The following is a 57847-nucleotide window of genomic DNA, read 5'->3' on the forward strand; positions in this document are numbered from 1 at the left end:
TACGGACCTTGCAATTCTTAAATTGGTTGACTGTATGAATGATGCATTTGATAAAGGCCCAATACCCGCAGCTTTACTTTTAGACATTAAAAAGGCTTTTGACACTATTGATCATGATAAATTACTCCAAATTCTTGAATCATTTGGTGTACGTAATGTGGCTTTAAAATGGTTTCGTTCGTATCTTATTAATAGAGCTCAAGTTGTACAAAATGCAAATGCAACATCAGAGTGCCATCTTTTACCGTGTGGAGTGCCACAAGGCTCAATAATAATAATGATAATTTGTAACCCACTTGAAACAGCGGAATATAAAAACAAACACAAAAAAAAATAATGGGACCACTACTTTTTCTCATTTATATTGACTATTTAAAATATTATTTATTTGAAGCTAATATCATAATAGTTGCAGATGACACACTTCTTTTTGTTGCATGTGAAAATCTACCTTCTTTATTTAAAAAAATGGAAATTGCTCTGACTGAATTTATATCGTGGGCTGATTCACAGTATTTGACACTAAATTATGATAAAACAAATTTTATTTTATTTTCTAGAATCGGATCAGTCCAAACAGAACTCAATTTAATTGTAAAAAATAGTATTATAAAGAGTAAAAACCTGTAGATATCTTGGATTTACTATTGATGAGAATATTTCATGCTAAATTGATTGGTAACAAACTTTCAAGGTCCCTTGGAGTTATCCGCCGTCTTAAATTCCGTTTCCCTAAAAAAAAAATCTGAAAATGATTTATCATTCTATTTTTCGTCCCCATTTGTCTTATGGATGCTCTATATGGGCAAGTAACTTCATATTATAAGAGAATCCAAATCACCCAAAATAAAGCCATTGAAATTATATCACCTCTTCAGCATTCAGATGCCATTAACCTCCATTTCAAACTTGCTAAAATATTCGATGTATCAAAGGCTAGGGATTTTTAGATTGCAACTTTTTGTTTTAAATATTTTAACAACCTTCTTCCATCGTCATTTGAAAATTTATTCACTTTAAATGAAGATTTGCATACTTATGAAACGCAAAATTCATGTGACATTGTCCACGAGACACCGTCAACAAAAAGAGCTTTTTTTTAAATTAGATTTCTTGCACCAGCTATCTGGAATTCAATCCCCTTGGAAATCCGGAACTCAAATAACCTTATTACCTTCAAGCGAAGCGGTGAAGGGTCATTACAGAAATACTGTTTAGATTTGACTATCGTGCGGGCCTCCTCTTTTCGGTCTTTTTCTTTTCTTTCTCTTCGTCACCCCCCTTTTTTTCTCTTTTTTTGGTAAATCCAGTTGATTCGTTGTTTCGGTTGGTTGATTGTTTAATTATTCTTTAGTTAAGTTTCTGTCCTAGTCAAGCACTTTTGTGCTTTCCTGGCAGATTATTTACATGTAATTATGTGTTTTTGTTTAAATATATATAATTGAATTAAATTGAATCCATATACAAGATTATGCATCACATGTATCTTTACACAAGAAAGGATATACAACACATATATTTTGAATTTTTTTTTTTTATGGAGTAAAATGTCATATCTGAGTGATTCTGCTGCTCGAATCCCTTTAGTGTGTTCTTTACTAAATTCCAATAAAAAAAAAGGCTTTTCCTGTTTGTTATAATATCACACATAAACAATTAGATTATTCATAATTAATTATAAAGCCCATAACAATATAGAATAAAAAGAATTTCAGAGGAATTTTCAAAAGACAGGTAAGAGCTTAGAATTCAACAATTATAAAAATGGGATGAATCGACTCTGTAAAATATTAATAACAATAATACTAGTTCCTCAGTTTACAACTAAAAAGGCGTAAACATATGGCAGTATATGCTTCTATAGAACTATCTTATGGGGATAAAAGTAACTGGCATTTTACTCGCAATTACAGAAATAGTATCCTATGTATAAATATGATGTTTTTATTAAGAAAATTAAAGAACAGGTTGGTAGGTATCACGGAAAACTGGCATTCTAGCGTAGACAAATTTTGTGTAAGAAAAAAAGATAGTAACGGTTATAGAACACTGAAATTTTGTAAATACTATATGACAATCTAATTAAACGAGAATTGTATTAAAGCGGAAAACAGCACCTTAGTTATCCCGATACTCACACCATGATAAAAACAGCATGCCTTACTGACCATGCTGCTGGAAACCAAAGACTAGCAGAATCAATGCAAAATACCAAACGTAATTATCTCTCGGGCTTAAGATGTTGGTAGTGGCCATGGTGAGAGTTTGAGGGAAACTTTCAAGAAACATTTAAATATTAAATTAAAGAGTCTAAAATTGAAAAAAATAGAAGATTGATGGAATAATTTTAGTGAAAAAGCAGATGGTATCTTAGGGAGAAAGGTTAGAAACTAAGCTTCGGAATAATATTAAGATAAGATGAAAGCAAGCAAAGTAGGGAAAACCTAAAATATGAATTGAAGAATTGTGATGTGGAGGCATGGACAAAATTCCTAAAGATTACTTCAAAGAGTGATTGGGCAAAAGTGAAAACACCAAATTAAGTCACATAGTATCGTCGCAGTTCGGAATACTGAGATATTCTAAGCATTAAGCAGGAGAGAATTACAAAATAAGGTTGTAGCTAAAAAGGAAGGAAACAGCAAGCTACAAAATGCCTTACTGACCATGCTGCTGGAAACCAAAGACTAGCAGAATCAATGCAAAATACCAAACGTAATTATCTCTCGGGCTTAAGATGTTGGTAGTGGCCATGGTGAGAGTTTGAGGGAAACTTTCAAGAAACATTTAAATATTAAATTAAAGAGTCTAAAATTGAAAAAAATAGAAGATTGATGGAATAATTTTAGTGAAAAAGCAGATGGTATCTTAGGGAGAAAGGTTAGAAACTAAGCTTCGGAATAATATTAAGATAAGATGAAAGCAAGCAAAGTAGGGAAAACCTAAAATATGAATTGAAGAATTGTGATGTGGAGGCATGGACAAAATTCCTAAAGATTACTTCAAAGAGTGATTGGGCAAAAGTGAAAACACCAAATTAAGCCACATAGTATCGTCGCAGTTCGGAATACTGAGATATTCTAAGCATTAAGCAGGAGAGAATTACAAAATAAGGTTGTAGCTAAAAAGGAAGGAAACAGCAAGCTACAAAATGAGGTAGCACAGCTATGTTTTACAACCTCGATCTTTCTTTACTAATACATTAAAAATAGAAAACTATATATCTATATACATATATATATATATATGTATATATATATATATATATATATATATATATATATATATATATATATATATATATATATATATATATATATATATATATATATGTGTGTGTGTAGCTTTCCCTTTACATCACAAATTTATAAAAAGTGCCATCTAACATCGGCAAGGTTTCTGTGGTAAACATAAAAAACAGACTTCAATTCGGAATCTACATAAATTCACTAAACTCACCGCTAGACTCGGTTCACTATATAAAGTATATGGACTTAACATACTTTGAATCGACAATAGCATATTTAGATTCACTACAGTAAAATTCTTTATTATGTATATTACTATATAGATTCCACATTTTCTAATCTTGTCAGTAATAGCCTAATTTGCCCTAAATGAAAGTTCATAGTCCCTTATTGTTTCACACATACAAATTTCTGGTAATGAAGAAGAACTACAATTTTTTCTTTGTCTAATGAAAATAATGACTTAATTCTATTCAGCTTGAATAGCACACAATTTTAACCGGAATTTTCGGTTTTCTTAAAACTATTGATGCATTTTCACAGCAGACAAATTTTCATATTTTCACAGCATTTCACAGCAGGGTCTTTCAATTGGAAATTGAAAGGGCTACTGCCCTTTTTAATAGTCGAAAGTGATTGGAGGGTGACAACCCCCCTCCCACGCTCATGTTTCCCCAAACACATCAAGTCAAAGATTTGAGATAGCCATTTTGTTCAGCGTAGTTGAAAGTTTTGGAAATTATGTCTTTGAGGATGACAGCCCCACCACAGCTCTCAGGGCAAGGCTTTTTATAGAAAAGTGGTCACATAAGCTTCGGGAGGGGCTTATTGGATTGGTAATCAGAATTTCTAACGCCCGTTTTACAAATCAAAGTGATCGGAGGGCAGCTCCCCCCCCCACACACACAAACACAAGTCGTATTTTCCCCAAATGCATCCAGTAGTAATTTTGAAATAGCTATTTTATTCAAAATATTCCAAAGTTGATATTACAAGGCTTTTGGGGTTAAAAAAGCTCCAGAGCCTGTGGGAAGGGGGTTGTGAGTTTTGCCCCAGAGGCATTTAAACTTTTTATGGAAGGAATGGTTTCATAAACTTTGGAGACGGCTCATCTGGTTGAAAATTCTAGTTTTTCTTAAGAGCAAAAGTGATAGATAGCAACTAACCCCTCCCCCTATCATTTCATCAAATGCATCTGATTGAAATTGTGAGATAGCCATTTTGTCAAAAATAGTCTAAAGAGCTTATAACAGTGCCTTCAGTGTTGACACAACCTCCCAGAGCCCTTAAGAAAGGGTTGTAAGCTGTGCCTCGGGGGCATATAGGGTTTTATGGAATGGGTGGTAAAATAAGCTTCAGATTGGACTAATTTAATTTGAACTTGGAATTTATAGTGCCCTTATTAAGAGTTTTAGTTTTCTTCAACAGTCAAAAGTGATGGAGTGCATCTATCCCCCCCCCCCCCCCCCCCCCGACTACCCCTCTTTTCACCAAACATATTTGGCTGAAATTGTGAAATAGCCTTTTCTTTCAAAGCAGTCTAAATACCATTTAACAATGCTCCCAGGGTTGAAACAGCCCCCCAGAGCCTTAAGGCAAGGTTTGTAGGTAAAGCAATGGGATATACAAGGTTTTTATGGAATGGCAGGTCTAAAACTTTAGATGGGGCTCATTTCATTTTAAATTGGAAGTTATTCTGCCCTTATTACAAGTCAAAAGTGATTTGATAGCAACCACCCCTCCACGCACGTCATTTCCCCAAACATAATCAATCAAAATTTTATGATAGCAACTTTGTTCAGCATAATTGAAGGGTCCAGAAGCCATGTCATTGAGGATGGATTGACTTTGAATAAAATTAAAACTTCAATGTAATTAACAAAATTATAAAGTTTAACAGAATTGAAACTTTCACGTGAAGTTTCCATCTTAGCCCAACTATGTACTGCAAGACGAGAAACATATAAAAAAAACATACATACATACATACATACAAACATACATACAATACAAAAAAATCTAACCAAAAGAGTACGAATCCAGGAATGTGGCCTGAAACTCATTGAAGAAAGTTTCCCAATTTGACTTTTAATTTAATTGATATTTAGTTTATTTTAATTTTGTATTGAACAAACTGCTATGCAGCACCCCAGAACATTTCTAGGATCCGGTTCATGAGACAATCTCATGGGATTCTTTCAATACAGATAATATAACATTGATTAAAAAACTAGATTCTTTACTTATTTTATTTAACAAAATAATTTACGTAGAATACAATATGAATAAGTCATAAGGTTAAATAAACACACATAAAAAAAAAAGTTTTTTTCAAAAATACATCATTTTAATGTGTTTTTCACAAGCAGGAGAGATGCAGCAGCTCCCCTATTGCGAACACGCAAGCCCTTAAATCAACATCTGCAGTCCAAATTTCGGTAATGATGGAAGACCATTACTTTTGAAACGTGAACCATCTTGTGTTTTTAATTTCCAATTACCCCTTCTAGGGAGTACTACACCCTTGATATTTTTTCAAGAACTCACAGTTTTACAAATAGGCTTCATGAAAAAATCTTATTTGTTTTTATGATTCTCTTAGTCAACTCAAAATTACATCAATTGGAATCAGAGTATCTTCTTTTACAACTGTTCCTTCTAGGTTCTTCTTTTCTTCTTTGGTGATCTCTCTTTTCGTTATAATCTCTTTCTTTTCTCTTGTCAAAGTGTTCATCTTTTTCTTGGTGAAAATATTTATTTCGCTTAAAATTTCTTTGCGAGTCCTCATTTCCTTTCAGGTACTCCTTTTCTTTAGATTTTTCCACTTTATACATCTTTTCACTATCATCGGTATCGGAATCGAGTCGGTATTTCTCTTTTTCAGTTTTGTATGATTTCGTTCCCTTCACCCGTTTCTTCTCTTTTTCAAGTTTCTTTATCTTCCTAAAAAAGAGAAAAACTGTACAATAAAAAACAGCTCTAAACAAAGTAAGTACCAAGGACATCAAAATAAAATCATTTTTCCTTGTTATCATAGAGAATTACAATCATCAGTCGGGTATTACAATCGTTCGAAAGTTTTTCTCTAAATGCGCTGCCAAGGCCTGCCAGGGAGTTAGGTAGCAGAAAATAAGCCTAGCTTACTGCCACCAATTTAAGATGCTCATTTAATACAGAGTCTGCCAAGTGGCTTTTTGAAAATGGCTTCTCTAAATTTACTAGCTTCATTGAGTTTCAGATTATCATTGGCTTCAGGGGTTGTGAATACAGTCTAGTGGTCTAATCAGCAGAGAAAATAAAGATTCTAAAAAAAAAAAAAAAAAAAAAAAAAAAAAAAAAAAAAAAAAAAAAAAAAAAACAGTATCTTTGTACTTTAATGTTTTTATTTTATTTTTCTTAATTTTCCTTAATATATTGTCATTATTCTCATTTTATCACTTCTAGTTTTAATTCATAAACTTCAACAGAAAATAGGGACATCCTTTTAAACTTTGGTACAGAGGACATCCTTTTAAACTTTGATACAGAGAACATGCATTTTAATAGAAATATAAGAGAGTAGTCATTCGAAAAAGAACAAAATCGGCTAGTTCAAATTGCGTTCTAACCTAACTGCCGTATTTTAGAACCTGTTGGCTAAGAAATAATAACGTAGAATATGTTATTGATTATATCATCCAAAAACTACATATAAAAGCATGAAACTCGATATTACAGAGGAAATATTACAAATTTGAGACGATATAATATCCATTCATGAAGTTAGCATGAATGGACTGGATTATATATTTGAAGTGCTGTTATCACCAAGTTAGAAGGAACCACCAGTATCTCTTAATCATAAGCCTATATATCAGCTTGAATTATTTCAAGAAGATCTATTTATAAAATGTAGGTGTTGTTTAAAAAATCAACTGCAAGTTTGTCCCTCTAAATAAAGCAACCATTCTATAAAGTTTTCACCCTTGAACAATCAGAGCAGGCAAAATATTATTAAATAAGTGAGTACGCTTTCATGTTCGAGGTATTTTTATGGTTTTAGCCAATGGTACTCTTCCTACTCAAGCAATATTGAACCAGTATTGATTCAGAGTTCATGGTGTGAAGACCAACTACAACTATTAAAGTTAAAAGAGACGTCTTTGCGGTGGTTGGGCATAAGCCTTACTAATAATCTTTCCGGTTTTGGGAAAATTGTTCCCAATCGAGGGAAATATAACAGACGGACACCGGCAAAACTCTACTCTACATATTACGATCAATCTGTCCTTTATACGGCAGGAATTTACCCCATCCTGAGAAAAATTGATTCAAAAAGAATCTGGAGTAGTTATTTCAGGCATTGTAAGTTTCTTCTTTTCATTCCTCCTTGGACATGTAACTGGATTCTAATTGGTAAATATAGTGTACCTGATATAACATTAATGTTGGAAAAGCTACACAAGAGGCTCTCAGGTACTGCTCTTGATGGGCTTTCTCCAAATAATCATCTTGGAAAAAAATTTCTATAGTTATCTTTCTTTGGTTGACTTTTTTTTCTTTCTTACTTTTTTCTGTGGATTTCATTTCTTGTTTGCATTCAATGTTGTTGTTTTTTTTCTATAGTTCGTTTTTTTTTTTATGTGTGCGAGTGTGTTTGTTTAATTTTTTGTGTTTATTTAATGTAAAAAAATTATATAGTCATTATTTTTGTTTTTTGTATGTTTTGCATTTTTTATGTATATTTCATTGTTTTTACTCCACATTTTAATACTTTTATAGTGTTTTTGTGGGTAAGAAATAAATTATTATTATAACAATTTTTGCAGCCAAGATTTTTTAAATAAGTGAGTATGCTTTGGCTCTTAAACAGCAAAACTATTAACAATCTTAGCAGCTAATGTTTTTTAAATAAGTGAGTATACTATGATTTTAGAGGGATTATGTAATTGGGTGAGTAGTTAAAGAAGAGAAATAGAACAACTAAAAGAGAAATATGTAACACTGTATTTTACTTACTTTAAAAGTTTCTTTTTCTGCTTATACGTCAGGTTTTTCAGCAGTTCCATTTCCTCTCCTATGTCTTCTTCGCTTTCAGATCCTGAGTATGCCCTTCTCCTTGACTCCTGAAAAAACTAAATCTCTGAAATATTGTCCTATATGATACTTATATTGATTTTAGGAAATTGAAGGATGTTAAAAGAATTTAAGATGTACAGTTAATATAATTTACCGAAGTTCGTACGACCATTATTGTAATTTTTCTGCCACAACGCCACTAAGATTGTTTTTAACATCTCAAAGGCAGTATCCAGGGGGGGCTCACCCGGTTTGCCCTCCCCTCCCAAAAAAAAGATTATTTGACTCGTATAAAAGTAAAATGTTATTAAACATCCCTCTTTGGTGTTGTGGTCGCTTGCTACCCTTGATAATATTACAGTAGCCTGCTGGTGAGTAGATGATTTATAAAACATACTATTGGAGAGGGTTTGTTGATCCACCTCCTATTACAGATCTTTAATGTCAATTCGGCGTAATCTGGTTGTGCCAGCATGTGTCAGGGTCAAATTGACGACACTATTAAATTGCGCTAGATCTTAAGTACCGTAATCAAGTGGTCCACTGTCACTCGTGAACTATTCTGCTCTCAAAAAACACCACCCTAAGGGACTGTCAGGGTCCCTTCTGATACCAAAGTCCTCCGGAACTACAGTGGCACATACAGCTCTAACGTGCCGCGCTAATTGCTCCAAAACGCCACACTAAGGGTCACAGACATAACTTATATTTTGTGTTTAAAAATTCAAATTTGGTTTTTGGTTCTAGGTTTTGCAGGTACTTATTTAGCATTCTAATTTAAATTTCAGCCACCCCATAAAAACTAATTTTACTTGTCAAGACCTTATCCATAAAATATTTTTAGAATGAAGAAGCGGAAGATAAAATATTAGCAGATTGCAGATCTTCTTAAAAGTTTTAAACAGTACTACATTATTTACATTCTTAAAAAAAAGAAACAAATAAAGATTTAATAAATCGAAATAAAACGAAAGTGTAATTTATAGATAAATACAGAACACACTGAACTTACCACTACATTTTCCACAGGTTCTCCATCAAGAGTATTGACAGCACTTCGCTTTAGTTGGAGTCCTTCTTCTCTCATTTGCCTCATGAGTGAAAACGTGTCAGACCCTTGTGACCCTGCTTCCACCCCAGAAAAACTGGCAAACATCGGACATTCACGATCTACAAAAGAAAGAAAAATAAATTTTCTGAAAGACATAGAGGGTTCTTGTCACTCTAAAAAAAAAAAAAAACTGGTTTCACCCTGTAAGGTGATCGCTTGGCCAGGAAAAGACTTTACTGTTACACCCTTTATCCAAGTAAAATTAAAATCTTAGTTTTTGACCATTTTCAAATTTTTCAATTTTCTTTTTTTTCTTTTTTGATTCTCTAGAAAAAAACATTTCTTTTTTGTTGTATACACTATATGTTATAAAAGTAAAAAATATCTCGGATTTAATTTCAAATTACAGTGTGAACATTTTTTAGTGTTTTACAGCCTCAGATACTGTTTAACCAATAGACACATTATTTTATAATACACCACAGACAGCATGCGTTTCCACAAGCTCTTTACCCCTTTTCTTGAAGGCAACTATCGTGGGTTTCCTAAAGCTCTCTTTCCAGCTGTTTGGATAGCTCTATGGTACATTGTCTTGACAATATTGGATTTTTGTTAGATCTTGTTTTATCAACTACAATACTTATTTGGAATTAGATGGCACAAGCCTGAAGGAATTCAACTTCTGACAGCAAGCCAATCTGTCATATTTAGAAAGATCTTAAGCCAAGATCTTTGACGATTGTAGTTTAATATTGGTGGTGGTTTTTTTTTTGTTCTTAGTTTATTTTAGTTTTTCAGTCTTTGATGTTTTTTTTTGTTTTTTTGTCTTTTACACTGAAGACGCCTCATTTTTATACAGGCAAAACATTTTGAACTCTAAAGTTTTTGGTTCTAGGCGTGAAAATGTTTGCGAATTTTCAAATATATTAGACAGAAAGATAAATGGTAGTAATTTAAACAGAGGGGGGAGGGAGAGAGAATAAGAATAGTTTTGCATTGAAGCCCTGTAAAAAAAAAACACTTACATAAGAATTAACCAGTGAATTAAGACGATTTCACTTCAATCAGCTTTTATAACTACCAACAAACTTAGCTGAATTATATTTTATAGTTAGACTGTTAATTTGAGGTGAGTTGAGCTGGATGAGGCGGATTTGGATGATGTTTGTGTCAAACAAGGTTGGATTAAATGGGGATTGAGTTGCATGAGGATTGAGTTCCATGAGGTTTGAATTACATGGGGGTTGGATTGCACAAGGATTGAATTAAACGAGGACTGAGGTGCACAAGGGTTCAGCTGCAATGGGTTCGAATAAACAAGGTTCAGTTGCACGGGGTTGAGGGGAATAAAGGTTTAAATGGGGTTCCAGTTGAATTTGTTCGGTTACATGGGGTCCAGTTGTACAGGAGCCAATATATCTTGTTTGAAATTGATAAACAACTGAATCAACAAACAAAGGATATATATTAGACAGATTTTCAAATATATTAGACAGAAAGATAAATGGCAGTAATTTAAACAGAGGGGGGGGGGGAGGGAGAGAGAACAAGAATAGTTTTGCATTGAAGCCCTGTAAAAAAAAAAAACTTACATAAGAATTAACCAGTGAATTAAGACGATTTCACTTCAATCAGCTTTTATCACTACCAACAAACTTAGCTGAATTATATTTTATAGTTATACTGTTAATTTGAGGTGAGTTGAGCTGGATGAGATGGATTTGGATGATGTTTGTGTCAAACAAGGTTGGATTAAATGGGGATTGAGTTGCATGAGGATTGAGTTCCATGAGGTTTGAATTACATGGGGGTTGGATTGCACAAGGATTGAATTAAACGAGGACTGAGGTGCACGAGGGTTCAGCTGCAATGGGTTCGAATAAACAAGGTTCAGTTGCACGGGGTTGAGGGGAATGAAGGTTTAAATGGGGTTCCAGTTGAATTTGTTCGGTTACATGGGGTCCAGTTACCCAAAGGTTCAGTTGTACAGGAGCCAATATATCTTGTTTGAAATTGAAAAACAACTGAATCAACAAACATAGAATCATTTGTAATGACTAACAATCATTTGTAAATAAACAATTCTTATGAATTAATTTTTTTGTTAAACTAACTTAGGCACAATCCTTAATGTGAGGAGAGAGAGAGAGTTCTGAGAAGGTAGTGTTGAAACTGAAAATAGAATTTTCGACTCAGTGTTTATTTAGTTAAGGAACCGTCCTAGCCAAGTGGTTAGCTGGCTAGATGTAAAAATTCTTAGTCCATAAAAATAGTTCAAGCCCTGATATTGCTGGTTATTTGGTTTGGAAAAGGGGTCAGTGGAGTGACTCTGGAAGCTTAGCCAGAGTTGACCCAGTTCTAATATGGTATCTGAAACAATCTGAGGAAGGTAAACAGGAAAGGTGTGCAAAATCAGAGGGCTAAACCCCCCCCCCCCCATTGCACATCCTGGTTGAAGTACCATGGCATAGAAATCAGAAAAACAAAATACAAAACTTAAAACTTCTACTTTTGTTTATTGAAGGTTGAGATCTCTTGTTATAGGGTTCTTAAACATGGACAACTTGAGGGTGTGATTTCCATAAAAACTTGAATGTTTTGTAGAGGAACAGATGATCTCATACTAGAAAATACTCTCTCAGACACCAGATATTTTGATTTGTACATTTTATCTTCCTTCAGGGGAAATCCTTTGGAAAATATAGTACGAGTCCCTCCTTCTTTGTGGAATTATGCTGTTAAATATCAAATATTGAAATTCATGGTTGGCTTTCACAATTCAGAGCTTGAAAGGAATTTTTCTAATAATCATGCAATGCTTATTTCTCTTTGGACAATATTTAAAATTTGTAATTTAAAAGTAGACAAGAAAGAAATATATAAAAATCAGGAGCTCTACCTGTATTTATATGTCCCCACTTCCTGCATTTCAGGCATCTCACATTCCTGACAGGAATACCAAAGGGCTGATCTTTGATTTCTGTATTGTCCTTACAATAGCTTTCCCTTGGTGCATTATATTTTCTCTGCCATTCAAACTTAAATTCTGCTTCTCCATCTTCCTTAATGTGATCATTTTGCAATCCAGGTGGTTGCTCATACATAAAATTTACAGATAGTTTATCTTTAGATTCTTTGCTTACTAGAGCTCTATTATTAAACACATCCTGCTCCTTTTCATATTGAATTCGCAATTCATCTTGTTTCTGCTTCTCAGCAGCTGCTTTTTGTTCTGCCATCCATACTCGTTTTAAATTGTCCCTGGATGCAGGATGGAAAAACTTTTTGCACATGTAATTGTTGAATCCTTTCCCCATCTTGACAAACTTTGTAACTCAACTAGACCTGAAAATGAAATATTACCAAATAATTAAAACTCAGACTTGAGCTGGACTATCAGGATAACTGAAATTAAATTGGTATTTCTCAATGAAAAGACACAAAGGAGATCATTCAGGGAGGGGATAAGCTAAAAAAGAGAGTGTTAAAAATTTCTGTGTATGTACCAACAAGAAGAGAGGCATAGATAAAACACAAGAACTTTAAAATCACCTTGCTGCCCTCCCCCAACAGAACTTTCTGTGAGATTCAAATTAGTTCACCAGCACTGAGACAAACCGGGTGGATTTACCAAAACTAAAACTTTGAGAATATTTATTTAAAAAGAGAAAGAATGACATAAAAAAAAAGTTCTTGTAAGGGTGGCTCATCCTCGTCACATTTTTAGTCTGTAGCCTATAAAGGAATGATATTAAAGTTAAATAGCAAAAAATTCTTGGGAATTTCAATATTCAGGAGGATTTTTTTAGAGCATTAGATACAGTTTGAGAAAATTCAACGGTTCACCTACTAGGGTACAGAAAATACACGAAGCATTTCAGATCTGCGATTAGGGTAGTGTAGCCAAGCCCCATTATATGACGTGTTTACTACAAATTAAAAAACATCAGAAGCTTTACCATTTGTTCTACAGATATTATTATCGCTGCAATACGGATTTATAAGCAATGTAAATGCTTCTAGCTTGACATTTCTTTATTTTCCAGAAAAATTAACTTTTTCTAAAAAATTAACTTAATGTAATAATCTGGTGAAAAAAAGACCTCAGTTTTAAATGCCCATCTAAAAATTTAGATGCTACCCTCAACAATGACAGATATTTTAAAAGGAACTTTATTTAAAATAATCCAAAGTTCTAATAGGTAAGCCTCTAGCCATGACCCCACTGCATCCAGGGCAAGGAATGGAAAATATACAAGTTGCTCATTTTTACATAAGAATTTATCATAATAGCATACACGAAAGTAAAAACCCCTCAAGTAAATTGAGGTGTTGAAGATGGAGGAGACAGAATTTTATACTTATTTCTCAAATTTGAAATGCTAGTTTGTATATTAGCTTGTGTACTCCTTTTCTAAGCCCAATAACATACATGTAAATGAAAACTGTAAATCGTAAACTGCACCCACACCAAAGAGGGTTGGGTGGCAATACGGCAAGATTTTGGCACAATATTGCGTTTTACAATATCGTATCACTTCTATCGTACACTATCGTATAACTTTATTTAAAATAGTTGAAGATCTAATAGTCATGATGTCAGCCTCTAGTCATGACTCCACTGTCCCCAGGGCAAGGAATATAAAATATACAAGTTGTTCATTTTTACATGCAGAATTTATCACTGAGAAAAGGGCGAACGTTTCATCCTCGATGTTTGCCAAAAAGGCTAAGGGTATTGATGCGAAACTTCAGGGAATGTTGAGCTAATTCAAAGGATTATCTGCATCCAAGTTATCAAAAAGGCAGATCTAAAATATCTTAGGAATAGGTAAGGGTATTAACTTGAAAATTAGTACTACTACTACTACTACTGCTGCTGCAAATGGGACTACTTTCGAGTGCAACAACTTTGTGACTTTGACTGCTTGCAATTGCTACTACATCATCTTGTGATTACTTTCATGTAATGTTGAGTGGGATGTTGAACAAAGCAAAACACACTTTGCACATGTTGATTGTCACAAGGGCACATTAGGAGTATCTCATGAATGGTTTATGGCATTAACTTGAAACTTACAGGACATGTTAAACATGGCTTTGATGGCAAAGGACCCTTGACCTTTTTAGACCCTCTTTTATACTGATCAAAATTATCAAATTGCCACTTTCAAATTAGTGAAAAGGTCTAATAGCTATGCCTCTGGGATGTCATGCCTCCCCCCCCCCCCTCAACCTAAGCAAAGACCAGCCACTTTTTCTATATAATATAGCTGATAGAAAATGATATTTCGCTATACTGAACACCATGCATACTTGTTTATTTTATATGCACCCCGTGAATTTTTAGAAACAAATGTACCACTTTCAACCATTACTGAATATAAAACTAGAAAGCTCAATATACAATTTTCCAATAACTTTAAATTGATTGGTAATTTCACAATTGAAATCAATAAAACTTTGCCCTTTTTTTTAGTAAAATTTTTAGTTTGATGCCAAAAAATGGCAGAAACTTTGTTTCAAGGCTATTCTATTGTAATCAAGATTACTTTTTTAGAGGTTTTGCTAATAGAAGGGCAGATTGCAACTTGTTTAGAAGCAGACTCTTTGAAAGAAGCTTCAACTATCAAATCGAAAATCTTCTAAAACATTAATAGCTTTCTGGCTTTCTAACAAACTTATTTTACACACTTACCTTAATAGGAAATGTTGTATAAGGAAAAAGGAAGCAACAAATGGAGAATAAAATAGCATGATAGTTTTATTATATTTTACCTTAATTTAAACGTTTTCTTTATCAAAAAGATGGGCTACATCTATATGGGTTTATGCAATTTAAAAATACATTTTTTGTAGGTATTTTCATTGAAAACTACCTTTTTTGAACGTTCATTGGAAAAAACGAACTGTCCCTCCTAGATATTAAAAATGTCTTTTAGTACTTTAGTACTAATTTTATAGTACTTTAAAAATCTTCTTATTGTTCTAATTAAACGACCCTTGTGTTACAGAGCTGTTGTTATAGAATTAGGACAAAATTCTAACTTTAGCATAAAGAACGATGTGGTGAGGAAGGGGAAATCCCCTTCATATACGTAAAAAGTTCTGTTCGTTTTAATTTTTAATGTTGCTACTAACTTTCAGCTGCGTAAACTTGTTTTTTTTAACATTTAATTTCTGACGGTTTTTAATTAATATAGGGAAATCCACCTATATCTCTATGCAAAACCCCCTTCCCCATAGATGAAAAAATTGTTCTTTCGTAAGTAAAGAATAAAGTTTAAATTATATTATTATTATTATGTTTATTATTATTATTATATTATGCTATTATTATTATATTATTATGCTAGTGTTTCATAAAAGAAATTGTTTTGTATACTAAAACTAAAAAAAAAATAACCCTCGAACAATCAAAGTCGCTTGCCATGATCACAAAATCAGTTCTATTCCCAAAAACAGCACCGTAGGAAGGGAGCAGGAGAGGGTATCAGCTCCAATAGATTCCCCCAACCGATTTGGAAAATATCTTTTCTTAGATGTTTTCATTGACTCCCCAATTTTTATGAACTAACACCACTCCCCAAAAAATGTCCAACACCTGGAAATAATAGCTCTTACCTAACAGAATAGAAAACATTATGAAAACTGAGCACACCAACTCCTATGACACGCGCAACTGAACAATCGTGTGAGGCAGACGGAATAATAACAAGAGCAGGTTAAAATCGCTAAAGCTCGCAGATATGCAAGATATGATTCAGATATGCATCATGCATCATATGTCTGCATCATATGCATCATGCAGATATGATCAAACATTACTGACATTTAAACATTCAGCATCTATCCTTAACAAAGAACAGAACATAATTACCATGAGATTGCATAAACAATTAGATCAGGGGTTCCCAAATGGCTTGGATTAAGGTTTTTTTGAGTTGATCAGGAAGGTCATTGAATCAAACAGTTCGTGTTAACGAACTGTAGTAAGGAGAGACCCGGCTCAATAGAAACCAAAACTCTAATTAATGAAATTTTGATACCAATAGTTACATCAAAAGAACCGCATTTTAATCCTGATTTTAAATAAGTTTCATCAAGATTAGTCTTACTCATCAAAAGTTACGAGCCTGAGAAAATTTGCCTCATTTTAGAAAATAGAAGAAAACGCCCCTTAAGTCATACGATCTTAACAAAAATCACACCATCCGATTCAGCGTATTAGAGAACCTTAATATAGAAGTTTCAAGCTCCTATCCACAAAAATATGGAATTTTGCATTTTTTGCCAGAAGACAGATCATGGATGCGTGTTTATTTGTTTTTTCCCCGGGGTGATAGTATGGACTCAATGGTCCTAGAATGTCACAAGAGGGCTCATTCTAACGGAAATATTAGAGGGCACCTAGGCCCCCTCCCATGCTGATTTTCCCTAAAGTAATAGGATCAAAATTCTGCGATAGCCATTTTATTCTCCATAGTCGAAAAACATAATAATTATGTCTTTGGGCACGACTTACTCCCCCACAGTCCCCTTGAGAGGGGCTGCAAGTTACAAACTTTGACCTGTGTTTGCATCTAATAATGGTTATTGGGAAGCGTATAGAGGATTTCAGGGGATTTTTTTGGTTTGGGGAGGGGGAAGTTGCAAGGGGGGTTACGTGGGAGGATCTTTCCGTGGAGGAATTTGTCATGGGGGAAGAAAATTTCAATGAAGGAGGCGCAGGATTTTCTAGCATTATTTTAAAAAACCAATGAAAAGATAAATATGAAAAATTTTTTCTACTGAAAGTAAGGAGCAGCATCAACACTTAAAATGAACAGAAATTATTACGCATATGAAGGGTTTACCTCCTCGTAATACCTCGCTCTTTACACTAAAGTATTTTTAGTAATTTAAACTATCTATTCTACGGCCTTTGTGATCCAGGGGTCATTCTTAAGGAGTTGGGACAAAATTTAAGCTTTGATGTAAAGAGCGAGGTATCGACAAGGGGTGAACCCGCTCATATACGCAATGAAAACATACGAATATAGAAGTTCGTTATGTAAGTTAGTTCGCAAGTTACGTATATTTTTTACAAATGAAAACGTTCGTAACAAATTAAAAGTTCAAGTTCAAGTTGCATTTTAAGTAATCAAAAAGTTGGAGGGCAATTAGGCCTCCTCCCTCGCTCCTTTTTTCTTAAGATCTTCCAATTAAAACTATGAGAAAGCCATTTAGGGAAAAAAAAATTAATAAGCAAATTTCGTTTTAATTATTTATGTGCAGAGCCAAGATATGCATTAATTCAAAAACGTCCAGAAATTAGATAAAAAACAAGTTTTTTTTTTTAACTGAAAGTAAGGAGCGACATTAAAACTTAAAACGAACAGAAATTACTTTGTATATGAAAGGGACTTTTCTCCTCAACGCCTCACTCTTTACACTTAAGTTCTTTACTGTTTTAAAAAGTAGAGTTAAGATGAAAGAGTCAAACTGCAGTTTAAAGAGCGAGGCATTGAGGAGGAAAAGCCACTTTCATATACAAAGTAATTTCTGTTCGTTTTAAGTTTTAATGTCGCTCCTTACTTTCAGTTAAAAACTTTTTTTTAAACTTTTTTAATTTAGTTTTTAATAATAGATCATTAATAAATAATAGTTTAAAGATAAAGGTTAAAGATAAGTATCTGTTCATTCATTAAAATAAGGATTTCTGATCATTTTAAATTTGCTTGGTTCCAAAATGCAGTTTGACTCCACTTTATCTAAATAAAACTAATAAAAAGACATCCCTTAAAGGTATTTCAGACGAGAAAGCTTCCCAATGTATGCTGAGCAGAAACGTTCTTCATCGCAAGGGAAGAACTTGAAATGATGTACAACAAATTTCAATGCCAAAGCAAGTTGACAAGAAGTCCCAGCCTGAATTTTTATACAGTTTGATCACAAAGCAGCTCTGCCAGAGTTGTCACATAATTTCAAATAAGTTAACCTTTCTTTAACTTTTGCTCTTTGAGTGTCCTGGTCGTCATTTATATTCCCTGTGTCCCGGTCGTCATTTGTGTCCCAGTCTGTAGTGTCATCTTATAATAACGTCATTTACAAAGCCTTATATACTTATAATGACGTCACATGCAAACCCACAAACAAACAAACATGCATATATACAACTTTTTTTATATATATAGATATAGTTTCTTTTTTAGTTTTTTCTTTTCTTAGTTTTTTAAACTACGTAAAAATTGCGAATATACAACATTTTTGGCTTTCCCATTGTCTGTCCATATACAAAGCCGTATGTACTAATAATGACGTCATATGCAAACGCTCTTTTTACAAACAAACAAACATGCATACACACAACTCGTTTTTATATAGATAGATAGATAGATAGATACAATACAAATTAACTACGTAAAACTTGTGAATATACAACAGTCTTCGCTGTCCCATTGTCTGTGCGTATAAATAGATTGTCAGGTTTACCGACCCTCAAAGATGCAACATACAATTGTACATTGGTAAAGCAATCTGTATTAAGATCTATACCGCATTTTTCTAGTGATTGCCCTTGAGCTTTGTTGATGGTGGTTGCAAATGCTAATCGAATTGGGAATTGCAATCTTTTAAATTGAAAAAGCAGATCCGTTGGAATCATGGGAATGCAAGGAATAAGAACAACCTCACCCTCATAAGGCCCTGTCAAGATTGTGGCCTCTATTAGGTTTTCCATTGTTTTTTTTTACGGCAAGTCGCGTGCCATTGCAAAGCTTTGGTGGGTTGATATTTCTTAAAAGTATTATTGGTACGCCTATTTTTAGTTGTAGCACGTGTGGTGGAAACCCTGAAGGATCTATGGAATTTAAAAATTCAGATGGATAATTAACCGCTTCATTTGGTTCCAAAATACAAATTAACTGCGTAAAACTTGCGAATATACAACATTCTTCGCTGTCCAATTGTCGCTGCATATAAATAGATTGTCAGGTTTACCGACCCTCGAACATGCAACGTACAATTGTCCATGGGAAAAACAATCAGTATTAAGATCTATACCACATTTTTCTAATGATTGACCTTGAGCTTTGTTAATGGTGATTGCAAATGCTAATCGAATTGGGAATTGCAATCTTTTAAATTGAAAAAGCAGATCCGTTGGAATCATGGGAATGCAAGGAATAAGAACAACCTCACCCTCATAAGGCCCTGTCAAGATTGTGGCCTCTATTAGGTTTTCCATTGTTTTTTTTTACGGCAAGTCGAGTGCCATTGCAAAGCTTTGGTGGGTTTATATTTCTTAAAAGTATTATTGGTACGCCTATTTTTAGTTGTAGCACGTGTGGTGGAAACCCTGAAATATCTATGGAATTTAAAAATTCAGATGGATAATTGACCGCTTCATTTGGTTCCAAAACTGTGTCGACTGACTTGTAAAGGACTGCCTGGTCTCGAATCTTGGTCAAAACAATATTGTTGATTTCGTGGACGTCTATATTTTTGGGTGCGAGAATCGCTCTTTCACTTAGCCATTTATTATTTTTATAATTTTTTAGAATATTCGGAAATACTTTTTCAATCAATTCATTTTTGGACGTCACTAAATTACAGAAATCAGCAGGTAGTTGTATACGTCCTGAAATTGAGTCTACTGGGAGCTTTCCGTTTCCCATTGCCAGCAACTGATCTGAAAATGTTTGACCAGAGTCATCGTTTTGCAATCGGACACGCATATTTGTAGTTAATTTTAATGTTTTTACGTGTGCCCATAAATTAGAATTTTTCAGGCAAGCATTCATTTCGTCTGCAGGAGTTGATCTAGGTATTATAGGTAATGTTTGCCTGAAATCTCCCGCAAGCAATATTAATGTGCAGCCAAAGGGTTTCGACTTCCCTCGCAAATCTTTCAAGCATTGATCCAGAGCCTCGAGCGATTTTTTGTGTGCCATTGTGCACTCATCCCAAATAATAAGTTTGCATTGCTGCAATACTTTACCCATCCCAGATGATTTGGAAATATTGCATGTGGGAGTTTCTGTAGAATGCAAGTTCAGAGGCAATTTCAAAGCGGAATGAGCAGTTCTTCCACCAGGCAGCAATGTTGCGGCTATTCCGGACGACGCAATTGCCAACGCTATATCATTTTTTGATCAAATTGATGCCAGAATCAGTTTTATCACAAACGTTTTACCAGTACCTCCTGGCGCATCCAAAAAGAAAATTTCTCCAACGTTGTTATCGACACAATGCATTATCGTATCATAAATGTCTTTTTGTTCCGACGTTAACTTGGAAATGTTATTTTGTACATACGACAATAGATCACTCGTACTGTAACTTTGTTCACGATCCAATTCTACACATGTCGAAACAGCAGCGATACGGTTAGGTGAAGGCATTCCCAAACCCTGAAGAGGTTTGTTTGCCATACTTATGCAAAAATCTTCTATAACAACTAAAGTGTAGTTATAAATTTCTGGTGTAAAATCAAAAGTCATGTCTGACGTCTCTAACTGTTTTCGATGAAGTATATCTTCGGACATTTTTGACTTATATTTTTCCCATAAATCTGTAGGAGCTGATGGAGAGCAAGTTGTTAAAATGATGCCAAACAATGCACGAATTTGACTTGGGGTTGACGTTTCGCACGCGTCATTGATGCAGTTTTCCCAGTGTTGGTCATTCTCCAATAAATTCAGAGCTTGGCATGCACTACGGTAAGTGTCATGTATAGTACCATTTACAGTCCTCAAATACTCAAAGGATGTCGGACCGGGTACATTCACCAAAAGCAGGCGTAGAAAGAAGCATTCATGTTGATTGGGGTGAACGGTGTAGAGTCTTCCTATCGTGGTATCTTTGAAGATGGTAGGTTGGCCGTCGACTGACTTACCCTGTTTTCGACGTTCAAATACTTTATTTTTAGTATTCCACGTGTAATACGAAGGCACTTCAGTATACAGCAGTTTTTTTGCAAAAGAATCATTTTTGCAAAGCGAAAAAAAAGCTGTTAATGTTGTATCCGGTGGATTCAGGACTCTTTGTTGCACGTTGGTTTCCGTGAAATAAACACGTTGACCATTCTGTAAATGTACCGCTAAGTGAACAACAGCTGGACTACGTTCATGTATCGGAAATGAAAGAATTCGCCAAACAGCTTCATTACTGCTTATGTTTCTTCCAGCCTGATATTGTACGATTTCATCGAAATCTTTGATTTCGGGCTGCAAGCCAAAAACTGCCATGTCACTGCCTTTGTTGACGTATTTACATATGTATTTGATTGCCTTTACGGAGTTACAGTATTCAACGTTTATGTGTGCATTAAATGTTTTTGATAATAATGGGGAATATGGAACAACCCACTGGTTATCTACTTCGATGGTGGTACCGTTACGCTTCTTTATTATTGCTGTTTTACCGCCATCTTCAGTAGATCTTCTTCTATATTGTGGGTAACCATCATTGCCAGTAATTGTGTTTGATACTAAAAGTCGAGGATATTGCTTTGTGCACCTTCCTTTGGCCATGCATGGTGAATTTTCGTTCAGTGCACCGCAAGGTCCATGTATCATATTTTTTACAATAATATCATGTAACCCCTTATCGACATATCAGGTATTTCAGCGGAAATCACATCATCAATTTCGTTCGAAGTAATTTTTTTATGTAGCCAGATTAGTATATGTGCGTGTGGCAAACCTCGTTTTTGCCATTCCACTGAGTACATCCAGCATCGCACTGACCCAAACAATTCAAGTTTTACAATGTAGTTTATCAGTGATTTCAACTTTTGCCGGAAGACACGGGCCGTAATGTCATGCCTATGAACCGCCGATTGTCCTTGAAGTAAAAGCTGCAGTATCTCGTCCCAAGATTGATTACATGTAAATGTAATAAATAAATCTGGACGACCATAGAGACGAACATACGCAATAGCATCTTGAGCATATTCATGCATATGACGGGGACTGCCAGCATATGACGAAGGTAAAATTGTTAATCTTCCAACGTTTGTGGTATTACCGTCATTTATAACTGCATCTCGCAAATGAATGTATTGTTCAGAGCGGAGCTTGGTCTGATTCAGGCGGATATATAGCAAACGTTCTGATTCAATTTTAGCATACATATCAACGACGAATTGGTGAAACAATTCACGGCATTTTAAAATATAATTTTCTTCATCCTGCCGAATCATTAGTCTATAGGAATAATAATGCATTGCACTGCATTTCTTATTCATTTCTTTGTTAGTGGCTGGATTCATCAATTTAATATTAAAGTGATAGCCGTCGGCTCCATCCCAAAAAATGATAGGATATTGTAGGGCATCGTAGCATCGATGAGTTTCAGCAATTCTTAACAACTGAGCGTTTCGCTTATGAAGAATAATATCTCGAGGTAAAAACTGATCACCGACCATAACGATTGCCACTTCGTCGATAGTTGGAGCATTGTATCTACGCACATGTTGGCCAGGAGGCGTTTTGTCAGCGGAAATAACAATTTTATGCGTATCAGTAGGCATCAAATCGATGGCTGTTTTGAACAGACGCACTAAATTATTATTTTCGTGGAAAAGATGTTGCAATTGGGAAACGATTGTCCTTTCAACGTTGGGAGAAATTTCGCAACGTGCATTCAATTCAGAATTTCTATTACTGATGAAGTACAATTGTAAAAATTTATGATTCTCGCCTGAGAATGGTAGAAGGGACCCTGCTCTATGATAAATTGGCCCTTTTACTTTGAAAGTAGACATAAATTGATCTGGATTTTCGATTTGGGCTCCAAACGACGTCATTTGGAAACATGAGTTGTATTTTCTGATTTTTGACAAAAAACGCTTAGATTCTGACGTAGTTCCAGTAAGGAAAGTCTTCAATGGCTCTGGTGGTGCAGCCAATAGAGGAAGTTTAACTTTTCCTGAGGCGCAACACATTCCCATTGTTTCACCATTGAATTTCAGGGCCTTGCAATAGGGACAAATTTTAGACATTGTCCCGATTTGAACACATCTACTCAAGCTATAATCATCGACTGGGCTGTACCTGAATGCCAGGCGATAACTTTCAGGTTGCTCTGATTCTTCGGCACGCTTTCTTTTCTTACTTTCTCTATCAGCAGCAAGCCTGATTTCTTGCTGTTCTTGTGATTCCTCGGCACGCTTTCTTTTCTTACTTTCTCTATCAGCAGCAAGCCAGATTTCTTGCTGTTCTTGTGATTCCTCGGCACGCCTTCTTTTTTCACTTTCTCTTTTAGCAGCAAGTCTGCTTCCGCGTTGCTCTGGTAGTTCCTCGGCACGCTTTCTGTTCTTTCTTTCTCTATCAGCTTTCAAGCCTGTTTCGTTGCTGTTCTTTTGATTCCTCGGCACGCCTTCTTTTTTCACTTTCTCTTTTAGCAGCAAGTCTGCTTTCGCGTTGCTCTGGTAGTTCCTCGGCACTCTTTCTTCTCTGACTTTCTCTATCAGCAGCAAGTTTTTTGGCATAGACTTTTTGAGCATCTTCATCGGCTTTTGCCATGGTAAGTTCATCAGTCATTGTAAACTTAAACATTAATAGATTTCTACGTGAACATATGTCTTAAATATCTTGAATGACGTCACCGTCAAAGCAAAAATGACGACAACTAATTTCATGACGTCAGTCAACACAGAAACATGACGTCACCTGATCCACAGACAGACACACAGACAGACAACTTATTTATATATATATATAGATTATTAAAACTATACTAAACTATATTTATTTTATTATATATATATATATATATATATATATATATATATATATAAAAATAAGTTGTCTGTCTGTCTGTCTGTGGATGGATCAGGTGACGTCACCTGAAAAAACTGGATCAGGTGACGTCAAAACTGAAAAAACTAAAAAAAGGCAAAAACTACAAAAAAAACTAAAAACTAATAAAAAAAATAAAAAAGCTAAAAAACTAAAAAAACTAAAAAAAGGCAAAAACTACAAAAAAAACTAAAAACTAATAAAAAAGCTAAAAAACTAAAAAAACTAAAAAAAGGCAAAAACTACAAAAAAAACTAAAAACTAATAAAAAAAATAAAAAAGCTAAAAAACTAAAAAAACTAAAAAAACTAAAAAAAGGTAAAAAACTAAAAAAACTAAAAACTAAAAATAAAAAAAATAAAAAAGCTAAAAAACTAAAAAAACTAAAAAAACTAAAAAAAGGTAAAAAACTAAAAAAACTAAAAACTAAAAAAAACTAAAAAAAAGGAAAAAACTGAAAAATAAGCTAACATAAAGGTAAAAACCAATAAAAAACTAAAAAAAAACTGAAAAAACTAAAAAAAGGCAAAAACTACAAAAAAACTAAAAACTAATAAAAAAAGTAAAAAAGCTAAAAAACTAAAAAAACTAAAAAAACTAAAAAAAGGTAAAAAACTAAAAAAAAATAAAAAATAAAAAAAAACTAAAAAAAAGGAAAAAACTGAAAAATAAGCTAACATAAAGGTAAAAACCAATAAAAAACTAAAAAGAAAAAAAGGAAAAAACTAAAAAAAATTTTCATCTAAAAAACCAAAAAAAACTAAAAAAGGTAAAAACTAAAAGAACTAAAAAAGAAAAAAATAAATGACGACACTCAAAGAGAAAGCGACCAGGACAAAAGGAATGTTCGATTAGCAATCAACAAAGCACCGGGACACAGGGAGTATAAATGACGACCAGGACATAAGTAAAAAAAAAAATTAACAAAACTAAAAAGAAGATAAAAACTACAAAAAAACTAAAAAGAAAAAAAAACTAAAAACTAATAAAAAAACTAAAAAATCTAAAAATCTAAATAAACTAAAAAAGAAAAAAAAAGGAAAAAAATAAAGGAGAAAAACAAAACTAAAAAACGAATGTATATACAGACCGGTACACCGGGATACAAATGACGACCGGGACACAGGGAATATAAATGACGACCGGGACACAGGGACACAACTACAACGGGGACACCGGGGGAAACAGGGGGATATAAATGACAACCGGGACAAAAAAACTAAAAAGAAAAAAAAACTAAAAACTAATAAAAAAACTAAAAAATCTAAAAATCTAAATAAGCTAAAAAAGAAAAAAAAGGAAAAAAATAAAGGAGAAAAACAAAACTAAAAAACGAATGTATATACAGACCGGGACACCGGGATACAAATGACGACCGGGACACAGGGAATATAAATGACGACCGGGACGCAGGGACACAACTACAACGGGGACACCGGGGGAAACAGGGGGATGTAAATGACGACCGGGACACCGGGACAGGGAATGGTCGATTAGCAATCACCATCAACAAAGCTCAAGGGCAATCATTAGAATCATGAGGTATAGATCTGAATACAGATTGTTTTCCCATGGACCATTATATGTTGCATGTTCAAGAGTCAGTAAACCTGACAATCTATTTATATGCAAAGACAATGAGACAGCAAAGAATGTTGTATATTCGCAAGTTTTACGTAGTTAAAACCATATATATATATATATATATATATATATATATATATATATATATATATATATATATATATATATATATATATATATATATATATATATATATATATATATATATTTATCTATATTCACAGGTGGGACATAGGGACACAACTACAATGGCGCGAAACTATTATGGCGCGTAACGACTTACGCGCGCGGGGGGGCTTGGGGGGGGCGCGAAGCGCCCCCACCAACTAGGTGTTGGGGTGGCGCGAAGCGCCACCCCAACAGCTAGTATATATATATATACTAGCTGTTGGGGTGGCGCTTCGCGCCACCCCAACACCTAGTTGGTGGGGGCGCTTCGCGCCCCCCCCAAGCCCCCCCGCGCGCGTAAGTCGTTACGCGCCATAATAGTTACGCGCCATTGTAGTTGTGTCCCTATGTCCCACCTGTGAATATAGATATATATATATATATATGATTTTAACTACGTAAAACTTGCGAATATACAACATTCTTTGCTGTCCCATTGTCTTTGCATATAAATAGATTGTCAGGTTATCCCCCTGTTTCCCCCGGTGTCCCCGTTGTAGTTGTGTCCCTGTGTCCCGGTCGTCATTTATATTCCCTGTGTCCCGGGTCCCGGTCATCATTTGTATCCCGGTGTCCCGGTCTGTATATACATTCGTTTTTTAGTTTTGTTTTTCTCCTTTATTTTTTTCCTTTTTTTTTCTTTTTTAGCTTATTTAGATTTTTAGATTTTTTAGTTTTTTTTATTAGTTTTTAGTTTTTATTTCTTTTTAGTTTTTTTGTCCCGGTCGTCATTTATATCCCCCTGTTTCCCCCGGTGTCCCCGTTGTAGTTGTGTCCCTGTGTCCCGGTCGTTATTTATTTTTTAGTTTTTTACCTTTTTTTAGTTTTTTTAGTTTTTTAGCTTTTTTATTTTTTTATTAGTTTTTAGTTTTTTTGTAGTTTTTGCCTTTTTTTTAGTTTTTTTAGTTTTTTAGCTTTTTTATTAGTTTTTAGTTTTTTTTGTAGTTTTTGCCTTTTTTTAGTTTTTTTAGTTTTTTAGCTTTTTTATTTTTTTTATTAGTTTTTAGTTTTTTTTGTAGTTTTTGCCTTTTTTTTAGTTTTTTCAGTTTTGACGTCACCTGATCCAGTTTTTTCAGGTGACGTCACCTGATCCACGATCCACAGATCCACAGACAACTTATTTTTATATATATAGATAGTTTTTTTTTTTTTACTTATGTCCTGGTCGTCATTTATACTCCCTGTGTCCCGGTGCTTTGTTGATTGCTAATCGAACATTCCTTTTGTCCTGGTCGCTTTCTCTTTGAGTGTCGTCATTTATTAGTTTTTTCCTTTTTTTTTAGTTTTTTATTGGTTTTTACCTTTATTTTAGCTTATTTTTCAGTTTTTTCCTTTTTTTTAGTTTTTTTTTTATTTTTTATTTTTTTTAGTTTTTTACCTTTTTTAGTTTTTTTAGTTTTTTTAGTTTTTTAGCTTTTTTACTTTTTTTATTAGTTTTTAGTTTTTTTTTGTAGTTTTTGCCTTTTTTTAGTTTTTTCAGTTTTTTTTTTAGTTTTTTATTGGTTTTTACCTTTATAGTTTTTTTAGTTTTTTAGCTTTTTTATTTTTTTTATTAGTTTTTAGTTTTTTTTTGTAGTTTTTGCCTTTTTTTAGTTTTTTCAGTTTTGACGTCACCTAATCCAGTTTTTTCAGGTGACGTCACCTGACACATCCATCCACACATCCATCCACACATCCACAGACAGACAACTTATTTTTATATATATAGAAGATAGATATAAAAATAAGTTGTCTGTGTGTGTGTGTGTGTCTGTCGAGTGACGTCATGTTTGTGTGTCGACAGACGTCATGTTTTCGACTGACGAAATTACAGACCGGGACATCGGGACACAAATGACGACCGGGACACCGGCACATAGGGAGAATAAATGACGACCGAGACACTCAAAGAGAAAGCGACCGGGACACAAGGAATGTTCGATTAGCAATCACCATCCACAAAGCATCGGGACACAAATGACGACCGGGACACAGGGAGCATAAATGACGACCAGGACATAAGTAAAAAAAAACTAAAAAAAAAGGTAAAAACTACAAAAAAACTAAAAAGAAAAAAAACTAAAAACTAATAAAAAAACTAAAAAAGCTACAAAACTAAAAAAACTAAAAAAAAAAAAAAAAAAAAATGAAAAAAAAATGAAAAATAAAGGAGAAAAACAAAACTAAAATAAAAACTAAAAAGAAAAAAAAAGGGAAAAATACAAAAATTTATTTCATCATATACCATTTCAAAAACGAATGTATATACAGACCGGGACACCGGGATACAAATGACGACCGGGACACAGGGAATATAAATGACGACCGGGACACAGGGACACAACTACAATGGGGACACGGGGGGGCACAGGGGGATATATAAATGACGACGGGGACACAGGGAATGTTCGAATAGCAATCACCATCAACAAAGCTCAAGGGCAATCATTAGAATCATGATGTATAAATAAAAAAACTAAAAAAAGGTAAAAAACTAAAAACTAAAAAAAAGACCAATTCAAAAACGAATGTATATACAGACCGGGACACCGGGACACAACTGACGACCGGGACACAAGGAATATAAATGACGCCCGGGACACAGGGACACAACTACAACGGGGACGCCGGGGGGCACAGGGGGATATATAAATGACGACGGCGACACAGGGAATGATCGATTAGCAATCACCATCAACAAAGCTCAAGGGCAATCATTAGAATCATGAGGTATAGATCTGAATACGGATTGTTTTCCCACGGACCATTATATGTTGCAGGTTCAAGAGTCGGTAAACCTGACAATCTATTTATATGCACAGACAATGGGACAGCAAAGAATGTTGTATATTCGCAAGTTTTACGTAGTTAAAAACATATATATATATATATATATATATATATATATATATATATATATATATATATATATATCTATGTTCACAGGTGGGACATAGGGACACAACTACAATGGCGCGTAACTAATATGGCACGTAACGACTTACGCGCGCGGGGGGGGGGGGAGCGAAGCGCCCCCACCAACTAGGTGTTGGGGTGGCGCAAAGCGCCACCCCAACAGCTAGTATATATATATATATATATGACACTACACCCATTTGTGTCCTATATATTATACTATAGGACGTCTATATTTTACAATTTAGGTAGAATACTAAAAAATTGTTCTTTATATTTGTCTTAATTTCCCCTTGGCTGCTCAATTTCATAAATGGAGGAAATTTTTCTGGGGGATAATTCTTGGGACGAAGGGGTTACAACGGTGAATTATCCTTAGGAAGGAAAAAATAAAAGTAAAAATAACGAGGAATGATGCAACAGTAGCACAGAATATTTGAATCATTTGATCCAGTAGTCTCAGATCTATCCATTTACCAAACCATAATTTATAATATTACTTAATATTATATTATGTGCTATATTTATATATATATATATATATATATATATATATATATATATATATATATATATATATATATATATATATATATATATATATATATATATATATATATATATCTAGGGGTAATTCTTGGGGAGAGGAGGTTACAAGGGGGAATGGTCCTCAGGAAGGAAAAACAAAAGTAAAAATAATGAGGAATGATGTAACAATAGCACAGAATACTGGAATCATTCAATTCAGTAGTCTTATATCTATCTGTTTACCAAGCCATAATTAATATTATTACTTAATATTATATTACGTATTATTATATATATTATATTATTCATTACATTATAAAATTTATAATTTTATTTAAAATATTACTTAAAGACTTTTCTTAGAAAACGATTTAGATATGCCTAAAACAGGAACATTGTTCTATTTTCAAAGACTTTCAAACAATTCTCCAGATATTTCAATCTAAAAAAGAAGTACAACAAATTTAAAAAGACTAATCCGGTACACCAAAGAACTCTCCCTTTGGCAGCTTCATTTTGCATGTGAGGGTATTTTCCAAGGGGAAAGTGTCTACGGAAGAAGGCATTTATTTTAGAGAATCGACCTGAAAATGAATTCTTTCTGGGCATGAAATTAGGCTACTACTAATATTTAAATATGAATATTCCTTGTTTAGGTCTTTTGATAATTAGGTGTCTTCTTTATTAAATCAAAGATTACACCCAGGTTGTCAGGTTATATCTCTATAAAGACTAGCATCTTTATATTTCTTTATAGCCTTCAACAAAACAGTCAAGTCAAGCCGTAATAAAACAAATCCCATTAGACTTCCGCACGTCAAATTGAACCAACCTGTTTGTCAAAGTTGCCATAGATAAGTGTATCGACAATATTGGACGTATCGTCCAATATGTCGATATGTCCAATATGTATCGTCGATATATGTCAATATGTCCAATATCGTCCAATATGTATCGTGGACTATTGGAACGTCCAAAACAAAGAAGACACATAGCACTTTCTTATGTAGTAAAAAAAATAATATATTGTTTAAAAATACATATAAAAACTATTAAACTTTATTTGAGCATTATTGGATTTATAATCGGTATTCTGATCAAAAATAAAGTTTGTGGATTCAACAGAGGCTGTTTTCGAAAAAAAACTAAAACACAAGTTTTTGAACAAATCAGATGACATAAATAAAATCCGGTTCGTAAGTTTATTTTAGATAATTAAGCTGTTTCAAACTATAAGCCACTCATATTTCCATATATTTCTGTCATCTTGAAACAGAGTTCTTTAGAAACTAGAGTGCGCATGACAGTTTATTTGCTCCCAGGCTGTCAAAATGACCTTTTTTTCACACCACATTAGAGCAGCAAATGGGTCGATTCAAAACAACATTTCGAGAAAAGGAATTTTCAAACTAATGTCAATAAAAAAACCGGAAATTAATTAAAAAACTTTTTCTATCAAATTAGTTTTAAAAAAATAATGAGGAGCTACACTAAACCAAATGAGCATAAATAAAGTCAAATGATTTTGTAAATAGCAACGATTACCACATCGCCTCTTCATATCAAATAAAATCAACTAAAATAGGGAAATTTTTCAAGACAGTGGAATTCAACTCAGTGAATATTTCGGCCCTATGTCCAAGGGCTGTCTTACGCACAACACCAGAAATATATATATATATATATATATATATTTTATATATACTTACATTAAAAGGTGAAAATTAAAACTAAAAATGTTTTTAAAAAACTTTTTAAAACAGCCCTTGCATCCTTACTTCAACTAAGTTCAACCAGGACTTTAATTCTTGTTGAACTTTGTTGAAGTGAGGATGCTACAGCTGTTTTAAAAAGTTTTTAAAAACATCTTTAATATACTTTTCACATTTTAATGTAAGTTTATATATATAATTTTTTTCTGGTGTTGTGCTGAAGACTGGTGTTGTGCGAAATATTCACTGAGTTGAATTCCACTGTCTTGAAAATTTTCCCTATTGTTTGTAAGTTGTGTTTGTTTCAAATAATTTTGCAAGCATAAAACTAAAACAAATCACCATCAATATATAATGTAATTTTATATATTATGTAATATATATGTAAGTATAATGCAATATGTAACAATGTAACAATATATCAATGTAAGTTTATATATATATATATATATATATATATATATATATATATATATATATATATATATATATATATATATATATATACTAGCTGTTGGGGTGGCGCTTCGCGCCACCCCAACACCTAGTTGGTGGGGGCGCTTCGCGCCCCCCCCCAAGCCCCCCCGCGCGCGTAAGTCGTTACGCGCCATTGTAGTTGTGTCCCTATGTCCCACCTGTGAATATAGATATATATATATATATATATATATATATATATATATATATATATATATATATATATATATATATATATATATATATGTTTTTAACTACGTAAAACTTGCGAATATACAACATTCTTTGCTGTCCCATTGTCTGTGCATATAAATAGATTGTCAGGTTTACCGACTCTTGAACATGCAACATATAATGGTCCATGGGAAAACAATCCGTATTCAGATCTATACCTCATGATTCTAATGATTGCCCTTGAGCTTTGTTGATGGTGATTGCTAATCGACCATTCCCTGAGTCGCCATCGTCATTTATATATCCCCCTGTGCACCCCGGCGTCCCCTTTGTAGTTATGTCCCTGTGTCCCGGTCGTCGTCATTTATACTCCCTGTGTCCTGGTGCTTAGTTGATTGCTAATCGAACATTCCTTTTGTCCCGGTCGCTTTCTCTTTGAGTGTCGTCATTTATTTAGATTGTCAGGTTTACCGACTCTTGAACATGCAACATATAATTGTCCATGGGAAAAACAATCCATATTCAGATCTATACCTCATGATTCTAATGATTGCCCTTGAGCTTTGTTGATGGTGATTGCTAATTGAACATTCCCTGTGTCCCGGTCGTCATTTATATTCCCAGTATCCCGGTCGTCATTTGTGTCCCAGTGTTCCCCTTTTAGTTCTTTTTTATTGGTTTTGACCTTTTTTTTAGGTTTTTTAGTTTTTTTCTTTTAGTTTTTTTTGAAGTTTTTATCTTTTTAGTTTTTTTATTTTTATTTATATTTTTTTAGTTTTCTTTTTCTCCTTTATTTTTCAGTTTTTTTCCTTTTTTTAGTTTTTTTTTTCTTTTTTAGTTCTTTTAGTTTTTACCTTTTTTAGTTTTTTTTAGTTTTTTAGATGAAAATTTTTTTTAGTTTTTTTCCTTTTTTTCTTTTTAGTTTTTTATTGGTTTTTACCTTTTTTTAGCTTTTTTAGTTTTTTTTCGTTTTTTCTTTTTACTTTTTTTGTTAGTTTTTATCTTTTTTATTTTTTTTATTTTTATTCTTAATTTTATTAGTTTTCTTTTTCTCTTCTATTTTTCAGTTTTTTCCTTTTTTTAAGTTTTTTTTTAGTTGACGTCACCTGATCCACAGATCCACAGATCCACAGACAACTTATTTTTATATATATAGATATATAAATTTTTTTTTCTGGTGTTGTGCTGAAGACAGCCCTTGGACATAGGGCCGAAATATTCACTGAGTTGAATTCCACTGTCTTGAAAAATTTCCCAATTGTTTGTGAGTTGTGTTTGTTTCAAATAATTTTGCAAGCAAAAAACTAAAACAAATCACCATCAATATATAGATGAAACAATCAGAAATTACAATAGATAACTGATTCAAAATCAAATTTTTGAGTTATTAAAGTTAAAAAAGAGAAAACATTTAAAATATACTTTGTTTTCAGTAAAGTACAAGTTATATTCTGGTCTTCAGAAGGCATACGGGTGCAAAAGACTACTCATCTTTTTATTGTAATTTCTGATAGCTTAATGTTTCATCTATTTATTGACGGTGATTTGTTTTAGTAAGTATATATATATATATATATATATATATATATATATATATATATATATATATATATATATATATATATATATCTATATATATAAAAATAAGTTGTCTGTCTGTGGATGGATGGATGGATCAGGTGACGTCACCTGAAAAAACTGGATCAGGTGACGTCAAAACTGAAAAAACTAAAAAAAGGCAAAAACTACAAAAAAAACTAAAAACTAATAAAAAAAATAAAAAAGCTAAAAAACTAAAAAAACTATAAAGGTAAAAACCAATAAAAAACTAAAAAAAAAACTGAAAAAACTAAAAAAAGGCAAAAACTACAAAAAAAAAACTAAAAACTAATAAAAAAAGTAAAAAAGCTAAAAAACTAAAAAAACTAAAAAAACTAAAAAAAGGTAAAAAACTAAAAAAAAATAAAAAAAAACTAAAAAAAAGGAAAAAACTGAAAAATAAGCTAAAATAAAGGTAAAAACCAATAAAAAACTAAAAAAAAAAAAGGAAAAAACTAATAAATGACGACACTCAAAGAGAAAGCGACCAGGACAAAAGGAATGTTCGATTAGCAATCAACAAAGCACCGGGACACAGGGAGTATAAATGACGACCAGGACATAAGTAAAAAAAAAAAAACTATCTATATATATAAAAATAAGTTGTCTGTGGATCTGTGGATCGTGGATCAGGTGACGTCACCTGAAAAAACTGGATCAGGTGACGTCAAAACTGAAAAAACTAAAAAAAGGCAAAAACTACAAAAAAAACTAAAAACTAATAAAAAAAATAAAAAAGCTAAAAAACTAAAAAAACTAAAAAAAGGCAAAAACTACAAAAAAAACTAAAAACTAATAAAAAAGCTAAAAAACTAAAAAAACTAAAAAAAAGGCAAAAACTACAAAAAAACTAAAAACTAATAAAAAAAATAAAAAAGCTAAAAAACTAAAAAAACTAAAAAAACTAAAAAAAGGTAAAAAACTAAAAAAACTAAAAACTAAAAAAAACTAAAAAAGGTAAAAACTAAAAGAACTAAAAAAGAAAAAAATAAATGACGACACTCAGAGAAAGCGACCAGGACAAAAGGAATGTTCGATTAGCAATCAACAAAGCACCGGGACACAGGGAGTATAAATGACGACCAGGACACAAGTAAAAAAAAAAATTAACAAAACTAAAAAGAAGGTAAAAACTACAAAAAAACTAAAAAGAAAAAAAAACTAAAAACTAATAAAAAAACTAAAAAATCTAAAAATCTAAATAAACTAAAAAAGAAAAAAAAAAGGAAAAAAATAAAGGAGAAAAACAAAACTAAAAAACGAATGTATATACAGACCGGTACACCGGGATACAAATGACGACCGGGACACAGGGAATATAAATGACGACCGGGACACAGGGACACAACTACAACGGGGACACCGGGGGAAACAGGGGGATATAAATGACGACCGGGACAAAAAAACTAAAAAGAAAAAAAAACTAAAAACTAATAAAAAAACTAAAAAATCTAAAAATCTAAATAAGCTAAAAAAGAAAAAAAAAGGAAAAAAATAAAGGAGAAAAACAAAACTAAAAAACGAATGTATATACAGACCGGGACACCGGGATACAAATGACGACCGGGACCCGGGACACAGGGAATATAAATGACGACCGGGACACAGGGACACAACTACAACGGGGACACCGGGGGAAACAGGGGGATGTAAATGACGACCGGGACACCGGGACAGGGAATGGTCGATTAGCAATCACCATCAACAAAGCTCAAGGGCAATCATTAGAATCATGAGGTATAGATCTGAATACAGATTGTTTTCCCATGGACCATTATATGTTGCATGTTCAAGAGTCGGTAAACCTGACAATCTATTTATATGCAAAGACAATGGGACAGCAAAGAATGTTGTATATTCGCAAGTTTTACGTAGTTAAAACCATATATATATATCTATCTATATTCACAGGTGGGACATAGGGACACAACTACAATGGCGCGTAACTATTATGGCGCGTAACGACTTACGCGCGCGGGGGGGCTTGGGGGGGGGCGCGAAGCGCCCCCACCAACTAGGTGTTGGGGTGGCGCGAAGCGCCACCCCAACAGCTAGTATATATATATGAATTTACATTAAAATATGAAAAGTAAACTAAAAATGCTTCTTAAAAACTTTTTAAAACAGCCCTAGCATCCTCACTTCAACAAAGTTCAACTAGAACTCAAGTCCTGGTTGAACTTTGTTGAAGCAAGGGTGCTAGGGCTGTTTTAAAAAGTTGCTTAAAAACATTTTAGTTTTGATTGAATTGAATTTCACTGACTTGAAAAATTTTCCTATTGTTTTCAAGTTGTGTTTGTTTGATATGAAGAGGCGACGTGGTCTTCGTTGCTATTTACAAAATGATTTTGACTTTAATTACGTTCATTTTTGGTTTAATGTAGCTCCTCACTATTTTAAAAAAAACTGATTTGATAGAAAAAGCTATTTAATTAATTTCTTGTTGTTTTTTATTGACATAAGTTTGAAAATTCCTTTTCTCAGAATGTTGTTTTGAATTGACCCAGCTGCTGCTCTAATGTGGTGTGGAAAAAAGGTCATTTTGACAACCTGGGAGCAAATAACATCTTTTGATTTAGTGTCACCAACTGTATTAACATACCTTTGAAAAAAGGTATTTGAAAAAAGGCACAAGGACCCTTTTGACAACGTAGATGTACATAAAACATTTTGATTTAGTTTAAAATACTGTTAACTATTTCTTAGATATTGCCAACATATCTTTGAAAAGCCCAAAGGATTCCATTGGAAATTGGAAGATAAAAATTGTGGACCATGCTTTTGGTCCATAACTAAAGCTGAGGACCTAAGTAATTAGAAGGTGGTAGACACCTTTCTGATGGATTGCTGAGGAAGTCTAAGGTTCTTGGGAATGCTTCCATAAAAAAAAAAAAAAAAAAAAACACACCTAGACCTTTATCTCCAGGGCAGCAACAGGAACTGGCAAGGAACAATGAGTTGAAAAGTTTCTTTCTTCGAAATCTTATTTGCCCATTGACCTAGCTTCTGCTTAAAGGTGGCACAGAAAAGAGGTCATTTTTACAGCTTGCATGCTAATAGTGTCTTTTGATTTAGTATCAAGGGACATGTAAAATTTGGTTGAAAATTTCTGTGGATGTACATTGGACAAAGGCATGATTGAAATGGCAGACTATACATTTGATTCTCTCAAAATTGCTTCATTATCAAGTTAACCCCAAAATCCTTTAATAAAAATTTTTCCAGGTAGAGTACTTCAAAATAAGACTATAAAGATAGGAGCCATTGAAATAGCAGGGATACTGTTACCATCCAGTTTAACAACGCATTATACTATAACTGTTACTGAGATAATGAACAAACCCCCTTTTGACTACAAAGATGTACAAAGTGCCTTCTGATTTTGTCCAAAATACCTTTAGCTGTTCTTTAGATATTGCAAATACCTCCTTTGAAGTTATAACAGCACCATTCTATTAGAAGTAGCAGTGTTTTGCTTTAGTTTAAAACCCCCTGAAGTTCATATCTTAAAACCCTTAAACTCAGCAGTAGTAGTAGTAGTATTCACTGAGTGCCTTTTTGTTAGTTCAATATCAATCTTAACATACCCTGAAAGTTTTAAATTAATAATCTTAAGATATTCTTGAGACATTGCTCACATACCCTTATTTGCAAAGTAATTGCACATTGTTTGTATTGTTTTAGCAACATTCCCCTAAATATTCCCCAAAAAATGATTCATTACCCTTTGCCTCAGTAGAAGTCATGGTTAAAGCACTAGTAGTTCTAGAAATAGTGACAATATGCACATAGTGTCTTTTGATTAGTTCAACATCCCCCAAACTTCCCCTGAAATTTTCAACTCAATACTCTCAGCTGTTTCAAAGACATTAATTATATACCCCTCTGACAACCTGTACCTATTGACAATACGTAGAACACCTTTAGCTATTTTCAACATCCTCTCAAAGTGTGCAGGATGTTTCAGCTTAATACCCTAAGCAGCTCCAGGGACCATGCTGATACATCCTTTTGAACACCACCATGTACATGATATGTTTTGATTTAGTTTAACATACTCTCAACATTCCCTAAGATTTTCATGTTAATACCCTTAGATTTAGTAATGATAATATTAGCAATAATGACAACCTGCATGCACATAATGTATTTTGATTTGGTTGAAACCCTGCCTAGACAACCTCTGAAAGTTTCACCTTAACACTATTAGCCTTAGTAATAGCAGAAATTTTAATGGCAGTAATAGTAGTACCCTTTTGGTTAGTCCAACATACCCCAAAACAAGCCCTGTAACTTTCCATTATGATATTGCTGATATGCCATTTTGATAATCTGTATATCCATAATAATATTTTAATTGAGTTCAGCTTCCCCCTCAACTTTTCCTAGTGCTAGTTTTCCCCCTATTCTTAGTGCTAGTATTAGTTGCAACAGAAGAATAAGCTGGAGTAGCTGTGATAGCAAAGATAGTACTATAAGTAATAATGTGAATATATTACCTTTTGGTCAATTTCCTATTAAAGCATTCCCTAAAAGTTCCAACTTATTTCCCTAATCCATCCCTGAGAAATGCCCTTTGACAATCTGTGTGCACATAGCGTGTTTTGATTTGGTTATAATTACCCCTATATGTTCTGCCAAATTCTCACCTTCATACTCTTAGTCTTAATAGTGCTAGTATCAGAGTAGTAGTGGTAGTAGTAGGAGCAGCAGTAGTGTTATACTAGTAGTATTGGTGACAATATTAATAGCAGTAGCAATATGCATGTGTAGCCTTTTGGCCAGTTGAACATCCCCCTTATACCCTGGAAGCTTCATCTTGATATGGTAAGCTCTTTCAAAGATATTGCTGGCATAGTCTTTTGATTAAATAATGCAAATATTTGCATGTACAGAGTATGTTGTGATTTAGTTCAACTTTCACCTCAACATTTTCTCATATTTTCACTTCAATATCCTCAGCCTTGGTAGTACTTGCTACAGATGTATTACTTGTAGCAGCAATAGCATGCACATATTGCCCTTTGTTCAGTTTATCTTCCTCTTTTAGCTTTCCCTGAAAGTTCCAACTGAATACCCTAATCAATTCCCGAAATATGCCCTTATGACAATCTGAATGGACATAGTGCGTTGATTTAGTTCGAATTTCCCCTCTATAATCACTCAAAATTTTAGACTCCATACCCTTAGTCTTAATAGTACTTGTATCACCATAGTAGAGGTAGTGGTAGGAACAATGATAGTGTTATATTAGTAGTAGAAACAGTAGTAGCAGCAGTATTAATAGTAGTAGTAGTATCCACATGTTTTATTTTGGCCAATTGAACATCCCTCTCATGATGTCTAAGAAGTCTAAGGTTGATATGGTAAGCTGTTCTACCGATATTGCTAATCAGTGTTGGGAAGTATTTCAAGTACTTTTACTTCAAGTACAACTTAAGTACAGAATTAAGGTACTTGAATTTTACTTAAGTACATTCTTCCTGGAGTGCTTGATACTCAAGTAAAATAGATAGGTACTAGAAGCTCTCAAGTACCAATCAATCAGGATTTGGCAAAAAATTATTTGAAAAATTTTTCTGAAAGAAAAATATTTTTTTGGTAGAATTTACCTGACAATTAAAAGCCTTCAGAAAAAAACCAATGAAGCTCAAGTAGTCTATGAAGTACACTGCTCTACTGGTTAGTGCACTACTAGATGCTGTTGAGTGGCGGTTTAGCTTTCTGGGGGGTTCTGTCCAAAGCTGCAAATACTATGTCCTAGCAACATGCCCATGTTAAAGAACAAAATATTCCCTGACAGCTTAAAAGTAGTATCTGCAACAATGTTGGTTGAGTAGGCTAAAAGGATAAAAACAAGTGTTCCTGATGACAACAAGTCCAGCCACTTGTCAGGTGATGATTTCTCCATATTCTCAGAAGATGAGAGCAATTCATCACAGTCTACCTCTTCAGTTAACAATGTGAAGATAGGGGTTTTGTAGTTTCCAGGAGACAAATGGAGGGACCTTTGCGTTCTTAAGGATTACCCTCATGTTCAGCAAGTTTTTTGAAAGTATAACTGTATATAGCCATCTTCAGCTCCTGTTGAAACACCTTTTTTTTCAACTGAAGGATCCATTTAGTCTCCATAAAGGAATTTACTAGGAAACATCAGGTTTGAGTACTTAGCAGTTTTAAAAGCATATTCCCAGTACCAACATCTCTACCAGAAAACAAATCTTTAACCTTAAGCAAGAGAGGCTACACTTCTTTCAATGTCTCTTGATATAGAACAATGCAGTTTGGACCAAATAGAAAAAGAAGAGAACGCCCATTGAAGAATTCCTATAACTACCTAGAATCCTGTAATTAGTTACTTTGGTAGACTGTTGGATGACTTTTAGCAAGTGGATACATGTGGCATTGTTACTGTTTAAAACTAACTATCATTAAAAGAAGCAGAACTCTGCTGTCTTTCATGGTGTCAGATTATTTGTTTAAACTGCATAATGCCTTTATTTTATTTCCATTATGTGACTAGATATGACTGAGCTAGAAATGGTCATGCAGAGTTGTACTTTAGTAGTAATTGAAGTACTACCTAAGTACAAGTTCTGTACTTAAAGCTCAAGGACTACTTAAGTAAAACTGTGGTCTGATGCTTAATGCTTTATACTTAAGTATAAAATTGGAAGCACTTTATACTTGATACTTAAGTACAAATTTGAAGTGCTTGTCACAACACTGTTGCTAATACAACTTTTTGACAATTTGTATTCACAGAGTATGTTTTGATTTAGTTCAACTTTCCCTTCAACATTTTCACAAATTTTCACTTCAGTGCCCCCAGCCTTGGTACTATTTGTAGTAATAGTAGCATGCACATATTGCTTTTTGGTTAACTGATCATCCTGTTATCATTTCCTGGAAATTTCAAATAAATACACTCAGTCATTCCCAAGTTACACCCTTTTGACAACCCATATCTGCATACTGTATTTTGATTTAGTTCAACACTTCCCTCAGCATTCTCTGAAAGGTTAACTTGAATGCCCTTTGTCTTTTTTGACATAAAAAGGTAAAATATACAAGTGGCTATCTCAAAATTTTTATTGGATGTGTTTGGGGAATTGATGCATGTAGAAAGGGGGTTGATTGCTCTCCAACCACTTTTGGCTCTTTGAAAATGGCACTAGAATTTTCTATTTCTGATCAAATGTCATTCTTCTAAAGCTTCTACACAACTCCTTGTACAGTGCCTTGGTAAAAATAAAAAAAATTAAATCCTAGAGTTAAATGATGCTGGTGATTTGAGTACCCTAAATGAAAGTGCAAGCAAAATGAATGATCTTATGGAGGTTTTGTGAGTTCAAGGTACAAGAACTGGTTTGAAAACTAATATTAAGAAGACCAAGGGTCTTAGAGCGGAATAAGTAAAGACAAAGAAGTGATGATGGATAGCAAGAAGATATATTGAGTGGATAATTTCACCTATCCTAGTATTGTAGTAATGATGCTGGATGTAGCAAAGGGTTCTAGGAATTTACCCCTCCCCCCAGAAAATAAATCCCTACTGAAAGAAAATTATTCTCAAAAATTTTCTCCCTGCTTAAATACCTCCCTGCATGGAACTCACCCTTGAAAAATGTCCATATGCTTCCCAATAACAAATATTGTCTTTAAACAATGGACAAATTACAAAACACAATAAGGCATTGAAATTTCTACAAGGGGGGGTCTCTGATTGCTTTGTAGTTAGAGAGGGAGGGAGATACCTCAAAGGATGCATTTTAATGCCAAAACATCCAAGCTCTCATTGAGTCATGAGATAAATACAAATACAGTACTAAGGGAGAGATGAGGGGAGGGTGGAGACAGAAATTGATGTATAGTCCCCAGGGATGAAACCATTATTTTTTTAGGGGGGAAGATAAAAGAAACTTTAAAACATGTCAGAAATATGAAAGTGACATCTACCCCCTTATTATTTCTAGGAATATTTCTGGTCTATATTGTCATAATGAAAGTAAAAAGTAACATTAAACCCCAAAATGCGCGGTACATATTCTGTATAGGAGCCACATCTCCACTCCATGGTTGCAAAAACTTTGGAGGGTGCTCATTAGATCAGAAACTGAGAGTTCTAGTCCTTTTTTTACAAGTCAAAAATGATAGGAGACAAATTAGCCACAAGGGAGGGGGGGGGGGGTAAATACCTGCAACTGCTGTAAAATATTAAAAGTCAAATAGCCCAGCCCAGGGTATTTTTTTTGCAGTAAAAAAATTGTGAAGCATAGGAAGATAAGTTTTCAAAGCAAGATATTAAGATTAGAAGCTACAATGATGACAGTGTTCAAAAATGTTTATGACATGAAGATGAGCCAAGAGATAGAGAAGGATTTGATAGATGTCTTTCAGAGATGTTGTCAATGGATTCTTTTGGGCATTCATCTGACTGACCATATTGTAAACACTAAGCTGCATGAAAAATGTAGTTTCATCCCACTTTTTAGGGTTACTACCTTAAATTACCTTAGATTGCAGTTTGGAACAATCTAAAAAAATTTCCTTGTGAAGCTCTGGAGCTGATGCTTGAAGTTTTTTTCATTGTATTTTAGTGACCAGATGCAGTTGGATGATTGGTAGCTCACTAGTCAAGTTTATACTCCACTGAGGACCATTGAAAATCTAGCCATTGGCAGAAAATGTCAACAGATTCAGCAGTAACTGTGTCTTCAGATAGTTTATTCTAACTGTTGACAATTATTGAGGAAAAGAATTGAGTTCAGACTCTAGATAGGGTAGAATGCTTAACAAGTTTCAGTCAACAACCTCTGGTTCTTGAATTATAACCAACAATAGGGAACAATGCTGGGAGAGTTTGCCCTTCATTTTAAGTTCATTTTTGATGGTGACTCCAAGATCTTGCTTGGTATTTACAGAGGAGGTTGGGTGGCCTGAGCAAAAACAAGAGGGACAAGGATTCATTTTGCTAAAGTGAATAACATGGCACTTGACAATATAGAATTCAAGAAGCCAAGTCTCAGCCCTTTGATCAAGAACTCCAAGACTATTTTGTAGAAGGACATGATCTTCACATGACAAAGCTGGTCTGAGAAACTTTGAGTTGTCAGCATACAGCATTAATTTACTGCTCATAGTAGAAGGAGCATCATTGATAGAGATACTAAATGGTGTAGGACCCAAAATACTTCCCTGAGGAACTCCACTATAAACTTACTTAGAAGAAAGATTATGGTTACCAGAAGCATCAAATAACAGAAGACATTGACATTGCAGGTAAAGAAAATCAAGGATTCACAGCAGGGATTTCTCTTCAAGCTTGACTGCATGTAACTTAATTGCAAGTTACTTATGACAAACATTGTCAAAAGCCTTAGAAAAGTCAAACAGAATAATGTCAGCAGACACCCCAGTTTCAAGTAACTTAATGATGTGATCATATGATTTAAGGAAATTTGTATCAACAGATATTCCAGAACAAACGCCATTCTGTGAGCTTTGCAAGAGATTATTTGTTTCAAGATATCTAATAACTGCAGAATTGAATATCCTTTCAAGAATCTTAATTACCACTGATATTATACTAATAGATGAATAATTTTCAACAAGGTCCTTTCTACCATCCTTAAATACTGGAATGATATGGGAAGTTTTTGAATCTAGAAATTGTTTTCAAATAATGAGAAAAATACTAAGATGGCTAGGATGCATTCTGCAAATGAAAGATGACAGACTGTCCTTTTCAGTCAACCATCTAGGGCTACACAAAAATCAAATTATCATTGAATGGGATGGAGAGATTATAAAGAAGATTTTATACAGAACTAGAAGCACTTGGAAAGGTGTAAAGAAGAAGGCTCTGAATAGATTTGGACAGAAGCAGAGTATGTGTTGGCTTTTTGCTGTAGTGAGTTGTTGATAACAGTTGCAGAATGTATACAGAATTTAGAGTAGCCTATATATTTCATCATAAGGAGAGGGAAAGAGTAAGTAAAAAGGTGTGCTTTTGGGAATAATATAAGTACATATTTTAAAATAGTTTTCAGGATTGTATAGTGCTTCCTTCTTGAGAGAAAATCACTAGAGTAGAACCACTATTTTCTGAGATAAATTTTCTGTAGTCTACTAACTAGATGCAATCTACTTTTGTCAAGGGTTGTTAGTAATAGTTACCAAAATTTTATAAACAGGAAAATGCTGCAGTAAAGGTACATCTTAACAGAACATTCAGATAGCCAAGAAACAAACTTACCTCTATAATCAGAATTTTATTCTGAATCTAAGTATACCACTCATTTCTGTTGCAAGTTTAATTGTCAGCCCTTTACAGACCCTCAAAGATCAGAGTTTCATTTTGAATGTAAATTTGATATTTGTTTCTGTTGCAAATTCAATTTTAACCTAATCTTTCTAACCTTACCTAATATATAGTCTGTATTAGCCTATATATTTCCCATGTATTTATTAATTCTCAAGTTTGTTGCCATTATTTCAAATTATCAGTAAATCAGATTTGTCAAGATTTATTCTAGCATACAGAAGCTATATCTAAAATAAGAAAAATTGTATCATTTTGAGACCCTCAAAGATGATGCCCTTTTCTCTCATTTTAGATATAGCTTATATACCTATGTTCAAAACTTACCTCTGCAATCAGAATTTCATTCTGAATCTAAATATACCATTCATTTATGTTGCAAATTTAATTGTCAGCCCTTTACAGACCCTCAGAGATGATGCCCTTTTCTCTTATTTTAGATATAGCTTATACATGTTTGTTCAAAATACTTACCTCTATAATCAGAGCTTCATTTTGAATCTAAATTTGATATTTGTTTCTTTTACAAATTCAATTTTAAACTAACCTTTCTAATCTTACCCAATAGGTTATATAGTCTGTGGTAACCTATATATTTCATATGCATTTATTAATTCTCAAGTTTGTTGCTATTATTTCAAATTATCAGCAAATCAGATTTGTCAAGATTCATAAGAAAAATTGTATCATTTTGAGGGTTGGCAAAGGCCTTAAAATTAAATTTGCACAAATGAATGTCATAGGCTGTTTGGATTCAGGATGAAATTCTGTTTGTAGAGGTAAGTTTGTGAACACAGGTATATCAGCTATATCTAAAATAAAAGAAAAAGGTAGTCTATCATCTTTGAGGGTCTGTAAAGAATTAAAAATTAAATTTCAAACATAAACAAATGTGATATTTGGATTCAGGATGAAATTACAATTCTAAGGCAGTTTTTTTCTTGGATATCTGAATAATCTCTTAGGCCTAATAGCCTACCTTTACACATGCTGTATAGGGCCTACTACACAGTAAGAATTCCATTTTTTCTCTTAATTATTTTTTATAGCCTATATCATATTGTGATTTCTATAAACATCAGAAGGCTGGGCTTCATTTTCAGAAGCATTAACATGGTATTTGAAAATGACATATAAACATGGATAAAATTATAATTTGTGTAGGCTTAGCCTAGGATACTGTAAAATTCTAGTTAATTGACTTCTTGCTATCTCAGAAAGGGTTTAGGTTAAGAAAATGAAACTTTCAGGGATGAATCTACAGACTAAAGTTTGTCTCAGGAAGATATTTTTAAGTAACTACCTCCACTCCTTCTCCCTCTAGAGGGCCCTGACCTTTGATGACCTTTAAAAATATGTGTGTTATAAAAGTGAAACCTTGCAAAATAGATCTTCTGCTTAATTGAAGTACAACAAAATTGTTTTCAGCTTCAAAACTTTGCTCAATTCTATTTTATAAGGTTTTAAAGATATGCAAATACATTTCCTAAATTTTGAAAAAAAAACTAACATTGATATGGCTCAAAATTCTACTCAAATTAACAGGAATTGCATTGTCAGAACTAAAGGCATAGAAAAAGCAACTAGGGTAAATTTATAACAAACACTATTACTGGCTTTTGTATAAAGTGAATACACCACTTGATGTCTTTTTTTATGCTCTTTACAAATATAATAATTACTTCTACCAGAAATTCAGATTTAAGCACTTTTTGACCTCTTAAAAATAACCTAAATATGGGGTATAAAAAGGCTAAGAAAATTGGTCTCAAACCTTAAATACCTTATAACATTGATCTTAAACTTACTGTTTCATTATAAATCCATTTTTTTTTAAATGTTATACAATCCACAAGCACTGATTTTCTAATTTTAATTTGGATAAATTAATTTTTCAAATGTTATGATGTTTTCTTCTTCATTGACATTGAATTTTAAATAAAAGCATGCATTTTTGGTTGAAAATATGAAATCCAGCTATTATGAACACCAGCTATACTGTTTGCTTTAAATTTAACTATATTAAATGCAGCAATTGTTAGTTTACATATTTAATATATGCTATGCTTTACCCCCACCCCCCTGATGCACAAATATATAGCCCAAATTTGTTTCTAAATTATTACAGATTTGTGATTTCAAATATCTTATTGTTTTGTAAAAAACAACAACAAAAAATGTATGCTTTAATTGAAATTTCAGCAACATGGAAGAAGAAAATGCCACAACTTTGATAAAATTTATTTATACAATTTAATTGTGGAAAATCAGTGCTTGTGGATAATATAACATTCAAAAAATGGATTTATAATGAAATGATAAGTTTGTGTCCAATGTTTTTAAGTCTGAGACCAATGTCTTAAGCCTTTTTTATACCCTATAATTAGATAATTTTTAAGAGGTCAAAAGGTGCTTAAATCTGAATTTCTGGTAGAAGCAATTATTATATTTGTAAATAGCATAAAAAGGGCATTGAGTGGTATATTCACTTTATACAAAAGCCAGTAATACTGTTTGCTATAAATTTACCATAAATAGTAACTGAAAATTAAGCTAAATGTTGTTTTGTCAAAATTTCAATAGTCATGTAGGCAAATTTCAGGGCCCTCTAGAGATAGGAGTGGAGGTGGGTAATTTAAAATAGCCTACCTTCCCAGGGCATAGGCTACTTTAGCCTACAGACACATTCTTGGAAGTTTCCTTTTCCTAACCTAAACTCTTTCTGAGATAGCAAGAAGTCAATTAACTAGAATTTTACCTAGGACACTTCTCTTTATCTGGAAGGTAGTTGATTCAGATGAATATGTAGCCTATAGGCCAAGAGCTGGGCTGATAAGAAGGAAATGTGCTCATATAATAATTCTTGCTAGATTCTATGTCATAAAGTGCACAAAGAGATTAAAGCGTCTGAGCACCAGTTGTCCTACCCTACCCAATAAATCTATGCAGTTTATAGGCTACATTTTAACTGCAATTCAACTATACTTCCTCCCACCCATGTGCAAATATATAGTCCAAGTTATATATTTCTCTAGATCTAGGACTACCAATTCAATCATTCAAGCATACATTACTTACAAATTCAAAGAAGTAGACTATTGCAACAAATATGTTTAATGTTTTCTTCAGTATCATCAGATATGCTTCTTCTATGCCGACGAGTCTTTCGAAGCTGTTAAGAGATGTTTAAATTCGGCTAGCCAAAATCAAGGTAATTAAAAAGGAGAAATAATGACATTATGAAGGCTATTTGAAACTGGAAGCAGTAGTGTGACTTTGCAAGCTCAGCCAGGGTCAATACAATTCAAAAAGGGGTCGAGGAAAAAACCTGGGGGGAGTTACTCGGTGAACAACGGATGATTTCCCCTTAACCTTAAATTAATAAAGATTATACAGTGGGAGGGGCAAAACAATAACTATCAAAGATCTAAATGAAGATAACACTAAAATTGACTTTAATATCCAATGATATTTTTCAGTTTCTATTTTTTGTATACAGCGCTTCTATACTGATAGAAACAAATCATTGCCAAAAGCAAGATTCCAGGTCTGAATCTATTTGTTTTATTAAACCACCAGCAACAGGAGTGAATTTTCGGGTTACCTTGGTCACGAACTGCTTTTTAGATGCGTTTATATCCGTTGATTTTCTTGTAGTTGGTTTTTATTTGCCATGTTTATCGTTTGCCTCTCTTTAATGGCATTAAAATAAGGTAACCAATCTTTAGAAGCTATATTTATGCAAAGTATGAAATGGAAATAATTGTGGGGGAAGGATTCCCTTCCAAAAATTATTCGTGCTTGCATAAAATTTTGCTAGTTTGCGAAAAAAACTCTTCAACAACAAGACGCAGCGCTTAATTATTGGGATACCTATGGAAATTAAAATCAAACATGATAGATCTTATTACAAATACTGAATTGAATTTATTTATTACCCGTTGTCAATACAATAAAGAACAGAATATTAGAGAAAAGAGAAAAAAAGAAATTAAAACAAAATTAAAATTCACAGAATAATCACACAAGCATTGTAATTAACCACATACTTTCATAATACATATAACAAACAAAAAGACATAGCACAGGCACCAATTAGACAAGCCCAAATAAAACAAAATTAAAATTCATAGAATAAGCACACAAGCACAATAATTAATCATGCAATCACACAATATACATAAAAAACACAATACAATAACCGTGATACTCTTATTGTTTTAAAAGGGAACATCATGGGTGTCCATTAGCTTTGTTATTGTAAGCTTCAGTGTATCAGCCGATGACAGATGTATTTTTAAAACGAAAAAGTCTTCAAGTTTGTTTATCTATACACCAACTTTTTACAAGCTAATTCAGATTGGTTGTTCAAGATGGTTTCAAAATGGTTCTTTGTATTTTCACTTAATCATATAGTTTATCCATGCACCACATGATGAAAAAAAAACACGATTTACAAATAACTTGCCTCTTTGCTTAATTTTAACAGTAGTGGCTTAGAACGGTCTCTATTAGTAGATTCAGTTTATTTCCTTTATAGGTATGGCCTCCCTATGTGGTTAGGTTTGTAATGTTATTTTATAAATTTGTAACTCTTACAAGGGCTGTTGGTTAGTTTGCGATACGGCCGAGGTCATTCCTTTAAGCCTTTGCAGGGTTTTCAGTCTTGTTAGGTAGAAGGACTGCTTGAGTGTTCAGTAACATCCTATTTTGGGCAATGGTAACCCAGCAAGAGCCTATTTAGCTCTTTGTTGTTTCTAGTAACAAGCTGCTTTGACCTAATCTTGTCTATTATCTACTGCTCTTTTATACGACAAACACATGTCAATCAATACCTAGAGGCTTTATCTATGCAGCGCTTTTTCGCAAAAATTGCGAAAGAAAAATAGTTTGTAGGGAGAGATTTTCTTGTAATAAATTAAATGGGCTTTCGTGAACTCTGTTCAGTCTGAAAAAGATGTCAAAATTCGTTAGTTAGCTGCTCCCTATCAAAATTGGGTACTTTCAATTAGGTATGATCGTTGAGAATGAATGAATGAATAAATGAACTTTATTACCCGTAAAAGTATAAAAAACACAAAGTGCGGAGTATTATAAATAAACAAAAACAAAAACGATAAACAGCGAAGAAAAAAAATTCAAACTAACAAAAGACAACATGGACTAATTAACCAGTATCAATATAATAATATAATATTTATTTCTAACCCACTTACATCAAAAAGATAAATAGTGGAGTAAAAACTTGAAGAAAAACGGAAAACAAATAACAAATAAAAAAAACAAATAACAAAAAAACGAGAGTCAACAATAGACATTAATCATACAAACGGATCAGACCGTGGTGAGGCGACAAACGCCGATACGCCGTTTCTGAGAGCTTTTTGTGTAGATCAGTCAGCTTCTCAGTAATGTTCGGAAGATGGAACTTTTTGATTATCTTTCGATTCTTATACCACAGAGGAAGATAGAGAAGAAATTTACAGAAACGGAAATAAGAGGATCGAATATCGCTAATATCTTTTTTCTTAAATATAGGGTAAAGCCCAGAAAGGTAAAGAACAGAATGATCGGAAAAAGTAGAATAAAGCTTACCAAGGGCAATACGATTGTATTTCCCTCGATTGGCTACAATTTTAGAGTAACCAATCTGGATTTTCACTCTAGCATCCCAGACAGCACGCTCCCGAAGAGTTTTAAGGTTTTTTGTAAGTGTAATACCCAACCACCGGATCGAATCTACATGAGGGATAGAAAAATTTTGAAAAATTAGAGGCCTAGGAAAAGAGGGAACATTGAAAGAAAGATACTCACATTTATCAACATTAAGCGAAAGACCGATTTTAGTAAAAGAAGAAGAAACTTTATGAACCATCTGCGATGGACTGAGTTTAGACCGGCTAATTAGAAGAATGTCATCAGCATAAGCAAGGTAAGAAATATCACTCAAACCAACAAAACACATAGAAGAAATATTCTCAAGAATACCAGAGATACAAAATTTGAAAATACTAGGAGATAACACTCCACCCTGCCGTACGCCCCGACGAACAAGAACATTAGAAGATGAAACGGCACCATTAGTTTTAATTCGAAGATAAGAATTACTATACCAAAACTTTAGAAGAAAAATAACTGAAAGGTTAATACCGTGACTATAAAGAGAGTAAAGAGCCTGACTATGTACAACACTATCGAAAGCCTTAGAAAGATCAAGAGCACAAGTATGAAGACCATACCCTTTAGCCGAAGCATCTTTAAGAAGGAAAGCAAGAGCACGGTGAGCGTGCTGGCACCCGATGCCAGACCGAAAACCAAACTGATTCTCCCCGAAATTAGCATTCATACTTATGAAAGGAAGTAGGATGTGTTCAAGGATTTTACTAAAATTACAAGCAACCGTGATAGGCCTGTAAGAAGAACAATCCAAAGGAGTCTTACCTCGTTTAAGTACAGAAGTGACAGTTCCACACAAAAAGCTGTCAGGAACGAGGGAACAACAAAGGCACATTTGGAAAAACAACTGTAAATGGAAAAACAAAGACGGGCAATTTATTCTTAGATGACAAGCACTGATACCGTCAATATCAAGAGAACTTGATTTCAATTTCTTAACAGATGCAATTACAGCGTCAACTGAAACGGGAATAACTTGTGCCTGAGTCAGGGAAGGCGGGAGAACCGAATCAAACAGTTTCGAATAAAGCGCGTGCACTGCATAATTCACTTTGGAAAATATAACTGAATAGTGGTCAGACCATGCAGAAGGCGTAATGGGGCAATTAGGATTTGCCGAGGTATTTAAATTAGCTGAATTAATCACTTTGTCCCATTCTTTCTTATTGGTAGGATATTCTAACCCTTTGTAACGGCCCGATCGCAGACATTTCTTAAACTCACGCTTAGTTTTTTGTTTTATTTCAAACACATTCCCAGCTAATGGTCGACCGTTAGCAACCCATATACGCAGCCACAATTTGGCTTTATTTTTCACACTTTTCAGCTCAGGGTCACATGACCAGATTGGTTTCCTTGTACTTTTCCTCACTCGCTCCTGAGGGACAGCAACCTCCTCAGCGCGTTTTAGACACCACACGATTTGGTTGTAATAATGATTCAGATCGTAATTACTTTTAGTAGGACTAACACTCAGCTGGAGTAGATGAAAAGGTACACGTAAAGAACCAAGGAGAATGGCCAGGGTTGAAATATATAATGGCATATTAACATTTTTCCAATTACTCCGCACAAACCATTTAGAGGCAGGAGCACAAGCCTGGTCAGTACTATCTTTTCTAATCGAAAAGCATAGCGATAAAGGAAGGTGATCAATATCTTGCTCATCTTCGTGGACATGCACTGTTGAAGATGTAATGAACGGGGAACAAATCACGTGATCAATATCCGATAAGCTGCCGGAATTATGCACATACGAGAAGGGTAGATCCTTCGCAATTATTCTGTAATCAGGGAGACAATCAAGTAGGTTCACAGTACGAGCAGAATCACGTTTTACATCAGTGTTCATATCTCCAATAATAATAAATTCGTACCCATTTTTGCTTATACTTTGAAGGAGAGTTTTCAAACTAGAGCATGCTTTGGAGAATTTATTAAGCGATGTCATATTCTTCCCATCGTGAGGCAGGTAAGTGAAAAGTTAGAGAAAGGAAAGGTTATGGAAAGGTTAGAGAGAGAAAGGTTTATTTAAACAGCAATCGTAGCTCAAATGATTAATTTGATGTTGGACTAATAAATATTTGTAAAAAAGTGTTTTTTGGCCAACAAACTGAACAGCAATAAAATATTTAATTTTAGAGTCACGAAAGAAAGTATTTAGCATAATTAAATAAGAATTAAAGCTTGTTTATTTATTTTGTCATAAGTTTTTTTTTCTTTTTATAAACAAACAACCTTCAAATTTGAACTGTGACAAACATTAACATTTAATCAGCTAATTTAGATTCGTCGTGTTAGATAGCTTTGAATTGGCTATTTGTGTTGTTACTCAGTGTCTATAGCTTTGTCAATTTTATTTTTGCTATAAAATAAACTAATCAGCATCCCTTTTAAGGGGTATAAACTAATTGAAAGACACTATAAACATGATTATTTTGGAAAGACACAACTATAAAATTAATTGAATACATAAAGAGATTATCAAAAGTGTTTTAATGAAAACGTTAATATTAAAATCAAAGCACAATATTGACTTTTTGTTTCAGAAAATGTCTATCACAAGCCCCGAAGCACCAAATTCGTACTTTAGGGTCATAAAACCAAAAAAATAAAAAAAATAAAATAAATTAGCACAGGAACTAAAGAACTGGCTAAACAATGCCAAAGAAACAATATTAGAAAGGGAAAGTAATTCAATAATAAAAAGAAAAAAATAAGGGGCAAAATGTCGGAAATTAAAAAGGTAAAAGCTAAAACAAAACTTAAAAAGAGCGCTATAAAATTAGCGCTAAAAAGGCTTAAACGACAACATATAAACAAGGAAAGAGAACAAAAGAATCAAACGACAAAAACTTGCGTGTCACCATTACCAGAAAAAAAATAAAAAAATAGCGGTTTATTTTATCAGTAATGATGGGGACAAAAGTTTATTCATACCTGGGGGTTAAGCACCGGATGGGGGACAAGATAGGAATGGGTTCAGAAATAGTACATGGCAGATGGTGTCTGGATGGGAGTGTCTTTTGTGGAAAATATTTTTCGTGCAAAGCTTTATTGTTGCATTTTTTGAAAAAACAGAGGCTTAACGTTCCTCTCCTGTGCTCAAGAGTTTCCAGCTTGGCCTTTTTTACAAGGAGCGAGTATGGGACCTTAGCTTCTTTACAAATCATTCTCACGACTCTCTTTTGAACGGATTAAATTTTTTCTGACTCGACACGGGAGATGCCAGGATGACAAACCGAACAACCATATTCAAGATGCGGGTGGGCAAAGGAAGTATAGTTCCTTAAAGAATGGGATAGGGGAACATTAAATTTATTCAAGAAGTAGGGAGAAATACGGATGCATAATCGTTATGGACAATATCTTTAACGTGGATTCACTACTTTAAATTAGAGGAAATTGTAACCCCGAGTAATTTAAAGGAAGACACAGAAAAATCTTGATGGATAGAGTAAAGGAAAAGGACTGAGGTTTTTTGGAAACTAATTGGCATTATCATAGATTTAGAGGGGTTTACTCTCATGTTTAAGTCCAGTGTGTCATCTGGAGTATCATTTAGGACGCTCATAGGATCGCTTACTAGGTTTTGGTAGCAGGTTTTAACAACCGTTAGATCATCCACAAATTTAGTCGAAAATTCCTTTGCAAGGCTATTTACAATAACATAAAAAGGATAGGAGCTAAGTGAGTACCTTAGGGTTATCCATTGTGGACAGGGAGGGGACTGGAATAATGATTCTGTTATTTGACTACCTATGATCTGTTTGATAAAAATGAGGCTATCAATCTCACTAGGAAAGAATCAAAATTGAAATCAGTCACAAGTTTTTCAACTAAAATATTGTAGTTAACAAGGTCAAATGCTTTTTGAAGATCAATGGAAGTTAAGTTTAATAAGTAATAAAGTTTTTCGAGAACTTTATCTGTTGAGACAGTAGCATAACTTTTCCATTTTGATACAGGCCATATAAGAAACGCTTTACGTCCTTTAAACGACCCACCCTAGTTTATTAATGGAAAAGAGGAGACGTAACTGCTACTTGCAAACTGCCAGAAAATGACCTCTCAAGATAAGTTTTTTCCTCATCCCTCACAAGTACGACAAGAGTTCACACAAAGTAGCGGCAAGTCCCCTGTTGACATCGACGTGACCGTCGGTAATTTTACTCTGTATGTGCCGTCTTTTACTGGAACAGCCACTCCGAAGTCACCATCCAGTTCCAAACCATAAATGTGTTCAAAAAGGATTTGATCAGGACTGGACAAATGCAAACTATGGGTCAGCCTGGGATCCCAGACCATAGTCATGTCACATGACAACACTGGTCAATTTAGCAAGATATTTAAAATGAAAAACCATGACATTGTAAAGACCAATATTTAGGCTATTAGAATATAAGCGTTTATTGCCTTTAAATTCAATCGATCAAGTGTTTTATGGATATGAAATATATTCTTCGCTAATACTGTATATAGTAATCATTAAGAGTCTACATTGATCATGGGGAATGTGTAACATCCTTATAGGCTTATTTTGGATTAAAAAATCTAGGCTAGGCCATTTTGCTTACTCAAATAAAAAGAATCTTATTTTAGTACCAGAGGTAGAGAAAAAGCAACTGGCAACTGAAAATTAAGGCAAAATGTTGTTTTGTATAAATTTCAATAGGTATAGACCTGTCATAAAGGCTTAGGCAAATTTTAGGGCCCTCTAGAGGGAGAAGAAGTGGAGGTTTGTACTCAAAAATACTTTCCTGGACTGGAATATACTTTAGTTTGTAGACCCATCCCCAAAAGTTTCATTTTCCTAACCTAACCCTTTCCAAGATATCCTAGCCAAAAGTTACTAAACTAGAATTTTACCATTGAAAATCAAATGCACTCCAATGGAGCTTTCAGGGAACACCATTCCATTCATCATTGAATTAATTCTTAAACCATTCAGTATTGGGTGCTAAAACTGTTTTATTTGAGAGACTATTCCAGTGGTTTGCTACATAGCAGGAGAAAAACTTTTATTGGTGTCAAGTTTTGATAGATGGTTTAAACTGCTTCTTTGAATGTCTCTCTTTTTAGTGGCAATATTTTGGGAAATTTTAAAATGATTTGGGGGAGGAGTTTGTTATGAAGTAAGCTTAGGCTATATGTCATAAGTTTAGGCCTATCAGCTCTTTTTTGACAGTAAACCAGAGTAGATAATTTAAGCTCCTTTAAATATCCAGAATAAGGCTTGTCTCTCATATTAGATACTGCCTCTTTGGCTCTTCTTTGCACTCCTTCCAAAAGCTGTACATCACCCCTGTATCCTAGTGATGCTATACACATTCAAAAATCAAGCACTAGTCTGACAAGGGCCTTTTACAACCTCATAAAAACATAGGAAGAACTACTGGATATAGTTTTCTTTAAGAGTGCTAGGACAAAGTTTGTATGAGACATGGTATTTTGCAGTTTAAATAAAATCTCTGGAGGCATAGCTATTAGGCTTCACTCTTGCTTATTTTATCAAAGTATATGGTAGCATCAAAATGGTAAGAGAAGGGGGTATTTTGCCTTCTATTTGTTTTTCAATGGTTTCTTTTTCAACTTATATTCCTCTCAGCAGGATTTTAAAGTTCTAACTTAATACCCTTAGCCATTCCCTAGATATTGTCTATTGTACTCTTTTAACAGTCCTACTGCATTTAGTTTGTCTTGATTTTGTTTTACATCCCCCTAAGCTTTTTTAATCCCCCTCAACTCATTTTTAAAGATTTTACCTTTAGACACCTAGCCTTTTTGTAGACTCCAGATGCAACATGCCCCCTTTTCCCAATAATCAAGCTTACATATGAGCAGTGGGCAATACTTGCCCCAGAGGCTTTGGGGGTTTTTGTCATCACTAGAAGCATAGTTATATAACTTTATGACTATTTTGAACAAGATAGACATTCCAAGATTTTCATCACATGTCTTTTGGGGGATTAAAGCTTAAAAAGATGAGATTAGGACTGCTTGCCCTTTAACCATTTTTCAACATCCTCATTAACATGCTCTGAATGTTTAAACTGAATATCCTCAACTGTACTCAAAATATTGCAGATATACCTTTTTGAAAAATTAGATGCACATAGTATCTTTGATTTAGTTAAGCATGCCCCTCAATATATAGTCTTAATACCCTTAACCTTTCTGAAGACACTCAGAATAAAAAATTCTCCCTTTTCCCAACAATAAATCCTGTGATTAAAGAATAGTAAACTGTTGAATTTACAATTGTTGCCTTGGGGGCATTGTATCCCTGAAGGTATTCTGAGGAAAATCACTTAATTTTGGATAGTGTTGAGGAGAAGGGACATCTAAAAAGGGTGGCTTATATGCCCTCAATCTTTTTCTGACATCCCCCTCCATGACCTTGTAAGTTTTAACTTAGTGCCCTCAGCTGATCCTTAGATATTGCCAATACACCCTTTTGACAACTAGCAGGCACATAATGGGTTTTGATTGTTTTTGGTATTTCTATTCAAAGGTGTAAAGCATTATGCCATTCCTATAGGCATAGCTATTTGACCTTCAGGCTATTTTGAACAACATGGCAATTCAAAAATTTTAATTGAATCTTTTTGGGGAGAAGGCAGCTACAGAGGACATGGGAGGGGAACTGGAACCCCCCTAACCAGTTTAAAAAATCCACCTCAACATTTCTCAAGAGTTTCAACTTAACATTCTCAGATGTTCTTAATATATTGCAGTTCCACCTTTTTGATAAATTGAATGCAGATAGTGCCTTGTGATTTAATTTAAGATGCACCTCAAAGTTCTCTAAAGTTTAACCTTAATACCCTTGAACTTCTTAGATGCACCCAGAATAAAAGCTTTCCCCTTTTTAATGATAAATTCTGCATGTAAACAATCAATAAAGTGCATAGTTTACAATCCTTGGCCAGGGGCCATTGGGCCATGAATCTCTGGAAACAATACTATTAGATCTTTTGACTAGTTTGAACAAAATTTGACCATTATTAAGTAGAGGGGCACACATAAAAAGTGCAAGTAAGGAGGAGGGCAGGTTGCCCTCTAATATCTCTTCATCTTCTCCTCATTATATATTGAAAGTTTTAACCTAATACCATCAGGCATTACATCAATACTGCTGACATTTCCTTTTCAACACCAGCCAAGACAAAGTATATTTTGATTGTGCTTTCTGTTTTGATTTACTTTTGTATTTTTTATGTGCTACTCCATGTATTTTATTATTGTTTAGTGTATGTGAAAAATAACTATTAATGGGGCAGTTTTTACAGCACTTGATGTTTACCAAGTGACATAGAGAAATTGCACATTTCTGTCAGTCTGTCTGTTAATCCTGCTTTTACTAGATTGGGCACTTCCAGATAAGCTAGGACAATGAAAGTTGGCAGGCTTATCAGGGACCAGACAAGATTAAATTAGATTTATTCTTGTTTGAATTTTTTAAATTGTTAAATCTTGTTTAAATTGTTTTATGCAGACCACATAGCTTTAAAAAAAGAAAGTATAAACACTGCAAATTTGTATGGAGGGATAAGTACTATTATCCCCTTGGGTTAAATAAGAATGGAGTCTAGAACTGGCCTACCTGAACCCTTAAGATTTGTATAACTATTCTGTATGTATTGTACATATTTAGAAATATTGCAAGGACTGGTCAATACAGCTTCTTGGAAATTTAAATAAATATACTTAACTTAGTCACATCTACAGCATCATACCTACCTAATGGAAGGTTGCTATGGATAGCTTGTACTCCTACAGATTTTTTTTTTTCAGAATCTATTTTACTAATTTCTCTTCTTTGATTGAGAATGCCCCCATCATGTGCCTAGTATTTTAAATTATAAGTACTGGTGGTTAGAATGCAATCAGTTACAATTACTAGATACAAAAAAAAAAAAAAACAGTAAAGAAAGAACAAATGTAAATCATTGATGTAACTGAGAGCCCTAGCCCAATTCTGCTCACAAGGCAAAAATAATATAATACAGTATTATTATAATACAATATTATTATTACAGTATTTTATTATTATTAATATATTAATATAATTACGTAATGAAAAATACAGCTGTTTAAAAGGGCCAAAAGTTGTTTATAGTTCTTTGTATCATTGATGAAAACATTTAAAAAAACTTCTTATAAACTAAACTTTTATATCTCTTTCTGTACTCTTCCCTGTGTAAAAAAAATAATATTCATTTGTATTTTTTCAGCCTTTTCTTGATGGAGACAAGACGGCCAAGCCCAATCATCAAAGATGCTTTTGGAGAAAAGTTTTAGAGATGCTTCAAATAATATTTCTTATAGTCACTGTTTTCATAATCTATGTATCCTTCCAAAATGTATTTCAATGTCAAAAACCAGAAATTCAATTTAAAAGGTCTGCTCCAGTCTCATGCAGGTAATTTAATAAAATTATCTTCTACTTTGATACTTACGTGCACACATATTTAAGCCCTGAGAGAGAGGGGTTCAGAGGAATTTTTCAAAAGAAGAAGGGGATACTTTTGACTAATTTTAGGGCATGACTTGACTAATATTTG

General features: G+C 33.6%; 1 protein-coding gene and 1 long non-coding RNA gene across 2 annotated transcripts in view; one reads left to right on the plus strand and one right to left on the minus strand.

Annotated features, from left to right (window-relative positions):
- Positions 1-5479: 5479 nt before the first annotated feature.
- On the minus strand, positions 5480-46817 carry LOC136030016 (corepressor interacting with RBPJ 1-like). The gene is made up of 5 exons (XM_065708631.1): positions 46683-46817; positions 12257-12702; positions 9319-9476; positions 8247-8353; positions 5480-6191 (listed from the first exon to the last, which is right to left on the minus strand). Exons 2-5 carry the CDS (start codon positions 12672-12674, stop codon positions 5867-5869), a joined length of 1008 nt encoding a protein of 335 aa, XP_065564703.1. The 5' UTR covers positions 12675-12702; positions 46683-46817; the 3' UTR covers positions 5480-5866.
- A 6722-nt stretch (positions 46818-53539) lies between these two features.
- LOC136030017 (uncharacterized) overlaps positions 53540-57847 on the plus strand; it is a 6655-nt gene continuing 2347 nt past the window's right edge. Inside the window, exons 1-2 of the long non-coding RNA XR_010618169.1 lie at positions 53540-53652; positions 57518-57705. This is a non-coding gene — a long non-coding RNA (uncharacterized LOC136030017). The remainder of the gene's footprint in view (positions 53653-57517; positions 57706-57847) is intronic.

The sequence above is a fragment of the Artemia franciscana genome, chromosome 8 (assembly GCF_032884065.1).
Source record: "Artemia franciscana chromosome 8, ASM3288406v1, whole genome shotgun sequence".
NCBI lineage: Eukaryota > Metazoa > Arthropoda > Branchiopoda > Anostraca > Artemiidae > Artemia > Artemia franciscana.

Excerpts from the sequence above, each read along its gene's own strand:
- LOC136030016 (XM_065708631.1), bottom strand. The coding sequence starts at position 12,674 with ATGGGGAAAGGATTCAACAATTACATGTGCAAAAAGTTTTTCCATCCT. Across the intron at positions 9,477-12,256 it reads GTGGGGACATATAAATACAG|ATCGTGAATGTCCGATGTTT; the intron begins GTAGAGCTCCTG and ends TTTCTTTTGTAG. Across the intron at positions 6,192-8,246 it reads CAGAAAAAGAAACTTTTAAA|GAAGATAAAGAAACTTGAAA; the intron begins GTAAGTAAAATA and ends TCTCTTTTTTAG.